This window comes from Rhinolophus sinicus, linkage group LG07 (genome assembly GCF_036562045.2).
Source record: "Rhinolophus sinicus isolate RSC01 linkage group LG07, ASM3656204v1, whole genome shotgun sequence".
Taxonomy (NCBI): Eukaryota; Metazoa; Chordata; class Mammalia; order Chiroptera; family Rhinolophidae; genus Rhinolophus; species Rhinolophus sinicus.
In genome coordinates this window covers 103,214,344-103,286,432 of record NC_133757.1, presented here as the reverse complement: position 1 = coordinate 103,286,432, position 72,089 = coordinate 103,214,344, and positions in this window count along the sequence as shown.

The following is a 72,089-nucleotide window of genomic DNA, read 5'->3' as shown; positions in this document are numbered from 1 at the left end:
ACCATATTCTGTGTCCACCTGTCCAGAGCAGGACCAGAAACCCTACATTACATCCATCCATCAACAACACTTATCATGTGCTTACTGTAAGCTTGTCCATTCTGGTACCACCTCTGCCAAAACCCTTCCTGACCACACCAGTCCTTACCTCTCTCCTCTGAGTCCTGCATTTGTGCACTTGCTGAGCTATTACCCCCATGCCCCCCATCCCCCACAAGGAAATCTTCTCCAGGGGCCCTCCTCCTTCATGAGGTCAGTGTGCAACCCTGGGAAACACCATGTCTTTTTTACTATTTTCTTGGGGGGCATGTCTTGTTTCTACAAATTCTACTCCTAATAGCCGCGTAGAGCAATGATCAATTCGGTGCAAGTTTTGGGAAGAAAAGTTCCTGCTTAACATAGGAAGAACTTTCCTACAGGCAGAAATGTCTACCAATAAGATGGCTGTCGCAAGAGGGTGAGTTTCCTCTAAGTGGGTATTGTTCAAGCAAAAGCTACACGACCATCTGACAGTGAGGATGGAGACAGAATCAAAAAGTTCAGAAGGGCAGTTAGACTACTTGAGCTCCCTTTATATATAGGCTCTATCATTCTATGCATAGCACAGAAGTACCCCAAATGGCTATCAGCACAGGGATAAACAGTGGAGTTGGAGACACACGACCTACCATTCTAAATAATGAGTGAATGGGCTCTTGTAAAAACCAGCATTATCCACTGACGTACAGAGTTAACTAGTATTGTTAAAATACTTAAATATGGAGAGTTGGACATTATGGCTGTCATTATTGTCAGGTTAAGCTCCAACCCAAGTAGTCCTAGTATTCTAATTGGATCAGCTGGACTGCTAATGAGGAAGCCCGGAAGAGGTAACTTCTGTCAGTGTTTCTGCTACCCAGAGGGGTAGAGGACTTGTGAAGATCGTGAGCTCTGGAATCAGACTGCCTCCATTTGAATCCTGGCTCTGTTATTTACTGCTTATAACAGTTCAGCAATTTGACTTATCTGCACTTCAGTTTCTGAAAGTATAAAATGGGGATAATACTAGTGACTCTCTTATAGGCTGCTAAGAGAAGTAGATGAGTTAATATGTGTAATAGTATTTAAAGTGGTATCTGCCACATAGTATGTGCTATATTGTGTTAAAGAAATAAAGTCAATTGACATAAGTTACTTTGCTGAATGATGTGCTAAATGTCAGAAATGGATTCTCACTGGTGAAAGTTAAGGTATTCAGATTGTGTAGACCAGTTAATATAACCTAGAGACACTCTGTCCTTCTGCCCTCGTGTGAACAGAACATAAGAATCTAACAATGCCTGTAGGGACGACAGCCAAGATTTGATCTTTAATTATCCTTGGTCCAAAAACTGAGAGGATTCTGGTTTCCTGATGCCAAATGCAAGGGAAACAGAATCCTGCCTCTGGAATATTATCATTTTTTTCTTGATTAAACATTTAATGTATGGTGGTTATCGGAACAGTAAAATCATAAAGAACTGGAATTCATGGAGCTTGAACAGAATGTATGCACATCTGTGTGCCTACTTGCTAATGAATATTTGTATAATAAATATATTTATGTGACAGAATTTAGTCTGAGACTTGCTTTTATTATAGGCCAGTAGAAAGGTTGTGAGCTGGATGCTAACTCTCACCCATATCAAATTTTTAGAGACTAGAAAATTGCCTGTCCTAAGAACTGTGCCTGAGCAAATTGAATTAGGTTCGGTTGACAGCAAAAGGTGAATACACGAGGGCATATCAAGTGCAGTGCTGCAGTATGATCCACTGATTTCATCCAGTAACTCAGAAGGATCTAAGCAGAGACTAGCAGAGAGGGGGAAGCTTGAGCCTCTGGGCATAGATGAAACATAGGTGACAGCAGTAGTAAATACAGGAAGGCAAGTGTGAGAGTGACTGAGATTCTGAGTTAATGAGGAGTGGGAATAAAAAGGTTGGATCAGAGGGGTAATGTCAGAATATAGAGCGATGTTTCTTTTTGGCTGGGTGGACAATACCTAGCTTCCTAATACGGCTTCTCTCACCACTTCACAAAAAAGCTCTTCTGCACATCACCAGTGACCTCCTAGATCCCAAAGCCTTTTCCCAAAGGGACCTTATCTCAGTTCTTCCTTTGTCTACCTTTCTTCAGTGTTTGACCTGTGATTTACCTTCCCTTTTGGAAAATGCCATGCACAAAGGTGGAAATGCCAGCCTCTGGCCCTTAAGAGTGGAGGCTGGAGATCCAGATTTGGAACAGGAGAAAGTGTTGGTGCCCTGGTAATGCGTCAGATCACTGGGCAGGGTGCTGGGGTGCAGATGCAGGGAAATGTGCTGGCACCTTGGAGGACGATGGCATTTAGAGGGAAGACACATGGGCATTTAGACACGTGGGCAGGGGAGCAATGATCAGAAAACAGGAAGGAAATTGGGAAGCTCAGAGGGAGAAGCCAAAGGACACTGAGTGCTCAGTGAGGCGCTGCTGTGGTGGGTGGTGCTGGGAGTTGCCAGGGTGAAGGGGGGAGTGTCTCGCTGAGTTCTCACAGAGAAAAGGGAGGACAGTGATTAAACTGTGGGAGGCAATGGGAGAGCAGGTGATACATCAGATCTGCCTACCAATTTATTAACTCCATGGATGCATCCACCTGGAAAATATCCGTGATTCACTGAGATCATGATTTTTCTTGTGCTCCTCTGTTTTCTTTTTTCTCTCTTCCTGTAGTTCCTCTTCCCTGCTGCACAGCTTTAATTGATCGCCAAATGATGGAACCCATGTGTCTCTTCTTGACAAAGGATAGGCCCTGTTGCTGTGGGACTCTGTAGTTCTCCATCATGAGGATTATTATAAAGGTATGTGCACAAACAGGACACATGAAAGGTCTCATCCAAATGGATGTGTAATTACACTTTTTAAAATTTTTACAACACTGTCTTCTAATCAGAGGGGAATGTTTGCATTTAAAGCATTTGGGATGAAACATAATGGGTTTAATCTATGCAGTGTTTTTTCCCCCCTGCAAGCTCTGAACATCCCGTATTAAAAGTCTTCCTTCAATTTTTGAACAGAATGTAAAGGACAGTACTGTGGATGGAGTCGTCCAGTGGTTGAGTTATTCATCCACCCAACAGATATCTACTGAAAGCCTCTGATCTGCTGGTGAGTGTCCTAGGTACTCGTGATACAGTGGTGAACATAATAAAAATATCCCTGACCCCATGGAGGTGGCAATCTGTATATTCTGCAAAGGTCACACAGGCACCACATTTGATTTACCTTATCAGCTGTTTTACTCAGATAAATTTTAAATCTATCTGCCTCAGTTTCCTCACCGATAAAATAGGGATGCTAAGAAGATAACATACCTAGAATGCAGTTAAATACTCAACAGATGTGTTAAAGTTAGGGCATGGTGTATGCAAAAATGCTATGAAAACTAGAAGGCAACATACATAATTTAATTCATAAATTATCGTGGATCAGACCAGCTTTGAGGCCATGTGGCCTGTGACTTTTATGTTGTTTGCCCTTGGAGGAGGGACAGTCATGTTTGATTGCTAAACTCCTCCCTATTTCTAGGCACTGCTGGGTATTCGTGGGCATTAAAAATCCCTGGAAACCCACCTCCAGGGGCCTCTCCCAGCAGAAGTTTATTCGGCTCACTTGGTTTATACCCAGAATGAAGAAGCTGAATGAACTTTTAAACTCTCGACTCGGCCCTGTATCATGTTTATGAAAAGCTAAAATTCCTTTATAATAGTAATTAGAGCTTTTGTTATCATTATGTTTAATTCTTTCTGGTAGAACAAAATAAATGGAATTCTCTGCCACCTTGCTCTGTAAAGCTAATCAGGTACTGGTCAATTTATGACCATTGGCTTGTATGTGCTCAGCTGAGGTCCTTGAGATCTGCAGAGCAACAAAAGGGAGACTGTCATTACACTGTCCTATTAGGTACAGGGTAGGGGTGTGGGAGGTAGATGCTGGGCCTGTATTTGGCAGAATGATCGTCAGGAGCTACAAGGTCTGGGAAAACCATTGCAAGATGCCTCCCAATCTTTGTGACTGATATTGACATGATCTCTAATGAGCACGTTGGTTTCCATAGTGAGATGAAGTCCAAACAAAGGATACGGTGAAGCTTGCATAGGGTGGGTAGCAGGTAATCTAATATTGTAGTTACATGTGCGGCATCAAAATCTGTATCAACATCAGTGTCATCAGCCCCCATCTTCCCGGTAGAGGGAAATATGGGAGTCATGCCAATGTTAGCACTTTTTTTTTTTTTATGCTCTAGTGTGAGAAACCTGTGGCCTGGTGACTTACTGTAAAACTTTTTAAATTTTATGATATTAAAAGGTTTTAAATACTGTAAAGTTTAAAAAATACTTAAATGTATAATGAAGAAAATGAAAGCCATCTAAAGTTCCACAACCTTGAGCTAACTATCTTTAATATTTTATGGCTACACACCACATACCTTAAGTTTTATTTAATATATATATGATATATGCTTTTTTTTTACGTGACACCTTTAATCTTTGTTTTTATGTTCTCCTTTCCCCTTGTGATTTTAAACCACTAGGTATACCTCTCTCCATCTATTTCTCAATACATATAATCATATATAAACACACATTATAGGGCACTTTTTTAAGTCATTATTTTACAAAAATGGAATTCATTATATGCATTTGTCTACATTGCTTTTGTAGGTTAACAATAAGTTGTGGAAACTTCTTTAAGTTAATTGGTATGTATTGAACTCATTCTTTTAAAAGGCTGCATACTATTTCATGTCATGGATAAAGCACAATCTATGCATTCATTCTCCCACTGTTGAATATTCCTTTTGTTTTCGAGTTTTGCCCCTAAACAAGTCTGCAGTCCATTTTTGTTGTATGTGTATCTTGATGTTTGGTCCTTTTCTGTCTAGGGAAAGATTCCCAGGAGTGAGGACTACTGACCACTGAGACTTTGGATTGCAGAGATAATTCATCAAAATGGAATTTGCTTTCTGGAAAGGAGGTATGAATATTAAAACCAATGACAAAAAGGTGAGGTGAACATTAGACAGTGTCTGTCACACTCTAAATATTGCACATGCTCTAAAAATGCATATTGATTAAAGGAATGAATGAGTGAAGGAATACTTGCAGGACCCTTTCATTCCTCCTATCATTTTAAATGCATTTCAGCGAAGTGACAAAAACAGATTGCTCTGGTTCTTCTGTTGTTTAAACGCTGTTTCAGTCGCCTGTCAAGTTGAGTGATCTGGGGATGACCAGCCCATTAATTCGTTGCCATTTCTTGTTGCATTTTTTATACTTTACTGCTTATTTATGTTGCTGATAAACCTGCCTGAATTGCTCTGGAGGCCAGGATGTCTAAATCCTCCCAGACATTAGCTATTAGTATTCTTTCCATGAGTTCTCCTCAGAACACCTCGCACACCATTTTCGTAGTGTTATTAGTAATGAAATCTCCCCAAAATCCTTTTCCTTTTGTTATGTTCTGTTTCAGCTCTGGTTGTAAATTTGCCAGACAGCTGCCAGAAGTCAGCAGAATTGAAGCCTCTAGTAATCTGAAGGCCACTTTCCATACTTTTGCTTCAAATATTTGCATTTTTATATCAATGCCTAAATCTCCCTTCCTGGGGGTAGTTTATATACCAAGTCCGTATTTGGATTCATGACTAGGGATGTACCACTCACAAAATAAAAGAATGCTCTAGTTTGATAGCATGAAACCATTACTTTATATTCTTAACGATTGAGAGAGTTAAGACTCATTATTTCATTTGCTTGTTAATGGCCCCTTGGTGTGCTAACTAGAAAACTTGAACAACTTAATCATCCATGAATTATTTGACACAAAAAGCAGAATTTTAATTTGAAAAATGCATCAAGATTACTATATGTGTCCATCACATTTTGAAGTTTTCATGAATGACATATTTTTTGCCTGTGATGAAATTTGGTAAATTTGTCAATGCATTCTGTAAATTTATGAACAATAGTGTACCAAGATTACAGTGAAAATTTTTTTAAAAATTTTCCTGAGGTGACTTTTTAGGGAATATTTTATTGAGGTTCAGGAAAAGATGAGACCATTTTCTCCATAAAACTTAAGAAGAAGGCCCTCTCTTGATCTGTCCTCAAGCATCCATCAGAGTGTCCATGTCACAGATCTCCTGTCCAAAGCTGTGATTGAGAGTTCTTAGGGATATGAAGGAGATATAGAGTTTAAATGGCAAAACAGGTGAGGCTTCCTTTTAAATGCTAGAGAGTGCTAAGGAGAAGATGAAAAGAGAACAATTAGGAAGAAGAGATAAACTGCAGTAATGAGAAGCACTCATATCTATTGAGTGTTCACTAGTAGATAGCAATATAATGCCTGTTTTGTTTATCTGTCTAATGACTTTGCAAAGTTGGTACAATATTACCATTTTCCTGAGGAAATGGAGGCATGACACATACAGTAAATCTCCCAATGGTGGGCCAGGACCTGGATCTCTCTGACCCAAAGGTCCATGATATGACCATCTCCCTTTGAGGAAGACCTTTACAGGGCTTCTATCAGGTTGTTTCCTGCCTGGTGGTCTTTGGGAAACTTGGAGTGCTGCAGCAGTTAGAAGCCCTCTGTTTCTATGGCCCATCATCTGCCCTTAACACTTGCCCTCTGCACTTCAGGTATCCAGATAGCTAGCAGGACTGCCCACCAGATGGGGATTCAGTCAGCTCTCACTAATTCTTATACTGCTTCCTACTCTGGCCATTCCCTGACTAGCCTCCAGATTTTGCTCCAGTCTCCCTCAGACCCTGCTCAGGACTCATGCCCCTTGCCATAACCTCATCTCAAAGACTCATTTGATGATGGGCTTCCCTAAAGCTTGTGTTGGCCCACTTTTGGGATAGAGGAAATCATAGGGGAGAGGCCAGTGCAGGAGACCCCTCTGAAGCAGTACCTGGTGTGCACATCCTGGAATCCCCGGCTGCCTTGCTTCATGCACACTGAGGAGCTCTTCTTTTCCTGTGGGTGTAAGTCAAGAGCACAGGCATGGCCTCCCAGGTCCAGAACTGCCTTCTTGATAAGAAGAGATATCTAATCTAATTTAAATATGGAACATGAATACATGGCTTGATGATTCATGACTCGAGTATTGTCTGTGGCTTGTTTGAAGTACGTTAACAGAAATAGCATAAAGTAAATGTGGGTATACATTAATTCTACTGTCTATGAAGAGTTGGCATTAGGAATAGCCGATTGAGGCTTCCACATACTAGGACTTTGTAGTTAGCATTCAAAAACACAAATCATGAATCTACATTCCAACAATGGCACAGCAAGCGCTTCAGGTATTGTCAGTGGATCCACACTAAGTAGCACAAGGGTTGTGAAGAAGATCTTGTCATTGGAGAAATAGAAAACGTGTAGTTGGCTAGAAAGCCTGTACGGACACTCCTGGCCTTTCATGATCAAAGTATAAGAATGCAGCAAACCTTGTAATCCCCCCCCCCCCCAATAGAAGAGTACTCCAGGTTCAGACTTCCACTCAGCTGAGAACTTCGCCACTTCCTCCTTGTAGAGAATTAGATCAGTCCATCATCAGAATATGGTTACATCAATCCTGGAAATACTCTTGCAAATAAATTGTAGAATTGCTTCTGGCCAGACAGCAGTAACTTGGCTGAGCTTGTAGGTAGAGCGTATTTTTGACTTTGTGAGTGGGAGCTCATAGATTTTTATTATTAGTACCACTCAGTAGTGCAACTTGGAACAAGTTATGCAACTTTCTAAATCTGTTTCTTCATCTAAAAAATGGGGATAATAATGTCTATCTCATAAGGGTTTTGATGAAGACTAAATAAGATAACGTGTAAGTTTTTTAGCTCGAGTAGAGGCTCAGTAACGTTCCCTTCCCTTCTCCCTTTTAGAATTTTGTACAGAAATTCCAAAGGAGTCAAAATACTAGTATATACATTTATCAGTTCTTTCAGACACCAGCCTATTTAGCTTCTTTCTCATGTGTCCCAACAATGTCGTGGCTTGAAGGAACAATGGAATTGCATCTCCCATGGTGATTATATTCTAATGTTAGAACATAAAGGAAAAATGACATATGGTCAAAATAACCTTGCAAACATATTAATTCACCCATAAAGGACAATATTCATGCTTTTAAGCATACTACTCTGTACCATAAATCCATCTAGAAATGTAAAAAGTATAATGTGATATACAGTATACAATTCCATAAAAGAATCATACTCTGAAATTAAATCAGTTAAGAGTTTTACTTTATGTAGTTTCTAACTTGCTGGCTCTTTGTATTTCTTTTTATTGCCTGTGATTTGATCATTTCTCATAGTTTTGTATTAATTCTTCAATTTCTTCCTTGAATGCACTCATCCCTACCCACTCACCTGGAAATCTACACAAGGTCTTTCACTTTGTCAGTGGTCAAGAAACTCCTAAAATCATTTACACGTTCTTTCTGCAGTTTTCTGGAACATGTAATTAGTGTGTCGAACTTGACTGCATCAAATACTTGCAGATACCAATTTACATGGTGGACTGGCAGGCAGAATTACTAGGCTATTTGAGCTGTTCTCTCATTTTTTTCTGCTCGATGTGCATAATTAAAAATGGTTAGGTTAAAAGTACAGTTACTCCATTACTTATTAAATTATGTTGAAAGTTGTAGCATGAATATTGTTATTGTGGATGCCATTATTAAAAGTCTTACTTTGGAAAAAGAAAAAGAGAATAGAGACTCCAGAAATTCACCTCTGGGATCCAGACTTTCAGGATAGGAAAATGCTCCTAGTTGATGGATAGCCGAAGTGAAGGTAGAACATATTTTAACAGGGTTGCTTCTCCCATTCTGAACCAATCAGCTCCAGCATCTGCCCAGAGAGAGGCAGTCACTAGGGCTCCCAGCTAGAGGAAACAAATGGCAAGTGGGTGGGTATGTCAGGTGGGTCGTCTGGAAAGCAGGTATTGAGATGGAGCCAGCCACGGCAGACAGCTGAGGAGCCGCCACCAGTAAACTGAGTTTTTGTGGGGTACAGGACCTGGCCACTTCTGCTCTCAGGAGCAGTCTTTGCTCTAGAGTTCCCTGTGGGATTATCTGGACTTCACCAAATCTGAACTGTGGTCTGAGGCTCTCTTACTTTGGGATTCTGAAGGCACTGCAGCTGAAGCTGTTGAAAAAACAACGCTCTGCACTTCCTGCAAATGAGCCAGGCAGTAAGACCAGATTCCGCTGTCATTTCCACAGCATTGCATTTGCCTCCAAGATAGGCTGTCAGGCTTGTTTTGGAGGCATCAGAATGAAGAACAAACAATACTTTTCTTTTTAGGATGATCTATGGCACCTATTTACTTTAAATTTCCAGTTTTCAAGCTAAGTCTTGTTCCCTGAGTGGTTTTCCTGCAGCTGCGGTTCAGCCTGACTGTGTACTTGAGCATCTGTTTCATGTCCCCTTGGCTCCCACTGGTGGCAAACACAAGTGAAGGTGTTTCGAGGACTTCCTACATCAGGTTCTGGAAATTATATTCTAGCCTGAGTTTCTAAATCATGTGAAAAACATACTGGGACTGAAAAGAATATTTTCATTTTTAAAATTGAAAAACATGGGTAGGAGATTATAAAAATGTTTATTCCAGTATTTACTACTTGATAAATATTATTTTAAAGAGGTTTGTCTAAAAACAGGAACATTCACCCACTGTAATTCTAAATTATAACTAATCTTAGAAGACAGTGGCCTTTCAATGTCCACATCACCTTCTTTTCCAATACGCTTTAAAATAGAGGGTCCCATTAATTCTTGTGACCAGTGTCCATCAGCTCACTTTGTTCTTAATGGCACAGGGAACAAAACACTTCACCACTGCAGAACTCAAGGACTACAAACCAGAGTTGGTTCAAAATACCTCTTCACTGTTCCAGCTCTGCTGCAAACTCGGAGGGTGGGACATCATAATCGGTGAACCCAGGTTGGTGAAGGCATATTTCCTATGGACCAAATGTTTGATTTCTTGTTTGGGAAGAATAATGAATACACTAGAGAAAATGGAGTTTCATTATAAAATGGCTTACATCTGCTTTCATTTAGGTTATTTTTTAGCTGCCTGTCTCTTCTTAGTAAATAGCTTTCAGAGTTGGTTGCTTCAGAACAGCACATTAAAAACAAAGTATTTTCTCTGTTTCTATTTTTTATTTTTATTGAATTTAAAATGTCGTCTTTGTTGTCAACCATTAGGTTGTCAAATTTCTGTCAATTTTTGTAGATCTGTTTTTAAAAGTCGCCCACAGAGTTCAGTGGGAAGGGAGTGCCCTCACTGTGGGCTGGTGCCAACCAGTTCCCTAGGGCTGGCTTCCCTTCTATCAGGGGCCTAGTCTGATGGGTTATTACTGGTTATTATATATTTGGAATATTTCCTCTTCCCTAAATAAGCCCTCAACCTTCTGGTCCCTGAGGCAGATTGATCCTTGCTGTGGAGATGATGTATCAATTTTTCACAAACAGATATGCTCTTAACATTTATGAATGATATATTTTACCTTTTTAAGTCTATTCTTTCATTTGGTTCTGAGCAGTAAGCCTGAGTTTCTCTCAGAAGGGTCATCCGAACTGACAGTGGAAAACAAAGATGTCATGTTCTTAGCTTTCAGGTTTTAAAAGTTTCATCCTGGATATTGTACAAACATATTTAGGAAAAATATTTACTGACTAAGCATGATCCTCCCTCCAGCCGATACTAGAGATGCACCTTCTAATGGGAGAGGGAGAATTGCAGAGGGGAACAGGAATCAGACCGTAGTAAGGGCTGCTAGATTCAGGCTTCAACTGGGTCAGTGGGCAAGCGAGTAGGGCAGTGTTTGATAGAACTCTCCAGCTTAATTTTGGGAAACTGAGTAGAACAACTTGTATCCTGCTTTCTGCCTGGAGCCTCACTCCGGGCTCCTGTGGCACTACAACACCGGAAAGAGAGTAGAGATGTCTGTAGGGAGTGCCCAGGAGCAAAGAACCAGGCTGAGACATCTTGGAGAGAAACCCCCTCAAGCATCAAATACCTTCCTTCCAGCATGGCTGAGAGAGGGCCCTCCGGCCTGTAGGATAGGGAGAGTGTGGATCTCCGTCTGAGAACCTCAGGCTTAAGAGGGGCCTGACTGTGTCAGAGAGAAGGTTGGATTCTTCCGGTGATTTCAAGGTCGGAGTAAGGAAGATGCCAGGGATCTATGACAGAGACTCCTGGAGACATCGACAGACCAGGGTGTGCCAAGGAAGAGAGATGCCAGGTACTATTCATTTGCCCTGGAGTTGAATCACCCTGCATAAGAGAGGTCAAAGCGAGAAAATACTGAATTCCATCAAGACTACCTAACAATGGGCTTGTACTTTGGCAGTTCCAAATAGACTTCGTTATTACGACAAAATAGGGTGCCAAACAGGTACAGTTGAGTTATATGAAAGTAAAGCCTTATTTTGCATACCCAAGGTTGTGACCTGAGAGAATTGTCCCTTTACTAGTCATTGGATTCTAATTGGACTTTCAGTGGGTATTTCCCTAAGTGTGCCAGCCAGCGGAGGTGTGTGCTTTCTTTGGCTGGGCAGTCATGTTTCTTAGCGTGGCTAAATCTATGGCTATTTTAGCTTATATGTCTGACTTCTAATGAACTTGATTTGTCTAAGTCCAAACTAAAGAGAGAGATCTACTCTCAGAATAATGGCAAAATGAGTGGTTTAGTCTGCAGAGCTGAGGACAAAACCTGGCACAGAGTGACATAAGTAATACTAAAGTAATGCCATCTGATGAAGTTCTCCTGGGGTGGCATTAGTGTGAACCTTTTTATGGATCCCTCTATAAAACTAAGAGCACCTTGAATACAGGAACTAAGTCTTATTTACATTTTCATCCAGTATTCAGACTAGTTTGTGTCAGATATGTTTTCAATAGCTATTGAATGAATTGAGCCAAACTAAATACTTCCCCCTCCCCCCTTGTTTTGATTCCTAGTGTCTTTCCCAATTTTGCTAGCTTAACCCTTTCCTCTTAGATAGCACTTTCCTTTCTGCAGAGGACAGCACTTCCCACCCCTTTCTGTGCTGCCATTTTGAGAGGCACAGGACCAGGCGTTCATGTTCTCACATCCACTCCTGCTGGGTAAGAGACGTGAAGGCAGTAAGATGTAAATATTGAAGGAGGGAAGAGGAGAGATTAAATGGGACCACACAGCCCAACTGTGCAACAAAGAATTTGGGAAGGGCTTATTTTAAACCTGCTGCCTCAGTGACTGTCTGTGGAAGGGACAAATTCACCAAGCTTGAGCATTGTTCTCCACAAAGAGGAGTCTGTGTTTTGGTGGTAAAATACAAGAGCATGTTCACATTGATTAATCCCAAACCCAGGTGCTGACTTGAGTGTGTGAGCGTGTTAGACTAACTCAGCATCTCTTGACGTGGACAACTTTGCCTCCAGACGACATCTGGAGATGTTCTGGTTGTCACAACCATGGGAGAAAGTGCTGCTGGCATCTAGTGGGTAGAGACTAGGAAAGCTGCAAAACATTCCACGATGCACAGGAGATCCCCCCCACAACAAAGACTTATTTGGTCCAAAATGTCAGTGGTGCTGCTGGTAAGAAACCCTGGGTTGACCCTGTAATCTGAACTGTGTTTAAAAATACAAATATTCCAAAAATAATTTACTAATATATATTAGCTACGTCTCAGGCACAACAACCATTGGAAGATTCCCATATTGAGTGGGCAGTATTTAAAGCATCACTGATAAACAATTAAAAATAATACCCTAATATTTGTCAGAAGTTTGTGGAAGTGACAAAGAGAGAAGCAATACTCTTGGCATCCACCAAGTGTAAATACCCTGCAGCTCGAGTCAGCCTGAGTCTAATGACTGGTCCAAGAGGCAGTAAAAGGCTTTACTCCTTGCATCATTTTGAAGCTATGCTGAAGGACTGTCCTAGACCCGGAGCTCCCAGTGGGACTGTCTGGGGCCTCAATGAAACTACATTGCCATCCAACTGCTCCCTCTGCCCAGTCCTAATTCCTTCATCCTCCCTGGCTATTGGGCTCAAGGCCTCTTCCCAATAAACTGTCTCTGAGTATGTTTCCCAGGGAACCCAACTGCAGTATGCACACAGTGAGATAATTTTGGGCAAATATAACTGTGTCATGTAAAGATCTCTGCTGGACACATTAACGTTTCAGAACCGCACAGAACAAATCAACTGATAAATTCATCCAGGAACATTTTGTGTTCCTGTATCTCAGGGGGTTGGAGGGAATGTGAAGGAGACAGTACATTCAATGGACACAAAGCTACTTCTTGAAATGATGTACAGTGATGTACTGGAGGTAGAATGTGTGGAATCCATGTGATCTGACTGGACCAGGCCCTTTCTTACTTAAAAGTCTCTGTATTTTTTTCCCTACAAATACCCATGTGCTATTTATTGGGACTGATAGGAGGACCTGACAAGGGAAAGACTCTATGGTAGGGCCTGGTTACTCAACCTTATAATTCTGTACCCAAAGAAGCCCATCACTTCCTATTCCAGTGAGAAGGAAAACGTTTGACTTATCTTCTTTGGTATCAACCTGCACTTAAATCATGAAGAGAAAGGGAAAAATAGAGAACGTATTTTTCTATTTCAATTTGTATTTCTAATGGGTGAAAACAACTTAGCAGAGGCCTTTCCACTCTTTCCACAAAAGTCCATTTTAATGTAAATTACATTTATATAATAAGATTTGTTCTCCAAATTCTCTTACGGTCTGTATTTTGATTTGTCTCATTTGCAAATACCACAGAAGATATGAAAAGGGAAGCGTTGCTGTATTCAAGATTAAGGGCACTGGTTTTCTTCTGTTATTGGTTATAAAAATAATGTAGATGCCTATCAATAACATGTACAGAGCAGACAATAAGTGTGTGAGTCTAGAGAATTGCAAGTAAATGTGGAGGTAGAATTATATCCTAGTAAAGCTGCTTATCTTTGTAGCGTGCATTTGTAAAACATTTTTAGCCATTTTCTTCCATGTTGGCATTCAGTCAGGAGGCATTGCATTACATGCCTGTCTCTGTTTAAATCTTACAGAAGTTTATATTATGGGCACTGAAGAGTGCCCATATTGTTATAATGTATGAAATAAGATTTGTATTAGAATAACACAAGACTATTTTTTTTTTGTTACCAGTAATCACAATCTTGTATTTATGTCTCACTGCTTCCTTCTTTAATTAGGCAAAGTGCTTTCTTAAATTTCTTATTTATTCTTATAAATTGCGTAAGGAATAAATTGGGCGGATTTAAACTTGTTTGTCACTGTGGGTTAGGAAGTTGGGACACAATATGCTGCCATCATGCTTGGTGGCAACTATAAGCGTACAAGAAAACAAACACAAAACTTTAATCTTCTGTGAAGGTCAGAATATACAACAGATGTTCATTAGAGCCAATTTTATCATTTCTCTATTTGTGATTGGTTGACGTGGGCTGATTTGAAACTTGGCTTTTTGCTTTTTGAGGATATTATTATATAAGTCTGTTCCTGGGGAACTTGTTGAACTTGCTCAAGAACATTTCAAATGATCCTTGATAATTACAAAGGAATCTGACCTGTTCATTAAAGAAGACCCAGCACACGCTCCATTTGAAACTCTGAGGTGAGCAGTGAGTCCCAGTAGCTGGGGGTTTAGAATACATTATGTACAGGGCTTTCCTACTTATTCCTTTTCTTCCTGTGGACACAGGATGTCTACAGAAGATATCAGAGGGCACTGCGCTGGCTTTCGGCAGAGGAGCAGTGAGTGGAGTTCTTTTAAGGCAGAAGAAGACAACAATGGCTGGTTGGGATGAGCATGATTGCTTTGTAGTCACTTTGTAGAGGCTGAAGGGAGGAAATGGGTCTATATTAAGTCCAAATGGTGAGGCAAAGTGGCAGTGAGAGAATGAACACCGTATGGAGGGGTTACCATTTTATGTCATGTTTGCCACCTGCTGGGGGTAGAGGTAGTGACTTGACAGAATGGGACGCCTGGGGCAGGGTCTGCATGCCCATCTGCCCATAGGGTGTGTTTTCAGGGCTGTGTCCTGCTTTCTTCCTGGGCATATTCCATCTCCGTAGATTAGGTATCTGTGTTCTCTCTGTTGGTCTTCAAGTTTTCTGACCATTCTCACTCTTATCCTCCTTTACTTTTTAAGACAATTTTTAAAAATTAAAGGAAAAATCTGTAAGTCAAAACATGAGCCCAGAGTCAAAGGCTAAGCTGAGTCCTTTTTATCTCTGACAACCTTCCCAGTGGCACCAGAGTCCAAGCCAGTGTTCTCATCTACAAATTACTCTGAATCCATAAGACTCCATGACTCTAAATATGGAAGAATGATGAACAATCTTCCCTCGTGGGATGTGATGCAAGCTTATTTTATCTGAACAAAGACATAATTTTTTTTCATCAATCGTGTTGCTGTTTGAAGCCATCTCACATGTCACTTTAGGGGTGCACACCTTTTGCTGCTCCCAACCCCACTAACTCTGGGCTTTAGAGCAAATCACTGAATCACTCTATGCTTTGGTTTCCATATCTGTAAGAACACTTGCTTTGCAGTGTCATTGTGAAGATTCAGTAAGTTAATACATGTACAGCATTTAGAATAGTGTCTGGCACATTGTAATTGCTCATAAGTGTTAGTCAATTGTTATTAATAACTAGTAGTTAGTCTGATTCTATCCCAGGCATTCTAAGACCCATAGAGATAGGTAAGCGATAACTTAGGGTTGTGGGGAGTTAACAGGTGGGAGAAAAGAGAGCCTTTCAGGAACCCAGAGGCCCCTGCATCTGGAGAGGATCTCACTTCTCCATCCCTCTTTTTTTGCCCCCATGTCTCATGCTGCCATGTCCCACCTTTGTCTGAGAAAGAGTGGTCAAAAGCACATCACAATGACATCTTATTTCAGGAGCTACCTGGGAGTCCCAGTTGACCTTGCTGTGACTGACATGTTTATGAGGTGTGTTCTTTACCAAGCCCCCACCCCCAAGCCCGTGACCCTTTGGCTCTCCATATATGGCTGCAGAGACCCCTTTACTTTGGAAAAATCCTCTTTCCTTGCACAGACCAACTAGGTCAAAGAAGGTTTGTCCTGACTAGTGATGTTTACAACTCTTCAGGCACCAAATTATTTTCAGGTTCGACATGTCCTTCGATCCTTAATTTTAGTCTAAATTGAAGTGTAATTAACCTCAATTTTTCTTAAAACAGAGGTAATTGTTTTAAGAAATAGAAAATATCACATAATGGAAGAGAACTTATGCACATAGCATTTCAATTGACATATTCTATATGAAAAAGGATATTTCATAGCTGATATACAAAATAGGTTATTTTCCTATTCCCTTTATAAACAAATTCATTTTCTTTTTCTTACAGAAACTATACACAGACATTGAAAGTAATTTAGAAAATAAAATGAAGAAAAGGTATGAATTACCCACAGTCTCACCATACATAGTGAGACACTTTTAATATTTTGGTAATCTTCATCTGAGCTATTATTTTTTCCAGAAAGAAAGGCTTGAATTAAAAACATACTATTACTACATTTCTTTTTTTTGAATATGTGTTGTACATATTTTAATTCCAAATATTATTTTTGCTATAAAATATATATCCTCCACTTCTATCCTAGGTGTGCAAAGAACTTAAGATTTAAAAATTCCGCCCCCTTAATGGGGGTAATTATTAAATACAAACCAAGATGTTTTAAAGATTTTTAAAAATCACTGTTCTGGAAGGACTGAAAAAGGAAGACAGTGAATAATTTCTCTTGGAATCCTTCTGTTCAAAAGTATAATTATAGCATTTTGGAACAGAAAGAGTCTCACTGCTATCTTATTTTAACAATGAAGAAACAGAGGCCCAGGGAGTTTATGTGCCTTGTCCAAGGCCATGCTGTTTCTTAGATTTTTGTTTGGCTGAATTTCCCTGTCAGTGATGCCCACATTGCTCCCCCATTTTTCTGTGTAAGGTATGTGGGTTCTGATCTTTCTGACAGTGCATGTGAGTAAGTTTTCCTGGAAATGTGACCCGTGTCTTTCACCTTCTGCCTTTGTTTTATATATATATATATATATATATATATATATATATATATATATATATATATATGTTTATATATGTGTGTGTGTGTGTGTGTGTGTGTGTGTGTGTATATATATATATATATATATATATATATATATATATATATTTGTTAGATTAAATCTGTCGATACCTATTCTATCTTGATGATTTTGTTTTCTGAGAATGTGGCATTGTCTAATATAATCCAAAGCCGATGGGTGCATTTAGCACCATAATTTTGAGAACTATCCTGGGGATATTCATATGCAAGCAGTTTTCTTTGTGAAATGCTTTCCTGGCATCGATGGCCCCCAGCCAGGATCAGATGGCTCACTATGCATCCAAATTTAACAAACTCCCGATTGCAGAGTCAGTTGGCATTTAATTGAATTAACAAAACAGTAATAGATAGATGAGAAATATATTGGCCACTCCAGAAATGAAAGAAGAATCTCTGAACATAATTCAGGGAAACTCAAAATACTCCATGACTTCCAGAGTCATTCAGGGAAAGCCCTGTAGTCTCAGTTCAGCTCTGTACTACAACACCCAAACATTACTATTATTCAGATTTTTATCTGTGAAAACATTGACTGAGTTCCTGCATCTCAACTCTCATTTCACTATTGCCATCTTCTTTCCTGCTGCATTTGCTTCTCCTGTCTTTTCATGGCTGCATCCAAGCTTCAAAGGAAAGAAGTTGATTTACCTACTATAGCTGAGCCTAGTATAGCCTGTTGATGATTTCTTTCCAGTGTAATTTTACTGTTTTTGTGTATCTGTGCAGAATGTATAACTGTTAGGAGTTCATTGTTTTCTGAATTAAAGAGAGATGTCTAGATTTCTGGAGTAACAGATGGTCTCTGAAAGTTCAAATCAAAGTTAGGTCAATACATCTTGAGACAAAAATCAAAAGTAGTTGGGAGGAATGTGAAACGTGGTTGAGTGAAAGTTGCTGGTGAGTTCCAGGAGATACCTAGGCGTACGCAAGACCTGAAGATAGGAATAAATAAGCTTTTAGTGGGCATCTAGGAAATTCACTTGGGGGTATTATGCCTGGGTTGAGAGTGGGGATAGCATTAAAAGGGACTGGCCTCTAGGAAGGCCAGATGAGAAAAGGAAAGAGAAAAAAGGGGGATCTCTGTGCACTGACCAGCACACAGAGGCCTTCTTGTCCAGCTCTCTGGCCAGACACAGGGTGTTTTTCCTGGCATTTTGCCTTTCCTTTCTAATTGTGCTTCTGTTATTCAATTGTCAGAGTTTTCAAATAGCTGCTTTTTATATTTTCTCTAGAGTTTACGGTCGTAATCAGTAGGAAAGAGAGTCTATAATGGGCGTACTCCATCTTGGTACTGGAAATTGCCAATTTCTTTTACAATGTTAAGTGTTACGTTAAAAACCATTCTGTATGTGCCATTGCACTTGTTAGCAATTATTCCTATTTCAGTAAATATGAGTCAAGATTATATCTTAATCCAGAAACCAAGGGTCACCTTTGATGTTGCAATTCAGATACAACTGGTCACTAAATGCTGCTGATTTCCAGAGAGCATTGGCTGGTGGTGAAGAATGTTGGTTGGCTATTATGTTCAACTGTCTTATTTCTCCCACTCACCAGTTCTTTATACTGGGACATTTATTTAGGCTGTTTGTACCTCAGGTTCCACAACTACAAAATGAGAATGACGTTACCAGTGATAATAAATCTTATAGCATTTGTTTTGAGGGTTGAGTTAATACATCTAAAGCCGTTAGAATAATGCCTGGTACATTGTAAGCTTTGGACATCACTCTAGTCATCCTAGGTATTTCTCGAATGTGTTTAATTTCCACCATTATCATCCCGATTCAAGCAGAAATTTGAAACACTTAAAACAATATTATCCTAGGCTCTGAGAACTACAAAGCAAGCTTTAAAAACTGTTCAGGATAAAATGTATGAAGATTTAAGTAGTTTTCACAGCATTTCAAACTTTCGTTCACTGACTCAAAAAAAAAAAAAAAAAAAAAAGTCACAGCAGTTAAAGCAGAATTTAAAGTAGGCAAGAGGTAAGAGGTTCCTTTCAGGGGTTCTCAGACTTTATGCTGCTGCCTGGAATCAAGTGATTTAGAGATCTTAATTCAGTAGGCCTAGGAATCTACCATTTTAACAAACCTCTTGTTCTGAATACAGATGATTCTGGAAACAGACTCTGAAATCAATACTGCTCCTCTGACAGTGTGATAAAAGTGGACAATATGCTAAATTCTGTTTGGAAGTTGAATCATCTTGTTTTTCACCTCGTGTCTAAGGGCATAAGAAATGGCCAAATGGCCCATGCATTAGCGGTAGCCTTTCTCATAAACTCTTTGTAATTTGTTTGCTGGGAGTAATGTCTCCATAAGCAAGGATAAACTTTTAAAGCTCACTCACTTTGATTTGGAACAACAGAGCTTTTACCCTAATCACACATGCATCGCTGTCTCTCGGCGATTGTTGCTTGCCACTGTCACCAGCTTCACTCCCGTGGTGCAAGCAGTGTTTCACATTCTGATGTGCCTTATCATTTCCTTCTATAAATTCACTGTTCAGCTTTTGTTCTGGTTTAAAGGACAGAGAGTAGCCAGGAGTCAGGAGACCTCTCTGGCTTTTCAGTCTCTGTTACGGTAACTTTCATTCATTAAGTCAACTAACATGGGTTGCTGTTCTACAAAATGATGTTATTGATGATTTCTAGAATTTCATTCCATTTTTTTAGTCTAGTGTACTCTACTTTCTCTCCATTTTTTAAATCTCTAGCCCCTAAAGTGGGACTAAAAAGATCGTAATTATGATAATCAACTGAAAGTGCTTCCAGGATGTCACTGTTTTGGGTGCATTTGCCATTGGGCATTAAACGTGGCTTACTTCTAGATTTAGGAATTTGTCATTAGGTTAGGGTTCTTTTTGGGTCCAGCTGTCAGATGGCAAAACTGTTAGGAATTTTTGCCAAGTATAAGACTATTTTGAGGGCTATTATATGTAGTTTTCATGTTTTTCGATTTATTAATCCCCACTGAAGCTCTTTGCCAAGACCTTCAGAGTTTTCTGGCACCATAAACACAGCTGCTTAGACCAGCTAAGCAAACCATATAAGGACCTTGGAAGCAGGAACCATCCTGATGTCCTGTAAACCCTAGTAAACAGTGTGTTCTCTCTAGTACTCAGCAAGCACTCACAGGAGAGTGGACCAAATAAGCAGAATCCTGTACCCCATAAACTTCAGTAGACAGCGTGTCCCCTGTGATACTCAGCAAGCACTTGGAAGATTGAGTCATGTCTGTTTTGCTGAAGGAACTCATTCTGAGAGCAACTGATACAAGTATTCTCATCCCCATCTTATGAAGTAAAGACTCAGAATTGGGGGATGGAAATTTCAACATTTGGATGAGGCAGACAGAAAACAAGTTAATTCCCCCCTTTTTTTTTCTTTCTTAAATGGTGCATATGTTTGAAGTAGCTAACATTAAAAAAGCAGTTAAGAAAATAACTTGTTGGAAATCAGGGGAATTGTAATTATTTGGGAAAAAAACATTTGTTCTAGTTCACCAGTCTCACAAAACATTGTGTATGAGATTTCCTTTCCATTTCACTTATAGGATTTTTAAAATATCGATTGTTTTCTCTAAAAAAATCCTTATATTGAGACTGCTATCAGGATTCAGCTAAGATATTGCCACACTGTTTAGGCAGTCTGTCTTTGGGTTGTTACGTTTGATAATATGGAATTTCAATTCTCTTGTGGGTGGTGATCCTTTGGTTTGGGGTGGTTATTTTTGAACTGCACAAGTTCAAAATTTAAGGAAGCTTCAATGAATTTTAAGGTAAACGGGTGATTTATTAACCCCAGAAATATCTAATACGTTGAAGTATTCAGGTATCATTGTTTTACTGGTCAATTAAATGGGATGCAGTTAATTTATTTTGCAAAATGAAGGGAAATCTAGTAAATTGGCCTGAACTAATATTTTAGTGACTTCCACAGAGAGCGTTGGCTGGTGGTTAAGAATATTGGCTATTATGCTCAACTTTCTTGTTTTGAATCTCCATTCTCCCACTTACCAGTTCTTTATGCTGGGACATTTATTAAAGCTGTTTGTGCCTCAGTTTCCACAACTGCAAAATGGGAATGATATTATCAGCAATAATAAATCATGTAGCATTTATTTTGGGGGTTGTGTTAATGCATGTAAAGCATAATGCCTGGTACATTGTAAGCTTTGGCTATTACCCCAGTCATCCTAGATATTTCTGAATGTGTTTCATTCCCACCATTATCATCTGAGTTAAAGCAGAAATTTGGAACACATAAAACAATATTATGCTAGGCTTTAAACCAAGGATATTCGCTTTTCTAGCCAAGCACATTATTTTCACAAACTCCAGACTTAATATGGTGCCCATCAGCTTGTAATTATGGTGAAAGCTGTATTTCAAACAGCGCTGCTGTAATGGGAAGCAGGGAAAGAGTATCAGGAACTAGAGGAAGATATAGGGCTCAAAGCATTTAAAAAATATTCATTGTTATAGCATTTTTGATGCTGGTGGGACTAATAGGGAGGAAATCTACCTTTTGAGCACCCCAAATTTTCATTTCACCATTTTGGGGATGTGCATTGGGCTGTAATACATCCTTCCCCAATGAAAATATCCCACGTTATGTCTGATGGTGTTAAACTGAAAGGGTCCTTAGGGGTTGTCCAGTACAACTTCCTGTGTTTCACAGATAAGAAAGCCAAGGTGCAAAGAGAGCAAACGTCATCACCTGTTTCCTAGACGACCACTGTCACCTCCTAATGGGACACCACGCCCTCTGCCCCTCCAGGTCTTTCTCCACATTGAAGCCAGTGACCTTTAGAAACTGCAGATCTGATAATTGCTCTGATCCTGCCTCCAACCCTCTTGTACCGAGGGGCCCAGGTCTTTGGACTACAAGTTCCAATGACCACTTATTCCATGAAATCTAATTGATATGTGATTTGTGTTTTTGCTGTTTATAAAAATAAGGTTATAGATTAAATTGATGTATGGTAACTTGGTTGAAAAATTTTTTACGTGTTAAAAAAATTTTCATTGGGGTGACATTTGTTAGTAAAATTATATAGGTTTCAAATGTACATTTCTGTAATACATCACCTATATATCACATTGTGTGTTCACCACCCTGAAGCATTTCTCCTTCCATCACCAAATATTTGACCCCTTTTTTTCCACTGAAAATTAAAAAAGAAATACATGGCCTAATACACTGGTTCTAGAAACTCGCTGTATGTTAGGATCAGTCAGGAAGCTTAAAAAATCCCAATACCTGATCCCAAGTCTCCATCTGATCTGGACCCTGCCTACCTTTTTAATCTCCTCTCATACCCTCTCCCTAGATCCCTACACTTAGTCACTGGGGCCTTTTTCTCTTCCTGGAATACGCCACGCTCTCTCCTGCCTCAGGGCCTCTGTGTTTGCTGGGTACCTCTGCCAGGGATTTCCTTCCCTCCTCGCTTGTGTACTTAAACCTGACATTCTCTTCAGAGAGATCTCTTATCATTTCTCTAGGTGCCTTTCCTTGACTCAACAGTCTACACGAGGACCCTGTGTTACCTGCTGTCCTAGGACTATCTTACTGTCTATCACTGCAGTTACCTCAGTGTGTAATTATGTGCTCGCTGCTTTCGGTGATTAATGTTCCTCTTTCCCATCAGACTTAGCACTGCATGAGTGTAGGGTCAGACACTGTTTTATTGGCAGCTGTAACTTCAGTGCTTAGTAGAATTGCTTTTTAGGAACTCCATAAATTTTTGTTAGGTGAACGAAAGAATAATGAATTGCCATGGAGAAGTTTGAGTAGTTTTTGTGAGACAGGTTAGGAAATAATGCATTTTTCTGACAATTGTTTCTCAGTGTACTCTTTATTTTTCTCCACACTTCTACAAGTTTCTCCAGCTTTCTACAAGATTCACAAGGGAAATGAACATTTATTATTAGGCAGAAATGTCTCATGAGGTTGGGAGATACTGAAAACAAGCGTCAGCATGAAAAATATATCTAATTTTTATTTTACTTTGTTAAAAAATCCTTTATACTTAGGTCTTAGACCAAATATTTCAGTTTGTATTTCTTTTGAGAGCCATGATCTATCAAATACATCTAATGAAAATATTATAACTGTTTATTATGATGCTCAAGTAATTCCCATGGTCTCCCATTTTCTAGTCATCATTCTAATATAATAGTTTTTCTCTTTTGCATTAATTAATATTGTATCAATATTTCAGAAAAAATAGAATTTCAAAATTCTCTTTAGATTTCCCATTAGTGTAGATCACTAGATTTTTATCTTGAGCATCTTCCCAGGGTTATTATCTCTTCTTAATTTCCTTTGGCTTAGATTTTGTTATTAATTTGTTTGGTGGCTTTTCTTGCTTGAGTTACAGTCTGTGTTTGGGTCTCATGCATTTGTTAAGCCCTTGGGTATAAGGAGATGTTAAATCCCATTAAGTAGGATTATTATTTCTTTGGTAGTATCTATCATTGGGCTTTCTATCGTTTACCCCAGTATGACACAGTATGACCTTGGGCAAGTGGTAATTTTGATCATGTTTATAGCTGATATTTCTACAGAATTTTAAGGCCTTGGGGCCTCTAGAGAGCATCACAGTGTTAGCATGATGAACTAGAAGTGGGGGACAGTTAGGCCAGGTTCAAGCCCTCATTCTCACAGTTATGTGAGCTTGGGCAGTCCCTCAATCAGGGAGGGACACACATGGAATGGTGAGAAGGGGTACAGCCTAGCCAGGCAGATCAGTTGGATTGACCCTGGCAATCAATGGGGTCACAGATGTTGCAGCCAGATTGAGCTTATATCTTCAGTGCCTGTTTTCTAGAGGAATCTTCCATGACTTCTCTTCCCTTCATTTGTGACCACGTTTTCCAAATATATATAATGTCAGTGGAAGGATTGAAAATGTTAGGACTCATGATAGTACCCAGTATTTACTGAGCACTGTAATCAACCCAGGTTTTGGCACACTTAGCTGGGAGTTTTGAAGGCATGTTTTATCAAGTAACTATTTACAGAAGGCTGGGCAGGATAAAGGGAACCAAGAAGAAATGAATGCTGTAGCATCCTGGTACTAGCACAGTAGAAACTCATTGTCAGCCCCTGACATAAAGGACTGTGGGAGGAACACCATTCCCTGCTGAATTGAAACTGGAGCTATTATGAGAGGCTGCTCAACTTGAATTGTCATCAGGGAAGGTCCCTGCAAAGGAGGGAGCAGGAGGAACAACTCCCCCCAGTTGTCACTCCTTTCTTCCCATCTCCTGACAGTGTCTCCCATTGGCTAGAACTAGCCAGAGTACAGGCCTGACAGCCTGGGGGATGTGGCACTTACAGGTCAGCCAAGACAGGGGCAGAAAAGTACAGAGAATGAATTGGGGCAAATGGAGAGTATGTCGGATATTATGTGAGCTGGGTATGAAAGCCAATTTACAGATGAGGAAACTGAGACACGGAGAGGTGAAGGTCACACAGATTGTAGGTCACTGAACTGGGATTCAAACCTGGGTCTACAGGCCCCTGAGGCACAAGCCCTTCCTTCTCAGTCAGCTGCTTTGATCACACATGGCCCTGTCCTCCTATCCAGACTGTGCTTTCGTGCAGGGTAGAATGCAGTGAAAAACATTGTAGGTGTTCAACACAATATAGACTTGAAATGCCAGTTGATCTTATGTCATAATTCCAATTAAGAGTCTTTTATTTTAGTACTTAAGTTATTAAATTTCTTTTTACTGAGATACAATTGACAAAACATTGTTAGTTTCTGGTGTATAATATAATGATTCAATATTTATGTATATTAGGAAGGAGAACTGTCTCTGGGTGGTGAACACACAATGTGATATATAGATGACGTATTACAGAATTGTACACCTGAAACCTGTGTTATTTTACTAACCATTGCCACCCCAATAAATTTTAGTAAAAAATAAAAACAATGTTTATGTATATTACTATGTTATGTAAAATGTTCTGTTTAAAACTTTTTATAAATGAAACTTTATTTTAATTATAAGGGATTAATTATACCAGAGCCAAGATAAGGGCAAGAATTTAGGAGGAAGTTAGAATTTATTTGAAAGGGATTTTTGTCTTGGCATGTCGTACTTCACTTCTCCTTATATTTGAAATTACTCTTTGGATTTGTTCACTTGACACATTGAATAAAGATGAAAAAGGCAGAAAGGATGCCTTGTACCCATCGTGCTACTGTTCTTTCAAGCAACTAATGACTAATTGGTACCCAGTGTCCCGAGAAAACCACACATAGTGCTATAGCCACAGCCCCAGTCTCCACTTGGGGGCAGAAAAGTGGCTCTTCAGTTGTCACAGGAAGCACGAAAGATGCCATTACAGTTCTTGCATTAGCTATTTAAGAAAGGGAAAAAAAGGGCTTTCAAAAGACTGATCTCTAATGTTATATTCTTATTTTAAAATTTTTAAAAAGTGAGTTCCTTTTTGATGCTCAACTCACTCATTAGTAAATGGGAATTATTTTGAGATGTATGGTGTTTTAATGAAATAACATATGGAAAACCTTCTCTCAGAACATAGACAACTCTCCAAAAAAGAGAAAATATTTGCTTTTGTTGCCTTTATTCACAGTGGAGTTCACAGAATTAAGTCAATGGATAGAATTACAAGGAGATATCAGCTCAATGTAAAGACTATTGTAATTACTAGCTCTATTTAAACAGGTCTTTCTGACTGCATCTACAACTTCCCAAATGAAGTGAAAAAGAAAACAACACGTGCACATTCATCTCTCTTTTATATTTGTGAATATCTGTCAACAAATACTTATTGAGGGCCAAAGAACTACAGAGTATATAATGCTAAGCATTAAGAGTTATGGTCCATGCTCTCAAAAATTTACTAATCCCAGAATATCCTGGAAATATTAATAAAACAACATTTTGATAGGAACATAGCAGCATCTATCCAAAGATTCAACAAATTAAAATGCTTTTATAAACAGCATATCTCGGACGTCATCAAAATGGCGGGGTGAGGTGAGCCTCTGTAAAGCTCCCCTGGAATTTACAACTAATCGAACAACAATAACTCCGCAAAGGACTCCCTGCACAGCAGACAGGCAAGACGAAGAGGCCCAATACTGAATTCACCTAAAGGTGAGCGAATCGCGTGAGCGGGGGAGGAGGAAAGGGAGAAGTGCGGAAACGGAGCCACGCAGGCGCAGGACGCAGACCTAGCTCAGTGCTCCGAGCTCGCTGCTTCCAGGAACTACCGCAGCTGCGGGAGAGGGAAGATCTCGTACTGCTAGGGCTCCACTTATGGCCCACAGGGCTGAGGGGCAGCATATAACACGGCTGAACCCAATGCTCATGGCAGAGACCTCGGAGAAAAGACTGAGGGAAGAAGGCTGAAAATAGTGGTTTAAGCCCTCAGTGCCTAGCAGAGAACAGAAGCCTTAGGCACTGAGACTAGCCGCCCCCTCCCTCCCCTCCCAGAGCTCACCCCGCCCCCACCTGCCTGGTGCTAGAAGTGGAACAGTAGCGGTGTCAGATCAGAATATTTGCTGTTCTGAGAACTGTGGACTGCAGACACAGATTTGCAGCCCAACTAGTTCCGGCAAAGGGGAGGGAGCAGTGGAAGCAGGATGGGCTGTGGTGGTGGTCGCAGCCATTGCTCTGGGCCACCTCTCACAACTCACCACGCTCCTGGCCACACCTATCTGGGTGGATCCCTGCAGGAGTAAACAGAACTGCTGAAACATACGGGCTCTGAATCTGGTGCAGGAAGACCTTTGGAACTTCAAAAGCTCTCTGCATACCCATACGGACACTGCGCCCTGTGACCCAGGCGAACTATTAACAGATGAGAAGCCTGTCTCCCAGAGAATTCCCCCATTGTGTGAGAAGCTGGAACAATGCAGAGAAAACATAGCACTACCGTGTGAGAGAGAAAAAAAAGGCTGCACTCGGAGAGAAAATAAAACATTCTACCAACAAGTACTGGAAAACAAAAGAAAGACCTCTTCCTATCATCCTGTTGCAGAAGCCACTCCTGTAGATGTCTAGGAAGAGAAATAATAAATCAGTAATTGCCATGAATAACCAAGGCAACAAGATAGCTCAGAAAGAAAGTGAAAAGTCTCCAGAAAAGGAACTTAAAGATATGGAAATATGTGACTTAAATGACAGAGAATTCAAGATTGCAGTTCTCAAAAACTCAACGAGATGCAAGAAAACACATAAAGGCAGTTTAATGAACTCAGAAACACAATCAAAAAACACCATGAGCATTTAACGAAAGAGATTGAAATTTTTAAAAAGAACCAAAAAGAATTTCTGGAGATTAAGAACTCAATAGAAGAAATTAAGAATGAAATAGCCAGCTTAGGTAGTAGAGTTGACCAGATGGAGGAAAGAATCAGTGACATCAAAGATAGAAACCTGGAAATTACACGGATAGAAGAAGAAAGAGATTTGAGACTTAAAAGAAATGAAAGAACTCTACAAGAACTTTCTGACTCCATCAGAAAGAGCAATATAAGAATAATGGGCATACCAGAAGGAGAAGAAAGAGAGAAGGGAAAAGAGAATATATTCAAACAAATTGTTGATGAGAACTTCCCAAACTTGTGGACAGAACTGGATCCTCGAATCCAAGAAGCAAATAGAACATCTAGTTACCTCAATCCCAACAGGCCTTCTCCAAGGCACATTGTATTGAAGCTGTCTAAAATCAACGACAAAGAAAGAATCCTCAAGGCAGCCAGGGAAAAGAAGACGGTATCCAACAAAGGAAAGCCCATTAGATTATCATCAGATTTTTCAGCAGAAACTCTACAAGCCAGGAGAGAGTGGATCCAAATATTCAAACTGTTGAAAGAGAGAAATGATGAGCCAAGAATAATATATCCAGCAAAGATATCCTTTAGATATGAAGGAGGAATAAAGACCTTTCCAGACATACAGAAGCTGAGGGAATTTTCTAATACACGACCTGCACTACAAGAAATACTAAAGGAGGCTATTCAACCACCATCAACAGGGACAATTTGTGGCAACCAAAACATAAAAATGGGGAGAGTAAAGGCCCGAACCGGAATATGGGAATGGAGAAAGTAAGCATGCTAAAGAAAATGGAATACTCTAAATATCAAACTTTCTTTTACATAAACTGAAGGGTAACCACTCAAAAAAAATCCAGAACTGAAATATATACTGTAATAAAAGAAGAAACAGAGGGAAACATCATAGAATACCACCACACAGAAATAATAGACAACAACAAAAAGGCAAAGAAACAATGGAGACACAGCCTTACCAGAAAACTAAAGATAGAATGACAGGAAATCCTCACATATCAATAATCACCCTAAATGTAAATGGACTGAACTCACCAATAAAAAGGCACAGAGTAGCAGATTGGATCAAAAAACTAAACCCAACCATATGCTGTCTCCAAGAGACACATCTCAGCTACAAGGACAAGCATAGACTCAAAGTGAAAGGGTGGAAATTGACACTCCAAGCAAATGGTACCCAGAGAAAATCAGGTGTAGCCATAATGATATCAGATGAAACAGACTTCAGGGTGAAAAATATAACAAGAGACAAAGATGGACATTTCATAATGGTAAAGGGGACTATACAACAAGAAGACATAACAGTCATTGATATTTATGCCCCCAATCAGGAAGCACCGAAATATACCAAGCAATTACTAACAGAACTAAAGGGAGAAATTGACCAAAACACAATTATACTAGGGGACTTAAATACATCATTGACAGCTATGGATAGATCATCCAAACAGAAAATAAATAATGAAATAAAAGCCCTAAATGACACATTAGATGAACTGGACATAATTGACATATATAGAGCACTTCATCCTAAAACATCAGACTAAACATTCTTTTCTAGTGTACATGGAACATTCTCAAGGATAGACCATATATTGGGACATAAAATCAGCCTCAGCAAATTTAAGAAGATTGAAATCATACCAAGCATATTCTCTGATCACTTGAAACTGAATATAAACTGAAAAAAGAAAGCAGGAAAAAACAAATACGTGGAGATTAAACAGCATACTTTTAAAGAACAACTGGGTCAAAGAACAAATAAGAGGAGAGATTTAAAGATACATAGAAGCAAATGAGAATGAAAATACATCCTACCAAAACTTTTGAGATGCAGGAAAGCAGTTTTAAGAGGGAAATTTATATCATTACAGGCCTATCTCAAGAAACAAGAAAAATCCCAAAAAAATAACCTCATGTTACACCTTACAGAACTAGAAAAGAAGAACAAGTGAAACCCAAGGTCAGCAGAAGAAAGGAAATAACAAAAATCAGAACAGAACTAAATGAAATAGAGAACAAAAAGACAATAGAAAAAATTAATGTGACAAAGAGCTGGTTCTTTGAAAAGATTAACAAAATTGACAAACCCTTGGCTAGACTCACTAAGATAAAAAGAGAGAAGACACTAATTAACAAAATCAGAAATGAAAAAGGGGAAGTTATCACGGACACCACAGAAATACAAAGGATCATCCAAGAATACTATGAAGGACTATATGCCACCAAATTCAATAACCTAGAAGAAATGGACAAGTTCTTAGAAACATATAGTCCTTCGAGGCTGAACCATGAAGAACTGGAAAATCTAAACAGACCGATCACCAGTAACGAAATTGAATCAGTCATCCAAAACCTTTCCAAAAGCAAAAGTCTGGGACCAGATGGCTTCACTAGTGAATTCTACCAAACCTTCAAAGAGGATCTAATACCAATCCTGCTCAAACTCTTCCAAAAAATTGAAGAAGAGACAGTACTCCCTAACTCATTTTATGAGGCCAACATTACCCTGATACCAAAACCTGGTAAGGACAACACAAAAAAAGAAAACTACAGACCAATATCTCTGATGAATACAGATGCAAAAATCCTAAACAAAATTCTAGCAAATCGAATACAACAATGCATTAAAAAGATTATTCATCACGACCAAGTGGGGTTCATCCCTAGGGCACAAGGATGGTTCAACATCCGCAAATCCATCAATGTGATACATCACATAAACAAAATAAAGGACAAAAATCATATGATTATATCAATTGATGCAGAAAAAGCATTTGACAAGATACAACATCCATTTATGATTAAAACACTTAATAAAATAGGTATAGAAGGAAAATACCTTAACATAATAAAGGCCATATATGACAAGCCCTCAGCTAATCTCATAATTAATGGTGAAAAACTGAAGCCCTTTGCTCTACATTCAGGAACATGACAGGGCTGTCCCCTATCACCTCTGCTTTTCAACATAGTGTTGGAAGTCCTTGCCAGAGCAATCAGGCAAGAGAAAGAAATAAAAGGCATCCAAATTGGGAATGAAGAAGTTAAATTATCACTCTTTGCAGATGACATGATGCTATATATAGAAAACCCTAAAGACTCCACCAAAAAGCTATTAGAAACAATCAACGAATACAATAAAATTGCTAGCTACAAAATCAACATACAAAAGTCCATTGCATTCTTATATACGACAATGAAATCTCAGAAAAAGAAATACAAAAAACAATTCCTTTTGCAATTGCAGCAAAAATAATAAAATACCTAGGGATAAACTTAAGCAAGGATGTGAAGGACCTATATGCTGAAAACTGTAAGACATGTTTGAAAGAAATTGAGGAAGACTCAAAGAAATGGAAAGACATTCCGTGCTCATGGATTGGAAGAATCAACATAGTTAAAATGGCCATATTACCCAAAGCAATATACAGATTCAATGCAATCCCCGTCAAAATCCCAATGGCATTTTTTAAAGAAATAGAACAAAAAAAATCATCAGATTTATCTGGAACCAGAAAAGACCCCAAATAGCCAAAGCAATCCTAAGAAAAAAGAACAATATTGGAGGTATCACACTCCATGACTTCAGCTTGTACTACAGGGTAACAATAATCAAAACAGCATGGTATTGGCAGAAAAAATAGATACATAGACCAATGAAATAGAATTGAGAACCCAAAAATAAAACCACATAAATATGGACAGATAATTTTTAACAAAGAAGCTAAAAACATACAATGGAGGAAAGACAGCCTTTTCAATAAATGGTGCTGGGAGAATTGGATAGCCACTTGCAAAAGAATGAAACTGGAATGCTATCTGTCACCATATACCAAAATTAATTCAAAATGGATCAAAGACTTAAGCATAAAACCTGACACAATAAACTGCATAGAAGAAAACATATGTACTATACTTATGGTCCTTGGGTTCAAAGAGCATTTTATGAATTTGACTCCAAAGGCAATGGAAGTAAAAGCTAAAATAAACGAATGGGACTATATGAAACTTAAAAGCTTCTGCACAGCAAAAGAAACCATCGACAAAATAAAGAGGCAACCAACTGAATGGGAGAAGATTTTTGCAAACAGTGCCTCCGATAAAGGGCTAATATCCAAAATATGCAAGGAACTCATGCAACTCAACAACAACAACAAAAATCATAACAATTCAATTTTCAACCACACAACTCAAAACCACCTTCCTATATTTTGTATATTCCAGGAGTGTCACCAGAGCTGAGATTCTGAAACTTGATATTCTATTCCATCTGATCAAGCATTTAAAGATAAAAAGAAATCCATAGAAAGTTTCTTTCTAATCAAAATTGTCTTGAGTAATGTGTACCAGTGTTGTATGTATTTATTTTCTCTATTCTTAGATATATTTTCCTTAGGATGGGCTCAAATGTCAACGAAAGCTGCTCTCAAAAGGAAATTTTATACTTTCTCTAAATTATTTATCCTTTAGTCTTCTGGCCATCACATCAGAAGAATATACCTTCTCTCTTTTTTAATTTGAGATAATTGTACAGAAGATAAAAAAGTGCAATATATAGATGATGTATATAGAAACATACACTTGAAACCTGTATAATTTTACTAACCAATTCACCCCAATAAATTTAATAAAAATTAAAAAAAACTTTTTTTTCTCATCTTTTTTAGGTCTTTTCGAAAATGTCTCTATTTCAATTAGGATTACTTTGGTCATACTATTTAAAATTGCATATGCTCTACTCCCCGAGCCTGCTAATCAGTCTTACTTAGCTTTCCTTTTCATTGTGATGATCTTCTAATATGTGGTATAATTTTCTCACTTATTATATTTATGTCTTGTTTATCTCCCCCTGGAGAATATAAGCTTCTTGGCATTGGTCTGGTCAATTATTTTTCAGATATGACAACAAAAGCACAGGCAACCAAAGCAAAAATAAACAAATGGAATTGCATCAAACTAATAATCACAGCAAAGAAAACAATCAGCAATCAACAAAATGAAAAGGCAACTGATGGAATGGGAGAAAATATTTGCAAACCATATATTTGATAAGAGATTAATAATCCAAAATATATAAAGAACTCATATAACTCAATAGCAGAAAAAGACAATAAACTGATTGAAAAATGGGCAAAGGATCTGAATAGACATTTTTCCAAAAAAGACTTACAAATGGCCAACAGGTGTATGAAAAAGCACTTGACACCACTTGCCTTTCAAAATCATTACCAGGAAAATGTAAATTAAAACCACAACAAAATATCACCTCATGCCTGTTAGAATGGCTGTTATTAAACAGACAAGAGATTACAAGTGTTGGCAAGGATACGGAGAAAAGGGAACCCTTAGCGCACTTTTGGTGGGAATGTAAATTGGTACAGATATTATGGAAAACAGTATGGAGTTTCCTCCAAAAAATTCAAAATAAAACCACAAGGCAATCCACTGCTGGGTAAATATAAAAAAAAAAAAAATGAAACCAAGATCTTGGAGGGATATCTGTACTCCTGTGTCTATTGCAGCATTATTCAGAATAGCCCAGGTATGGAAACAACCCGTCAATCGATAAATGGATAAAGAAAATGTGATCTATATAATGGAATATTATTCAGCCTTAAAAACAATGAAATCTTGCCACTTGCAACAACTCGGACTAACCTGTTGGACATTATACTAAATGAACTCAGCCAAGCACAGAAAGAAAAATACTGCATGATGTCACTATGTGTGGAATCCAAAATAGTCAAATTCATAAAAGCAGGGAGTAGAATGGTGGTTGGCAGGGACTGGAGGAAGGGGGTAAGAGGGAGAAGTTAGTCAAAGGGTACAACGTTTCGGTTATGCAAGATCAGTAAGTTCCGGAGATTTAATGTGCAGCAATATGACTGTAGTTAGTAATACTGTTTTGTATACTTGAAATTCACTAAGAGAGTTGATCAAGCGTAAGTGTTCTCACCACACACACGCGCGCGCGCACACACACACACACACACACACAGACAGACAGAAGAAAATGGTAATTATTTTAGGTGATGGATATGTTGATTAGTTTGTGATAATCAGTTCACAATATATAAATATATCAAAACATCAAGTATACACCTTAAATATGTATACTTTTCATTTATCAAATAAAAGAAACAACAGAATTTAAAACCTGATGCAAAGCCTAGTTGTCCCACTGAACTTCCACTGTGCAGCCTGACATGCTAATCGCATAACATGTTGGCTTCCTACCCCTGGTGCTTGGCTAAAAACCTGACCTTTTTACAGATGAAGGTTTTCTAAAGATTTAGGGCAGTGATTTTTAAAAACGATTTTTTTTGCTTTCACAGACTTTTATTGTTTGGATGAAAAGCTTGTGTCTGTAATGGTTAAGGGTCCCAGACAGATGAAATAAAGAGCAGTTTTAAATATAGACTTTAATCAAAATCTCCGGGGCCTGTCTGAATCACAGACATGTTTTCGCAGCTGAGAAGCTTTTCACGTGGACAACACTGTGTAGCAGCGTCCAGATTGTGCACCACTGGTGATTTATTTGTTTAAAGATGGCTAATGATTTTCTCAAGCTCTGCTGGGGATGGTGGAGCACCAGAACTACCACTGGGGAGACCTGTGAACTGGGAAATGGAGGAGTGATCGTACAAGGTCCTCAGTCTGGGTATATTAAGAAATAGAAGCAGACAAGAAAAGCCTTGCTAGGGTGGTATTTTATAGAGGCTAGTTTGCCTAGTTCCATTTACTCTGCAGAACATGCCTTTACAATTGTCAGTTTTCTTTATCAATGCCCGGAAAGTCTCCTGACTCGGATTTTAGAAAGAAAACCGAAAGATTAATTTGAAAATATAAACTCACAATGGAATCGGAATTTTGAACAGTTCATGAAACAGCTAAATGGATTATGATGATTACATCAATTTTCTATGGTTCTAATAGTCATTTATAATTCATTTTACTGGGAAATTGTTGAGTCTTTACCAGGTGAAATGGATAGAAATTTCTCCTTCCTGGTCTGCTCTATTCTAGTCTGGTTTTGTTATTCTGTTTCTCTCATCATTTTCTTCTTCGCCTGCACTGTTCTTGTTCCACTGTTGTTTGCACTGGGAATGATTGCTGCTTGGTGCTAATATCAGTTTCCAGGAATATGAATTCTCAGTACCCATCTGCAACTGTTTAAAGGGTAGGGTTTGAAGTGTAGTTATTGTAGCTACTTGTTCCTATTGGGCAGTTTTTGAGGGGATTTCAGGGCTGTTTTATCCATTTGGCTAACATATTTGAAACCTTAAAAAATATTTAGGACTTTAAAAGAAAATCAGTTAAAGAATATGAAACAAAAATTGCAATATCAAAGTCGACAGTAACTTCAAAAACAAAATTATAAATGTTTTTTCACAGTTTAAGGCACACAATTACATTTTATGTGGGATATGGGTACAGGATAACATGTTTGATATAATAAAGTTAGTCAAGACACCCTGTTTCTCTACCTCAGAGCTTTCTCCAACCTAAGGGAGACACATCAAGTCTGTCTGCCTGCAAAGCGGGGCCTGCAGTGGGGCGTGGGAGCCAATGGACAAATGCCCAGCCTCCTGTCCTCAGACGGAGAAAGCTGGCATCGTTCCGTACGCTTCCCTTGGTCCCATGGAGCGAGCCCCTCTGCCCACAGCAGCACCTTGGTCACATATCCTTAAAGTATGTTAGACATTGAACTTAACCATTCCTGCGCAGAGAGAGCCTTCTCCTCTCTCAGTCTGTCACTGTCCCTACTCCCTCAGCTCTACTTACTCACACCACACCCCAAGGGAATATCTGCAGCCAAGTTCTTGTCTTAGGCTTGGCTTCCAGAGGAACCCAAATGAAGACACCTAGGGATCCATCTTTCTCTTTAGAAAAAGAACTATAGCCCTTTTCTTTCTCTCTTTCTGAAGTCTCAACTATCTGTGCAGGTTTGCCTTCTTTTCTGTCAAGAGACAGCAGTTTTCACATGGATATTAAAATGGAGACCTAAATGGCCACTGGGTAGAGGTCCTTTCCTGGCTGTCATTCATCTACATCCCCTTGCTGTCTGCATCTTCCTGAGTTTTTGTTGATGACCAATCACCTACCTTGTAGGGGAATTTCAAATAACTTGGAAATATAAGACACAAAAAGATACTAGAGTAGTAATACTACTTACTAATCAACTTTGATGAAATATGAAGTTAGGTACTATACATTCTTTAGGCACATTTAAAACAGTAGCACAGCCCTATGAAGCATGGTTTGGTGCTTGAAGACTAGAGGTAAAAAGATTATTAAGCGACTGCTCTCAGAATATATATAATAAGTGAGGAAAGCTTGTACTAGGGTTATGGTGTCTGGGAGACAATCTTGGAGGAGCTGCAGATCAAAATTCTTCAGTATTTAGTAATAGGGGGTGAAACATGTAATACAAGTCAGAAAGCAAGCAAAGTCACTTAAGGAAAATGATGATACTACTAATGGCAGTGGAAAAATTGGTGGCAGGAATGGTTAAGTTCAATGTCTAACATACTTTTTCATGCCTTTGGGGCAGTCAAAGGTGGTGTAAAGAGTGTAGGTTTTGGTATCTGAGATATTTGTGTTCTATTCCCAGTTTGACTCTCTTGCAAGTGATGTGACTTTGAATTAAGTCATTAACTTCTCTGACCTTCAGTTAAAGCTTTTGTGGTAATTACTCCAGAGTAGTTTTAAGGATGAAAGGAGGTAATTGTTGCTAGATAAAAACTCCAACATGGTTGCCATTGCTACCATCCAAGTGGACACGTTCAGAAGCAGCTGGGCGATGTGGCATTGGGAAGAGAGAGATGCCATATCTGGACATGTAAATTTGATATTTTCCTGCGTATGGGTGCAAGACAAAATTAGAAAGGAAGGCAGGAGAGAAGCATTACCTGAAATTTAGGAGAAACAAATAGCAGATGTCTGACACATTTCCTGGCCAGTGATTTTGGCAAATCAGGTATAAAGCAGTATTTATAACTAAATTGGGGACCTGCTAAGTTCTTATGATTAATTGCTCTCAAACTTATCTTTCCTCAAGGAGAGAGAAACAAAGAGAGAGGAAGTACAATTTAGAGAGAATGACTATTTCCCCAGGAAATGATATAGCATAAATCTTTGGAAATACAACTTGAGGGACAAATACTCCACTTTCTTATAATATTTTGCCTTAAGAAATAATTTGGTTTATTATGGAGAATATTTTTGGATAAAATAATGGAGCGTTGCTCATCATAGAAAAGAAATGGTATCTGGATTGCTGTTGGAATTAGTTATTAATTTGGCTCTATTTAAATAAAGCAAATAAGTTCTAGGGTCTAACCTTTGAGGTTTAAAGACAGTTTCCTTCCCTCTACACACTCTCCATCTCAGCAGCCACCTATCATCTGGGGCTGGTGTCAGAAAGCCCTAAGTTATTTAGCTATTCCTATCTTGTAACGAGAATTTCGAGCATAAACTAGAGAATGAGTGGGCTGCCCGCCAGCACCTGGAAGTTAGGGATTTGCCTTTTGAATGGGAATGAATCTTGGGCCATGATTCTGCAGCCCATCGTCATTTTCTCGGTGTCCAGAAAGAAGAGCAATGATAAAGGAGAACCTCAGCAAGGAGTCAAGGAGACCCCATTTTACATGAACTTTTGTCAGTCATGTGTAGCTCAACCTTAAACAGCTAAGTTGTCCTAAAGTCGGTGGCATTTCTGATCACGTTATGACTATTGGAAAGGACAGAGGCTATTACTGAAAGAGCAAGGAAGCAAGAGATTCCTCGTCTTATCAACATGGAGTCTCAGCTGGAGCCAAACCCTGTCAAGCTGAGGGGTGAGCTGATATTCCAGCAGAGGGCAGTGCAGCAGGCTTTTTGGTGGAATGGGCTTTGCATCCTGAAGATGCAGGTTTGAACGCAATTCTTTATCCAGGGGCATTTGCATTGCTTCGGCTTTTCTGGGGTGTGTGGCAGGAAGAGGTGCTCTGTCCCCTTTCAGCTTTGTGTTTCTTCTCTTCCTCATTTTTGAAGGAAAGTGGGTACTTTTAGCATAATTATGCATCGGAGTTATTCTGACAGACAGTATCACAATTCTTGTTGATTGAGACATTGGAGCATGGTTCCTTGTGGACTGGAACATGACCCTTGAAAACAGCATGGAATAGTATTTTGTGCCAGGCACGTTCATGACTAGCTACTGTTTCAGCTGGTAATTTATGTACCTGTCCGCCCTTTCAGATGTAGCAGTTCATTAGGAAACGGTTACAGAGATTTTTGCCCCCAATTTCCCTTCCAGTGAAGCTCTCATCTGCTACACTGAGTTTTACATTCTGAGGAATGGGTATCTATCTGTGTCCTGGGATATCTCATGGGGGATTTTCCTGTGTCTCGGAATAGAAATGGTAATAAAAGAATCATGATGTCCATGAATAGCCCAGGTCTTTTAAAGTGTCATGAGTAGTTCTGGCACCAGGGCTACAGAAATTCTAGTCAAGGATCATTTTAATAACAATGTTTGAACATTAAAGAAAATGACTTGGAGCACAGAAAAGGCATGCACAAGTGTAGTACATTTTAATTCAAAAGCCATCACATCTTCAAAGTCATATTTTAACAAGTCCTTTGGACAGTTGAAATTTTTGCCTACTCCCCAAATTAGGACTGGTTTGACATGCATTTTTTCAGATATAATCCTGTTATCTTCTAAGATAAATCCATTCCCTCCTCTGTGCCTGAAGAATCACTTGAGTGTCTTCCTCATGTGTCTGATTTTAATGAATTATTATGTTATTTGCTGTCCATTCAGCTTTGAGAGGGCTCCAGAGAGAAGCAGCACTGAGGGCTCCAGGACACCCAGTGTCTCCACAGAGAGGGCTCTGAAATCCTATCTGCTTATCGTTGGCTGGAACTTACTGTTACTCAGGTCCACGCACGGGTTGTGACTCCCTGGGGACAGCCACATGTCATGTCCTGGTGTACCTTAGTCTTAGAAGGGTACTTGCGGTGTTTCCACGTTTACTGGGTTGTTTTTCACTAATGGGAGCAAAGCTGCAGCCTGCCTGCCACCCTGAGATTTGGAAGGGGGGCTGACTAGGGGGCCTAATATTCCCTCCCACATGCCCTTCCCATGACTCTTGAAGGTGCCTCCACCCCAGTCCTTCTGTCTGCGTGTGTAGGAAAATAAGATGAGCTCTTTTCATTCCTCTAGCTCACATCAAGTGTAAAATGTCTTTGTTTGACTACCCTGGAGCTATAGCTTGGTGGTTCAGCATGTAACTGAATTCAGGTTGTGTGCATCTATTTCCTAGTTTTACAACTCAAATAGCTATGTAACTCCGTGATATATATTTTTCTATTTGTCACCCCAGAGGTAAAATCAGGTTGATGATAATGGACCACATCTTTAGTGTTGTGAGGATTAAATGGGATGAATTTGCAAAGAGATGATCCACATAATGAAAAAAAAAAAGTTTTCTGTTTTTCTGTTTGTTTTTGGTATGTCTTGTGGAAGTATGTTCTGTATGTTCCCTCATCCTCCTTCCTGCAGTCAGTTCAAGGCAGTTGTGAGATTGTCATGAGGCCTTAGGCAGGATGAAGAGGAATGGGGAGAGTATATTTGAAAACTGAAGTTTTGTTTATGTGAGACCTGCAGTCTCTCTGCCATCCTCCATTGTACTTGAGTGGACACTTGGAAAGTGCTCCAGGAAGGACCGTCGCCATAGTGAGTAACATGTGCCACAACAGTAGCTCCCAAATCTGTGTGAGGCTCAGAATCACCTGGCAAACTTTATAAACTATTCCCCAAGATTGGGTCAGTATATCTGGGATGATCATGGGAATCTCTATTTCTAAAATTTTTCCCACTCGATTTTGCTGGTAAATCTTGTTTAGGAATCCTTGCCTAGTGGTGTTAACAGCAGAATTTGGGACTGGTTATCCGAGTGAAAGAGAGCAGTTGGTAATTATTCACAGAAGATAGGCCGAACGATGTTTCCTTTACCATTTTTTTACAGAGAGAAGTCCAATTGTGCGGGCTGGCCAGCAGGCTGTAGGGCCATGTGTGAGAAAAGTCCCTTATGTTGGGGACTGAGGGTGGGAGGTGAGGTCAGGGATTAGATATATTGCATTCCCTATTTTATTTGAGCAACTTTGTTGTCCAATGTACATCTCTTGATTGGCATAATGCACTTTGGGGAGGAAATTAGAAGTCAGAATGAGCACTGAGAAGTACTTTTTCTTGGAACACACTCAATCACAATTGAGGTGATCCATTATCCACCAGCAACTTTTACTGCTCCGACATGACTGTTTCCATCTTCTTGCCTTCTAGCCAAAAGCTGCCTGTTCACATGTAGAACTGGCTTGAACATCAGCCAAGCTAGGACTGCATGTGAACCCACAGCTTTATTTTCTCTGCAGCCAATGGGCAAGCGAAAGGAGCCCCCTTAAACTTTGGGGTTATGGCGTGTGAAGAGACCGAAGGAAAATGTACCCTCTTCTTCACTTTTACTAGGTCTTCAAATAGGTATCTATGCTGAAAAGTTGTTGGAGGAATGAAGTTAATGGTTCTTCTATGGAATAAAAAAGACTAATTAGTTGTTTTCATTGATAAGGTCCCCAAAACATTGCTCAGTTCTGTCAGCCTAGATAATAATAAGAAGCAGCAGTGTGTTACCTGAATAATTCTTAACTACCTCGAAGTCTGTTTCTGCCTGTCAACTCATCTCCAAAAGATTAATTTGGTTAGTTTAAAGACAGCGGGGACCTCTTGCTGCACCTTTCCTTGTAAGAGTGGCACAGCATGTGACATGGCTCAGTCTCCCCGAAGTTCTCTTTAGTTGTCTGCCTCACAAAGTCCCCCAGGTAACTGTTAACATCTCTCTTGTCTTTCTCTGCAGGGCCTTCATTGTCACACTGGGCTGCCCCTTACCTCTTCTTTCTCTTCCTTCCAAAATCCAGATCCCCTACAAATGACAATTACTTTTGCACAGCTTCCTGGAGAATGGTCTTTGATCCCCAAATTGACTTTTTTTCTTTATCTCAACAGATGAATAAAATTGTCTATCCCATCTTTAATAAAGTGCTATGACTATTGTTATCACTATTACTGATATTCTCATCCTCACCAGTGATGTAGATGACAGTAAAATAATTCTAATTAACTTATGGTGAACACTTAGTACTAGAGAAGCACTTAGCATGCAGGTAAGAAAACAAACTCAGTTACTAAGTGAAGGCAGAATTTTAGTGCAGGTAAGCGTATAGCTTATACTTTTTATAGTATAATGTCATTTGAATTCATCAATAGGATGCATTAATTTGAGTTGTATGAAGTTACCAGCTTTCTTCCAGTTTATTAATTTGAGTGAATTTGCTTTTTCATTTTTTGTTGTCTTTTTTTCTGGGTAACTTTGACATAATTGAATGCAAAGGATGCTTTATTTCATTGTCTCTGGTGGAAAGAAATGAAACGAAATGAAAAGAAAGCCAAACAAGAAATTATAGGGGAATTGAAAAGATGCACTTGTATCCAGGACCGGTGTGGTGCTAGAATGTAGGGTGGAAAATTGTGTGCATCTCTTCCCAGATCTGGTTGGTGACTATACATTGGTAACTGACCATCGCCAAGGTGGGATTATTTGCACCTCCTAAATCAGCAAATGCTGCTGTATCCATTTCCTAATATAGAATTGCTGCTGTGACTGCGTTTTGTAATCACGCTATTGGCAGAGCTGCAGTCCATCTCCTTGCCTCTTCCACTTTCTGGTTCCTCCACGTATTCCTTGTTTTGTGTCCACGTCACTCCAGTCTCTCTGCCTCCATGATCACAGTACCTTTATGTCTTCTGTCTCGAAACTCCCACTGTCTCTCTCTTATAAGGATACATGCGACTTCTTTCAGGGCCCACCCAGCTAATCCAGAATAAGCTTCTCCTTAATTTAATCACATAATTTGCCCTATCAAGTGACATTCATTCTTTTGCAGTGTAATGTAATAGTCACAGGTTCTGGGGATTAGGACATGGATATTTTCTTTTGGGTGGGTGGGTGTGGTCATCATTCAGCTCATTACAGATATAACATAGTTTTTGTTTTGTTTATTTTATTTTATGGAGTGCTAGTTTGCCCACAGACCACTGATCCTGTGTTAAATAAAAATGTTTAAATGGTGTGACACAGGAAACAACCCTTCAGAGCAAATGCCACCAGGAGATTACTGTTGCATTGAGAACTAGCTGTGTGTAATACTTGAATGTCAGCCCTGTCTGAGAAACATTTTTTTTAATCACTTCAGAGGACTCGCACAATTGGTTAAATTATTAATACATTAAAATGAAAGTTTTACACACTGTTCATTAAAATGGATGGCACTGATATTTTAAAACTTGTAAAGTCATAGGGAATGGACATCATAAATAGGACTTTACTAAATGATATCCTTAATTCGTGACTGGATTGTTTTTGTAGCCATGTTAAATTTTCTGCGTTTTCAAGTTTCCCTTTACATCACATATCGGGTTTCCTTTCTTTTTAAGTATCACAATGATAAAGTTTAATGACCATAATTCCATGCTTAGAGGAAACATCCATTTTTAGAGTGGGAATCAGGAAATGTTTATTGATACTTGGCGTAAGTATGTAATAAAACAAATTAAATTCTGGGGTTGACACCCAATCACTTAGATATTTAAAATTGAGACTAGAAACAGGATTTGTGACAACTAATCTTGGGTGGCCAAGACAGCCTGGAAGTTTTTTATTTGTCATTTTTATTCATTATTTTGGTACTTTTTAGCAGATTTTTAAAAAGGAAGTATAGCTGTACTTATCCATGTTATTATTATTATCAGTAATTTCCAGCAGAGCTGGAATGCCACCAAATTCCATCAAGTCCGCAGCTATTCTCAATTAGTTATTTGACTAACGCAAGTTGTTGCCTTGAGGATGGATTGACTCTTAAAAGCAAATTTTCTCTGCATGGAGCCTACACTGATCCAGGACAGTGATCAAGCTTTACACTGCTTTTTAGACACAGTTGGTCCTAAGACATGCTACGAAACATCTGTTTTCTCTAGGGTAGGGTTCTCAGTCTGGGCTGTACTTTGGAATCACCCAGGAGCTGATAAAAATCCTAACGTTTGGGCCAATTACAAAGGCATCTCTACAGGTGCCGCTTAGCCTTCGGTAGTTTTTAAACTCTCCAGGTGAACTGCAACGTGTAGGTGGGCTTAGGAACGGAACCATTGCTCTAGGAGGAAATAGTCCTCTCTCTCCTCCCAGATAAGAGGAGTCCTTGGAAACAATCTTTTACCAGAGATCCTAAGTGTCCCTAGTGTCATATTACCACAGGAATGAGATGATATATTTTAAACAGTTGGACATTTAGGTGTTTCTGGTATTTGCTACTAATAACCAGCATTTAAAACCAGATTTGAACATAACAGAATGAATTCAGATATCACTTAAGAGCTGGAGGGAGTATCTAACCTTCAATTATTTGTGACTCTTTCTACCATGAGGAGTCCTTTACAGCTTTCAGTCCTCATCCGTGGGTCCCAGTTCCCAATGACAAGACAATGAAGAGATTCTACAAACATCTGTTTCAGGGTCTATTAAAGAAATAGTGATCAGGAGGTATTGGTAGCTTGGGCTACTTTTTAAGCAGTAGAGATGGAGAGAAGGGAACTGATTTGAGCTTTGTTCAGAAGGTAGAATGTGCAACACTAGGTGAGGGTTTGAGGGTGGACGGGTGAAAGAGAGGGCTGTGACAAAAATACCTTTCGGCTTCTGGCTTGAGTAAATTGGTGGCATTATTTCCTGAGATAGTGAATACAAGAAGGATAGTAGTGGAACAAAAATCACAAGTACAGTTTTGGACAAGGTTGAGATGTCTTGTGAGATGTCTAAGTAGATATGACAATAGGACAGTCAGTGTAGGAAGAAAGGCTGGGCAGCAGATCTAACATTGGAAGATGTAGGTACTTGAAACTGAGTGGATGAGATTGTCTAGAGTGAGGAAAAGAAGAAAGTGAAAGGGGAAAGTCATTGCTTTTTTTGCTGGTTTTTAGAGTCCATTTATTATGTTAGGATGTTAATGGGAAACAATTGGTGGTAAGGGAGACGTTGCAGATACTGTGGCCAGAGTGAGATCTCTGAGAAGGAAGAAGAAAAAGGATTTGGACTATGTGTGGAAGGATTGGCCTTTGGTTGGCAAAGGACACATTTTTTTTTAATTGTTAGAGAAAGGAAAGAAGGAAGATTGGCTATTAATGCAGATGGATTTGGAGCCATAGTCATAGGAAATGAAGGAGCTCTCATCTTATAGCTGAAATTCAGTGAGGAATCAGGAGCCAGATGTCCCTTTGATGCCTAAGAATTATGTGCCACTGTTTTCTGAAGCTATGAAATAAGCAGTTTGTATTATATAGTTTTTGAGCAGAAATTTTATCAATACTTCTCTTTTCTAAATTATCCCTTAAAAGTCTGTATTTCTGGGGTGGGGGGTGGGGACTAATATATACCTTTTCGTATATGTCAGGACTCTTAGTGACTCAAAAGGAAAAAAAATCAAAGATTGAAAAGCTTCAGAGGACATAATACTTTGAAACTAAACTTTGAGGATCAAAAATGTCCATTTTCTGAAGGAAACAAAATGATACACCTACTAGTGATTACTAGCAGATTTTATTTTAAATCAGAGCTAATACTCTTTGAAGGAAGACTTAACCTTCCTTATCCTCTTATTATTATTTTTTTTTTTCCAAAAGCCATCCACTCTCAGAATACTGACATTTTCTAGGTAGGTAATGCACTTTCTAGGTAATGAACTTCTCCTATTGTACAGTCCATGCCTCCGGCTGAGACATAGAAGATATGCTACTATGACATTGTTAGAAGCCCACAGGGAAAAATGGGGACCTTGGCCAAAGGGAGATGAATCATCTACAAGGAAGCATTTTTCTCAGGACCCAGAGGCAGGAGGCACACAGGCAAGGCTGGAGATGTGCTTGCAAAGTAACTGTGTGAAAGCTTCAGCCACTGTCACCCTTCCGGGCGCACGAGGACCATACAATACAGCAGCATGTCACTGCTGATGGGTTTGCTGCCATCTGGACCACTTAGCGTTGGCATTAAAAGGATTAGGCATGTCATACCCACAGTGAAGAGAAGGGGAGGGGTGGGGAAGAAGGAAGATGATTTCGCATGCAGTCCCTGTTTCCAAAGCACATTTCCTCTATACGATTCTTGTTCATTTTTGTATCCAGTTTACAGCCCAGAGCTAGGCCTGCTGGGCCTAATCAATCAAAACACTCAGGCATGTCTGGTCCTGGGGATCCAACCCCAATGAGTTTATGATGCTTTTGGGAAAAGAAGACATATCAATGAGACAACGAAGGAAAAGTTCAAGGCAAGAATTGAGAATTACATTGTGAGGAAGTGAATTCGGTGAAAAGCCTAATAAGCACAGTGGCTTTAGACAAGAAGGAGGTTTTGTGGAAGGAATATGCCTTGAAGAAGGGAGCAGGGGTGAGATGATTAGAAAGGAGGAGAGAAGCATTTCAGATGAGGAACACTGTGGCTAGGGTACCCCAGGAGCAGGCGTTCGGCGGCACCTGGTGACCAGCTCAGTGCCGGGGGCTGTTACAGACAGGATGTGTGTGGAGAACGGGAATGAAGGATTGAAAGACTCTCAAGCAATACTCTAGTATATGAATGCCGGCCCAGGGAAGCCAATCCCTGTTTTCTCCTGTCCTTTGGGATTGATTATTTCAGCCATTAACACGTCTACAATTCAGTTTCTTGTTACTGATTCATTGTTCATTCATTCCCTTTATTCACAAAAGACAAAGAGATCGTTGAACATGATATGGTTCCAGTTGCCTACATTTTAAGGCAGGTTACCGATCGGGGCCTCTCTCGGAAAGCAAGTGACACAGATAACGGAAAACAGGTGAAATGATACACCGATGGGGCACTTGTGACCATCCTGGGTGGCCTCCCATGGCCTGGACTAACTGTGCTGGGAATTGAGGAACATGTCACAGTGTGAATCTCTGGGTTTATTTACTAGTTCTTAGACTGAACAGGAGAATTATGTCTAGGTGCCTTGATCAGCCATTCTTTTGGAACACTGGCATTCTGAGTATTTCATCAGTGACAGGCGGGGAATGGGAAGGTGCTCTCATGAGTCCTGCAGACAGTGTCATTAAGTTTACTAATTTCTTAGGGTCACTCCATTGCAGTGAACTTACCACCACAAATTGACAGGCTACATCTTTTGGCATGATTTTACTCTCCTAGCAAAGCAAAAGCCAACCTATTTCCTTCCTTTTAAAATAAACCTTATCTCACCATTCCACTTGAGTGTATGTGTTCCTGTAAGTCAGCTCAAATCTTTTTGGGGAGGAAGTAAAATATTAATACATAATACTTTTTTCTTTGGTCTAAATAAGGAGTTATGAGGGCAAAGAAGAAAATATCTAGGTTATTTATCTGTCAAAGGGTAGGATGTAATTAACCCCCTCGGTCTGGTTTTAGTGACTTTCCAGGAGAAACAGCTTTGTGACGCGTTTTGATGTTTGACAGGGCTCCTCGTCAGGACTTTCTTTATGTTTAGCCTAAATTCATAGGTGACATTTTAGTAATAGGAGTCCCTCTTTTATTCTGCCTCGGGGAGTGTTCTCTCCTCGCCCTTGTTTCCAGTTCTTGGGATCCCAGTCCAATGTCATGTCATGTATGGGAGAGGCTCCCAGCCCATCTGGTAGGTTGCTCAGGGCCTTAGCCGTGGGGTGTGGTAGCCACGAATCCTCACAAAGGGGCTAAGTTATTGGTGTGTGTGGACTCAAACCTGAGACCCATCAGTCCCACTAACTGCACGGTGAGCAGCTTGCCAGGAGACATCCTGAGATTTGTGCGGACAGCAGGTTTGTTCCTGGCCTGCAGTGCTCTGCTGAGTTGTCACCAGGCCTCCATGGCGCTAGAATTAGTTCTGTGGGGCTTCTGGACCTTTGTGGAGGTTTCCCTTTCCGAGTCACATGTTCCAGCTCCAGGGTCTGCTATGACATAGGTCAGAGATGGTATCAGATATGCTCCCATCTCCTAATCCCCTCCAGCTCTTCCATATTTCACACCATTCCTCTTGAGGCTTTTATCTTCAGTGGTGCAGAGCACACAAAACATGGTGATTCTCTAGAGGAAAGCAGGACTACTTCTTAGAAACACGGGATTAATTTCTTAGAAACTCCTGTAGGTAAGAGAAGAAGCTTTCATTACATTTCGGTGAGTCACTCTTCCGAAGGAAGGAGGAAATGATATTCCCTAGGAAGCAAAACAACAGATGCACACCCCAAGAAAGCATTTACACAGTTCTCATTCCCAAGGAAAAGAGCAGAATTGAATATAGTTCTGATTTTGGCATAACAGCACATCATAAGCATGGAGGTAATGATTAAAATCATGAAACGACCTCCTTTTTTCTTAGCACAATAAACACATTTTTTTTTCAGCCTTTTAAAAATGAGCTATTTTCCAAACCTGGGGGAGAAACTGTGTTCTCTCCCAAATCCTCATATCTTTCTTTACATGTAGGCCTACTACTCAGTGCTCTGTGAAGAGTCTGTTCAATGCAAGGTCATATTAGGGTTTTAAGTGCCTTTTTGGTAACCACTCATCCTTAGCAGACTTTCGTTGCATAGTTTTTATAACTGTACTGCTTTGCTAAGTCATGTTCAGCTTTGCCTCATGATATCTAGATAGACAACTCTTCCTCGAGGCACCCAAATTTTGGATGATTTTATTCTTTTCCTGGAATAAGAACTTCCCTGGGCTATAATTGCCTGAGTGTAGGGTTGGGGATAGCTGATGAAAGGAGGCATCACAGGCTGATCCTAATCCCTGACCTTCAATCCATTCCTCCCTTCAAGATCACCCAGGAGTAATTCCTGAGGTATGTTGCAAGCTTTCTGTCTCTTAGCTCTTTAGATGTCACACAACTGCTTTCAGTGAGTCTGCTTTGGCACCAACACAGCTCCCGGGACTGTTGTGTGTGGGCCCCTTTGTTTTCTTCTAGGTCACCAGGGCTGTGGTGTTTTGGGCAAGTAGCTTCTGGCTGAATGCTGAGGTGGAGGGAGTGAAATAGCTCACACCTTAAGGAAACCACCTCCCATGATGCTCACCCCCTCTGCTTGGGTCAGTTTGATGGTGTTTTTTTTTTTTTTTTAAATTTATATCCTGGGACACCACCTGTTTTAGTTAAAGCATATTTTTGGCTGTAAGTTACAGGGACTCCACCTTAAAGGTGGCTTAGTAAAACTGGGGTTTGTTTGCTTCTCATAAAAAGAAGTCTCCGAGTGGTGGGTTGGTTGGTAGCATGGGTTCAGCTGCTCATTGACGCACCAAGAAACTGGCTGTACCCTTCTCATTTCCGCAGCCTTGCAGTCTCACATTTTTTGTCCCATGGTGCCTAAACAGGATCCACAGCTCCAGATGTAATTCCCATGGTGTTTGTGCACAAGGTAGAGTAAAGGTTGATCGTCAGCAGCACCTCTTCTCTCTTTCCTAGAAACCTGAAGCTATGGCCACACTTACCAGCATGGGAGAGTAGGAAAGAGATGAATTGTTCCAGTGTCAGTCATGGAAAGGAGCACAAGAGAGGATGATTAGAAGCAGAGCTTTGACCACCGAACCAGCAGTGCTGCAAAGGAAGTTGTGATGTAGGGCAGACCCTGTACAGCAGCTTATGCTGATTTAATGTTATTGAGGAATCCCTCAAATTAGGAGGCAGGGTCTGTAACCACTACTGAAGATGAAAATGCCAGATACCCACTTTTGCTGGCTCCCTTGCAGATAAGGCATCTTGGGAGTCTCTAAGAGACAGAGGGAAAGACAAATTGAGCCTGAATCCAGCTGCACTTGAAGCCAGTCTTATTCCTACCACTCACCAAACTGCTCAGTTCTGTGTGTCAGTATACATAGGTCACCCACTTTTTTCCTTACGACAATTTGTGTTTAATTTTCTGACACTCAAAACCAAAACCATCTTAGCTGACGTATGTGTTCAGTACGATTTCTCTGTTACGAAATAATAAAATTACTTCTACTGTTATTCTTTTTGTTTCTAAAAACTTCATCAATTTGCTAGGGCCAGGTAAAATCCCAAATAATTAGTGTTCCTTCTTTTCATTATTCCCTCCCCCACCTCACCAAAGTGTGGTGTGTGTGTTGCCTTAAGTATCATAAGTCCACAAGATAAATTTTGAATGAACATAAAATTATACTTACAGTACAATTATCCAAAGCATCCATCTCCTTCCACCACCGTGTTTGACACTTTCATGTGTTCACAGTGTTTCACAGAATATTTGGAGGGTATGGTCGCCAGCCTCCAAGATGGCCCCCAACAATTCCACTTCCTCATATTCAGGTCCCTGTGTACCTCTTTCTCACATTGAACCAGATTGGTCTGGTACAGCATACATAGAAAATGGCATGTCATTTCCAAGGCTGGAGCTTCTATCTTGGGCTTGTCTTAGTTCCCTCCCTCCCCCCTTTTTTTCTCTCTTCCTCCTTCCCTTCATCTCTCTTCCTCCGGGGAAATCCATCTGCTATGTTGTAAGCATCCCTATTAAGATGGCTGTGTGGTGAGAAGCTGAGGTCTCCAGCCAACAGCCACGTGAGTGAGCTTGGATGTAGAACCTCCAGCCCCAGCTGAATCTCAGCTCATTGCAGCCTCAGATGACACTTGGATTGTAGTCTCCTGAAAGATCACTCTGATCCAGAACCATCTGCTGGTCCCTGATTCCTGACCCACAGAAACTGTGAAAAATAAATGTTCATTGTTCTGAGCTGCTAAGTTTTTGGGTGATTTGCTACATAGCAATTGATAGCTAATATAGATGGTTTAACCTAAGTAACAATTGAAAATGGAAAATTAAATGACGGCATGAAGGAAATGGGACAAAGGAAAATCAGAATAGAGAAAAGATAAAGGAGACAGGAATGAAGTTTCAATACAAAATACATGCTGTAAAGTCCTGATTCTCCGCTAGAGGTAGACCACTAGTTTGTCCTAAAAATGTTGGCAGTCAGTGCAAAAACAGGGAGATGCAATTAGTACAATCCAGAAAGACATTTTTCCAATAGATCTTCATTGTGCAATAGTATGAACATCGTGCAATAATATGAACATGTGTTTCAAAAACAATTTTGCAGTAGAAATAAAATTATTTATTCATGTTTATAGTTATAGTGTCTAATAACAATATATTTTGTTAGAAATAAAATGTTTCCCTTTAAAAATGGGATACATTTAATCCTAGACCTAGCAAAGATGGGTCCAAGTTTACAGAGCTCACTAACATAAAGAAATTGGTGGGAGTCAGAGCTCACAATTCAGATTGTTCTTCCATGGGCACTTTTTCAAAAATTGAATTTTTAATTAATTGTTTAAAGTGAGAATGCATTTATAAGATCCATGCTCTATGAGTATGGAACAGTTGAATTTGGTTTATAAGGCCCTGGAAAATAAACCTCTCAAGTATTTGAGAAAATATTCCAGAATCCCCCTTCCTTTATATATAAGACAACTAGAAAAATACGAGAAAAAATACAGCTAAGTGATTACTTCCCATGTGGATTTCTTAGATGTGAACTGTTCTGAGGATGATGTACATTAGCACGTATAATTTAATATGGTGACTTTTTAGGCACTGCAATCATGGGCATGAACCTGCATCAATATGGGTGAATTCAGTCTTGTGCTGGAGTCAGCTTGCCCCAGCTCACTTCCCAACTCTGTGATCAGTGACTTCATGCTGATAGCTTGGAATAATTCAGTTGTTAAAATTTTATCAGCACAGCTCTGGATGAATTTCTCAAATAGAATGTTGAGCAAATGAAGTGTAAGAGTATATACAATATGATTCCATTTATATATAAACTACAAAAAAGGCTAACTGATCTGTGCTTGTGGAGATCAGGATAAATGATTACACATGGGAGGAAGGGAGATGCATGGAAGGGACAAGAGGTGGGCTTCTGAAGGTGTTGGTAAGATTTTGTTTCTTGATTTCAGTGCTGGCATCAGGGATATGTCCACTTTTCATAAACATGTACCCTTATGAGTTGTACATGCTTTTGTATGAATATTGTGTATCCTTAGAAAAAAAGTTAAAAATAACAAAAAAGTAAGTGAGCAAGCTATTAAGTTAAAAATGAGTCAACAAGATAAAAAAAGTTATAAAACAAAAATAAAGGAGAAAGAAGTGCAATAAAAGGCACGGAAATGTACTAAATGCAGAACTCTTCCTGCAGGCATTGGATGTCACGTGTTTGACACATTGGAGGTGTCACTAAATATTTGTGGAATCAATGAACAAAGGAGCATTTCTCTTCAATTCTTCCTCCAGTCAACTCTTCAAACACATTATTTCAAACACTCTTATAGACTCTCTTTTTAATTGTTTTATCCACATAAAACATTTTCTAGTTCAGTATTAAGACTCAATTCTCTAGTTATATACATTTAAAAAAAATTGCAATCATACTTTTATAGCATAAAATATGAGACAGGCAACTGGAATGATGAGATATCTGGAAATAATTTAACACAAAATGTTTCAAGGAATAGATAGTAATTCTTCTATTTACAAATAAAAAAGGTTCAAGTGGTCTCATTTATATTTATTTAGGGCAATGTGACACTTATGCAAGTGACTGTTGATGCCATCTGTTGGTGATGGGCAGATTTGACCTTTTTTATTCCCATGAATAGGCTGTTATTTGGTTTATGAAAGTTTGATAATTCAGATTTATAATGAGAGTAACTTTTGTGTGCTGCCTGGCACAACCCCCCCCCCCCATCCATCAGTTAATGTGGGTAGAAGCTTTTGTTTTATTAGGCAAACAAAAGAAAATTATTCATATAATAAAATATAATGTAATACAATACAACATGATGTGAATATATTCTTTTCCTCTCTCTAAATCCTGCTTTAATGAGAAGGATGGAATTAATAAGAAATGGGTTTCTCTCTATCATATACTCATATCTTTCAGGAAAGCTCCATAAATATTACTTCCCTTAACTAAGCTTCTGATAAATATTCAATGACTGTGAGTTTGGGGTTATACACTCTGATAAATAGCTGGAGTGCAGTTGCTGGTTATGTTAGAAGCTATATGATCTAATAGCCAGAAACACTGGAAGCCAGACTGACATCCAATTAAGGAATGTTAAGGGGCATGACAATAGCTCTTAAAATGGGAATGCAGACTGGTGCAGCCACTATGAAAGGCAGTATGGAGGTGCCTCAGAAATTACAAATAGAATTACCGTATGACCCAGCAATACCTCTCCTGGGTATCTACCCAAAAAATCTGAAAACATTTATCCATAAAGACACATGTGCTCCAATGTTCATTGCAGCTTTATTTACAGTGGCAAAGATATGGAAACAACCAAAATGTCCTTCAATAGATGAATGGATAAAGAAGTTGTGATATACATATATATATATAATGGAATACTATTTGGCAGTAAGAAAAGATAGAATAGGACCATTTGTGACAACATGGATGGATCTTGAGATTATAATGCTAAGCGAAATAAGTCAGAAAAAGCAGAGAACCATGTGATTTCACTGATATGTGGTATATAAAACAAAAACAACAAAAGAACAAGACAAACAAATGAGAAACAAAAACTCATAGACACAGACAATAGTTTAGTGGTTACCAGAGGGTAAGGGGAGCGGGGGGTGGTAGATGAGGGTAAAGGGGATCAAATGTATGTTGATGGAAGGAGAACTGACTCTGGGTGATGAACACACAATGGGATTTATAGATGATGTAATACAGAATTGTACACCTGAAATCTATGTAACTTTGCTAACAATTGTCACCTCAGTAAACTTTAATTAAAAAAAAATAAACTTAACAGGTGAAGTGGCCCCTAAATGCTGTATTAAGGTAGTTAAATTCATATTCTCCCCATTTGAGAGTTCCGATGTTTTCTCTCTATTGCTTGACTGATTTAAATGGTACCTGAAGAATCTACAATATGAAAACAGTTCTTTATTAGGCAAGATTTAATTTCTTTCTGGGCTCAATATCCATAAAGTGGAGATAATAATGATAGCTTGGGGAAATTATGAGCTTGAATTAAAATATATCAGTAAAGTGTCTTTGTATCATGCAAAAGGGAAACTGTCACCTCAGGGAAATATCATTGTATTTCCATTGTTACTGATTGGCATTTCTTTGAATTTGATTCAGTTTAAAACACTGTACAGAGTTTCTACTGTATTAAGCTTTCACATGGTGAGGAGGGCACTTGAGTAGTTTTGTGTATAATTCCGATGGTTAGTAAGCTTCCAACAATCGTGGGGGCACAAGTACACTCGTGTGAAAAGGACGTGTATACTTGACAGTGGGTCTCCTGGACCATGAGTGCTATTGGAATTCAATTGGTACTATAAAGAGGGTATGAGGAGGAGGGTCCAGGTTAGATAGATATAGGAAACGCTGGGTTAATTACTTTCAGTAAACTACCTATGTTTACGTCACGAATTTTCATAACACATACTATGCTAATATCAAGAATGAATTTCCAAGAGTGGGGAGAGACTATTGTATTTTCCAGACTTTTGTATCTTAGAAAACTTTGGTCAGAGAACATGTTGGTGGAGAACTTACATTGATAAATGTTGCAGCTCAGGGTGTAATAGCCAGTTGCGGAGGAAATAACATAGAATTTGGATTTAGAGGACCTGGATTTACATCTTGGCTTTTCTACTTTCTAACTCTCTGATTTTGGGAAATATTATCTCTGGGCTTTAGTAAAAGAATAGCACTATTTCAGTTTTTTCATTTTCAGTGGTGCATTGGAGCTGGCTCCAGAATTTTCAAGAATTTTTTGACCTAGTTGTTAAACACAGACATTATTAAAAGTTTTGTGGATATATATATATATATATATATATATATATATGTACATATATATAATTAATATATAACATATTAACATTCTAATATATTAACTATTTAATATTAATCAACATCAATATATAAAATAATATATCGATTATAATTAATATGTATTAATATTAACATATTGATTAATATTTATATAATGTATTAATTATGTAAATAACATATATTTCTATATAAGCTATATGAAAGTCATATATAATGTATAATATATTTACTAAATATAATCTATATTTTAATATATAATATATATCTTAATGTATATTTCATAAACTTGTAATTAAATAAATTATAAAAAATAATATTCAAAATTCATCACTTCCTGATTATTTTATTTTATTTTACTATTATCTATGCTCTTGAGGTTATTTACATTTATTATTGTATCGCTATAGTGGAAGTACTATGTAATTGCATGCTTCTGCACGTTTCTTCCCAACTCTATGTTCACTGATGTCATAGCTTGATATTGGCCATGATGAGATATTTATGCCTGGCAAGAGACAAATGCTATAAATCAGCTCCCCCCATCTTGTCCAGCCCTCTTCTTGTCTCTAGTTGTTAAACATTTACTAGCCCATAACTGGTTTTGGTGACAATTGAATGTGATGATGTAGCTTAACCTCCTTGACCAATGCCATAGTTGTGAGATAAATGGAAATAGTGCAACTGGATGTTTCTACCATTCACGTTCAGCCACCCCAACCCTATCCTTCCACTCTGAGTTCCAGTTATGCAGAATAATTATCAACAATTTGAGCCTTTCAAGGTTTACTCTAACAGAACTCCTCCATTACTCTGTAGCCCTTTATCCTGTCTTAATTATCCTCAAAGCATTTATCAACCTCTGATGTAATATATATTTATTTGTTTATTGTTTGGTTCCCCAACTATAATGCAGCTCCAGGGGTTCAGTGATTTTATTTTATTCACTGTAGTAGCCCCAGAACCCAGAACAGCATCTGATAAATATCTATTGAATGAGTGAATAATTGAATGGACCTCTGGGGTTCCTTATATTTTATTCCAAGTCTGAAATATTTTTTTCCAGGCCCTCCTTCACCTGGTTTACTACTGTGGATCTTTAAGATTTACTTTTTTTTTTAGCATTATTTGCTCAGAAATCCTTTCCTGATTTTTTTTCTTCTTCCAACTTCATCCTATTCCACTGTATTGAGATTGCATGCTTATTTATCTATATCTCCTTTCCAGGAAGGCAGTGATGATGTCAGCTCTGCTCACCTCAGCGTCCTCCCTGTTGAACAGCACCTGGCACCATAGGTATCAAATACATCTTTATTCTTTTCATTCATTACTTGCCATTCTTCAAGCATCATATTCATTTTTAAGCTTCTAAAGGTATGTGTATGCTACTTCTTAGGTATTAAATACTGTTTCTCCACTTCTAGTTGACATATTTACTTTATCAGTAAACCAATTTCTCTCATGCCTGTCTAAGGATTATTTTTATCCATGGTTCTCAAACTGCGCACCAAGGTACCTTGCAACACCACACATTGTTCACAGGGGGCACTGCAGGCTATTTTAAATGTTTGAGGCAACTACAGCAACATCTGTGCATATTGCATAAACAACTGGCTTGAGGTAGTTCCTGGTTCCATGTTACACTGTGCTCCATTCCTTTCAGTGACACTGCATTTTTGTGAAGCTGGAATTTAATGGTTTCTGTGATAAGCAAGTATTGCATGAAAACGAATATGGACCAGAATATGACAATGTTAGTGTCCATCATGATTCTAAGTGTTGAGAAGTTGCATAATACCCACTAGGTTCATGCAACTCTTTTATGTGATGACGGCTGAGACGAAATAAAAATATTACTTTTACCTTCATTTTTTTTTTTTTTTTTTTAATATAGTAGCTGCTAAGCTGTTAGGACACAAAACCTTATTAAGTTGCCTATATCAAACTAACTCTTAGATATTTCTTTTGACCTTGTTGGGGAGGGCATGAAAAATTACTGGATACAAAGGGTACCATGAACCAAGAAAGTTTGAAAGCCTCTGCTTTATATGAAAATGTTTCAAGTTAAACTTTTTAGGTCAGATTCGCAGAATTGAGTTCATTTGAGTGTACCTCTATTTCTCTAAATTGTCACACAGCTGTGGAGAGATCATTTTTAAGTTGACTGTGGTCTATTACAGGTAATACATAAAGCCTCTTTTCCTTTCATCTCCCTTTCGGTCCTTCTCTCCTCCCAGATCCATTTCCTGCTTCTGCCCTTCTCTCTTTGATCTACGTGAATCTCCTTTTATATTGATTAGTGTGACTGAGTAGAAGAATTGCTGATTCTGAGTTGCTTTCCTATTTACTCATGAAGGGAATGATCTAGATGCTGTTCCCCATGTGTTGATTAGAGCTGAAAGTCCTTTTAAATTGAGGAAAGTGTACATTCCTCTGCTGAGCTTTATTCTTTTATTTGCCGTATTCCTGATGAATGTCAGTTATCACTGTATACTTCATTTGGGACCAAAATGAAGAGTAGGCCCTCAAATAATTAACTTACTAGGGGAAATGAACAGAAACTTTAGTTATTGCTTCACAGCAATTGTTTCATTATACTTAATTATCTGACTATTATCATCCTTTTAGCACCCATTCCCAATAAAGGTAATAATCACCACATGTTTTCTCATTTCCGCCTTCCAAGTGATAGTAAAGAAAACACCTTCCAGAATATATCAGAAAACACCATTTGTTGTTGCCCTTCTCCTGGAGGAACCCCCATTTGGATCCCTTTGCTTTTTCCATCCCTTCTAAGTCTAGAGTAGAATCCTCAACCACGGTCTATGCCTGAACGCTTTGGGTCCCTTCAATAGAACATATCTTTGCTATCTCATCTTCCACGTGCCTGTCCTATACCTAACTGCACCATATTTTACTCACACATACTATCATTGTCTCTGTTTTTGTCCACTGTAGTTACCACCACTTCCTCTAGACCTCTTAGAAAAAGGGAGTGAAGAAATACCTTGCATATCAGTAACTTTTTCATAAGACACCAGTAAGTCATGGTAGACCAGTTTAGGAAGAAATCAAGAGAGTATATGGACTAGAGTCCAGGGAAGGTATAGGACTGCTTCATGGAAAGCTACAGTTTTAGCATTGTTCTACCTTGGGTCTGGGCTGAAAGGAGTTATATTTCCAAATGGAAATTGATCTCTGGTTTTCTATAATGGAATGTTTGACTACTTTTCAATGATCTATTATTCTTATAAAGTTCAAGTTTTTGTTTGCATGTTTGTTGTTGTTTCGGCAGCCAGTCATTTGTTTACCAATCAGCAACTTATAATGACTGTGTCATCTTTCTCACATTGAGAAATTTTATAAAATGATGAGATTAAGAAAGCATTGCTCCTTCAGAAAAGTTATATAGTGGATTTCGAAAGAGTTTTTAAGTTAATTAATGTTCTTTTCATCTGCTGATTATTCATTTTCCTCAATGGCAGAGACAAAAAAGGAATGGGCAGTATATGTATTTGTTATAATTTTGTTTCAACAAATGATCTGAAATGTACAATCAGACATGTGGTCTGAAATATTAATGTGGTTATTTTTTTGTGGCATGTATTATACAACTATATTGGCTTTTTCTGCTCCTATATTTTTACTCATAGAACTCACCTTGTTCTATGTCCAGTGTCCAGAGAGACTTTATTTCAATAGACTTGATGTATATGCCTTTTGTTTTCCCAGCAGCAGAAACATCAGTGACTAGTATACGAGTATGTTGAAAAGACACTGATGTGTTACTGGAGTTTTTCTCTTTTCCTTCTCTTCCAACCTTTTCTTATCTGTCCCTTCTCACTTACTTGCATCTGGTTCTCTATTAATTTTAAATAACATTATTCATATGGTCAATACATAAAAAGAGATTTGATCAGTGTTAGCTTCTGGTTACTTTCATTTTTTCTATTTCAAAATATTTATTGGCTCAGTGATCTCCAAATTTCTTACCTTCCTTCTCTCTCTTCTCCTTCCTATCTTACTTCTTCCCTCTCTCCCTTTCACCCTCCCTCCCTCCCTCCATCTCTTCTGTCCTTTCTTCCCCCCTTAATTATCATCCTGAACAAAACTGTACTGTGATATAATTACTTTATACATAACCACTATACACTTAAATTCTAAGTCTTGTGTGACCAATAATCAATTCCTCTTAACTGCTCTAGCTTTTAAAATTATGGTATGGAGATACTAGTACGGTGTTTGGAATTGAGGAAATCAGAGAGATTTTAGGCAGTCTCCACTAGCATACAAGTTCATTCTATTCTGAAGTTTAGAGGTAATGAGTTCATACATGTTGTGCAACATAGCTTTCATGTCAAACAGCTGAGACATCAACATTTCTATCTCTCATAGTAGACTGATATAAATTATTCCATTTTGGTTGAATTATTGTTTAATATTTTATAAAATTATGTGGATTTATTTTAGACCAAGATTTTTGTAATTTTATTTCATGAATATATCTCAAGTACATTTCCCTAGCATTGAACGTTTGTAGAAAATAGGAGTGTAATTTGTGCCTGGGCTGCCACAGATGCAAAATTTCTGTCATAAGTGAGGCTGTATTAGCACTTTTGACAAATTCTTAGCCATTTTGAAGTCAAAAAGGTATGGAAATAGATAGCAGTTGACAGATATGGTTTGTGTAATGGAAGTTTTTAGTAATAGGTTTTGTATGGCAGTTCTTCACGGAGAGTTAAAGCTGATTTATTTAATTCAAATGTGGGTCATTAAAAAATGGTTGGGATGTAAAAATAAAAGTGATACCAAATTATTATTTACTTTTTGAAATTCAAATTCATTCATTCATTCATTCTTTTAAGTCTGCATTCTGTCACTAACATTCCCAAAGTTTCCATTGCTTTTAAACACAAACTTTAGGGCAAACATCATATTTTGAGAGCTAATGAAGAGAAATATTAAAAAGTGAGATCCAGTGAGGGTTACTATGCCAAGTAGAGACGATCTGTAAATCAACGCTGTGGGGTTCTTATGTTTGATGGACCTCTGTTAAGATGGGATGAGGAGGGTACGGGAGGTCAGATGGCTCTGTGAGAGCTAAATGGGGGCATGCATGTTTATTTTGGTAAGTTTGGGCCACTAACATTATGTTACCTTGGATTGGATGTAGTCTGGCCAACTGCTCAATAAAACACACTCAGTTATGCTCTGCCTGACTATCAGGCTTTTGATATTAGCTTTCTCCTTCCTAATGAACAATCCATTTCCATAGAAACACAAATAGGAAGAGCATCATGAAAGCAATTTATCTGTTTCTGCTTCCATTTAAATGGAAATGGAATTTACAGCAATAAAAAAGCTGTAATAAGTCATATTTTCAAATGCATTCTTCAAATTTAACCCTCTCAACTTATAAAATAGTTACTGGTAGCTGAAAATTTAAAGCACAACAAGGCAATTTGGTGCCTGGAGCAAATTATAAGGCCTGCACTTAATCTAACATAGACTCCTGACCTTGAAATGCATGCTGTTCTCAGCTGCTGTTGCAAAATCTGTGTACCTTTTCTGTCCCAGGGATAGAAGAAATATTGACATATAGTTGGTGCTTACCAGATGAATATCTGAATTGATCACTGGGAACACATTGGGGATTTTCCCCTCTCAGTAGTAAGAACTGTTCAGGTCACTTAGCAGGTATTCAGTTGGATGAAAAGCACACAAGGACCGCACACCAGTGGCCCCAGTTGTACCCATTGGCTGGAGAAACTGTGACCTCTCAGACAAGTACTCCATTTCCTTTGTACTGGAATTGGACTGCAATGTGATTTTCCTGTACTATTTCCACCAGATTTGAGAGGGCCTTATTTCAGCTAGTAGATGAATTGCTCCACTTCCAGAGAGCTAAGTCCCTCCCCAACCTCCGACCCTTCCAGAGTAGCCATTTTTCTTCCGAAGCATTTCTCTGCCTTCGGTCATCATGGGACTAACAGAACATATGGAAACGATTATTTTTTACTAACACCCTATGGTGTCTCTGATGAGACTACAACAGAGTTTGAGAAATGACAGTGGAGATGGTGAAATGATGGCCCTTTAGGGCAGAGTCTTTTTGGCAGAAAAGACTGTACGAGGATTTTACTACAGGAGGCAGTATTCTGCCTTGGTGACACCTGCTTGTTTGCCCCAAACAGGAGAGCACCGAAGCATGGAGGCAGCCCTCCAGACAGGCTCAAGGCAGCATCTTTGAACTTTTTTTTCTTTCTATACGGATAGTTTTTCTCTAGAGACTGAGTATAGCACTGCAGTTTGATCCCATCATATTCTATTGTGTTCTGTGCCACCTGTTTTTTTTTTTTTTCCGTCTGTCTTCATCTGGGCCTGTTTCTCCAGTTTTTAACATAGATTCATTAGTGTTAAGTTGCAGTTCCAACAGGGCTGTCAAGACGTTATCCAGTCAGAGGATGGTGCAGAGGTTTCATATCACAGGTTAACTCCAGTCAGTTCATCAGAACTCCCAGGTATGCTGCGTTGAGAAGGACTTAGAGGTGGTCTCTGGGTCAAGGAGAAAGTCATGAGTAATTAGACATATCTGCCTTGGAAGAGGGAAAGGTGTGATGTCCCTCTGGAAAGCATTTTCTTCTCCTGCCTTTGACCTTTGTCACTAACGTTTCTGACTGAAACCCTCAAAACCCACTCTTTTTTTCCTCGCCTCTTACAGCATAGGTAGAGTGTGCCAAATAAATAAAACTGAAAGTGAGCTTCTTGTCATAAAAGCATTCATGTACAGAATGGAAAAAAATTCGAACAGTACAGAAATATAAGATAAAAAGTAAAATTCTGCCTCCCCTGCCCCTCCGCACACTGACTCCTGGAATCTCTCTTTAAAGCAAATGTTTACCCGTCTTTGGATATCCTTCCAGAAAAATGCTGGGACAGGATTCAACTAAAAATAATTCTTTGAGCCTCCTGCCAGTTGCCAGGAGTTATGAAAATGAGTAATATGGTCCTGCCCTCAGGAAGCACACAGTCTAGCGGGTAAAAATACTGAGTGTGGAGGGAAGCCTAGAGGGAGCAGGGAAGCAGCATTTCAACTGGCGTGCGTCTGAAATCACTCCAGTGGCCATGTTGCTATGGCAATTCTGCCTTCACCCTGGCACGTACTGACTTTAATGCAGAAAGCTAAATCCTTCTCCTGCCTGCTTTCTGCTGAAGATGAATGAAGGGCAGCAGAGGCTGTCCAGTTCAGGAGGATGAAAGCCTGGACACACACACACACACACACACACACACAGAGGGGCAGCCAGGTGGTGGTGGTGGGAAGGCGGAAGCCATGTTACTACACTCCCCAGCGGAGGGAGAGGCACCCCTGACCCCTCAGAGGCTTATGAGCAGGGCATTTGGGAATAATTGCCTGAGGTATGGAGACATCAGATTTGAACTGCATTTGTAGAACCCCTGGAATATTCATGGAAACCCTCCCTCTAACTTTGGCAGATGAGCTGGCTCCGCAGAACCCCCCTCCTGTCACATGGAATTGGCCCCTTCTTTCCAGAGCTCATCTGCCAAGATTTCTGCCAGCTCCTGGTGGTGATAGTTGTGCTCTGATTCCAGACTATTCTGAGAAGGCTTTAGGCCTCAGCACGTCCGACTCTGTTCCTCTTCTAGGCCAAGGAGTTTCCCGTCTTTGCTTCCTCAGAGCCGCTACCTCACAGAGGAGGAGACAGTTAGTTGTCAGCACTGGGATCTTCCCTGTTTGTAAAGCTCAGTGGAATCGTCACACAAAACTACTAGAAATAATCAGGTACTGATTGCTGTCCAGTTTCGGGTTGTTTTCCTCTTTCTTCTTATTTCTGTTTAACCACTGGATAGGTCTGAAGTGCTGCCTTGTAAGAACAGTATCTTTAGGCGTAAGGAAGAGGAGACACCTGTGAGGACGTGCACAAGCCTGGTGTTGGCACATCCTCAGATTCTGCAAAGGACCACTTTTCATGCTAGCTCAGTAATGCACTCTCCACAGAAAGGTTGTTCAGGAGGATTGAAAATTTGGCTTTTCTACAGTCTTCCCAATGAACTCCATATGCTGGTAGTCACTTCATCCAATCTGACCATGTATGTGTCTTATCCCAAGATGGACCAAATAGTTCTGTATCACCTTCTGCAGCTTCTGCCTCATTTAGCCATCCTGCAAGATGTGTGCAGAAGTGCAGCAGGGAGGAAATGCATCTGTGTATCCATAAAAATTCACAACCATGACTATACTATGATCCAGACTTGAGTATATTACTGTCAGCCAATTACTGTATTATTTTGGTCAACATCACGTCTCTGAAAATTCAGTCTTTTCCAGCATTACAAATTTCATTAGCGAATAAACTGCTTAGTTTCCTTTATAGGCTAAGGGCAAGAGCGAGTAATCCTGAGCCTTCAGCTTACTTGAAATGTTATTATTACTTTTGAGTCTAGCAAAAAAGACTGTCAATTCTTATACACTTTGTCTTGATTAATTATATTGCTGGAGGTCGCTTACCTAGGTCCCTGACATTTTAAAGTAATTACACTTCAGCTACCTGTGTAATGAGGGAGAACAACACGTAGCATTTTCAAGCGTGTCTGGTTATCGTTCGTTGAATATATAAATATGTGCTTGCTTGCTTTGAGATAGAAGGCCTCTGGTAGAATTAATCACCTACTTTATGGCATTAAACTCCCTGATGCTGATAGTCAGTTGATTATCAAGTCAGGGCATTATGCTTGGATTATCGGTGAAATAATTTTCGAAGTCATTTCAGTGGAACAATTCTACAGATAAAGAAGGCCCGGACAGAGGTGTGAGCTGTCAGAGCGAGGCAGAGCTAAAACAGCCCTAGTGATTATTCATGTACCTCTTCTGAGCAACAGTTATTAAATTTTTTTATGTGGTTCAACATTTATTAAATTTTTATGTGGTTTTTTTGTGTGTAGTTCAAAGCAGCTTGACAGTTTGCCCTCTTATTATTGTTTTGTTTTTTTATTCCCGGTGTATATCTGTGTGCAGGTCAGTCATATGCGGGGCTCTCTATCTGAGGTACTCACGTGCACCAGGAGAACAAAGCGCTGCATTGATTGGGCTCTTGATAGTGCTGTATTATCACTGCAGCCTCTCCCCAGAGTTACGTTCAGTCTTTTGATGATGTACTGTGCAAGAGATGTGATCCTCTTCATGCCCTTTGGAAATGGCTTCATTGTGTGACGCTGTAAAGCACTAAGAAGTAAAGGAACAATTGGGTTCCATGACTTGAAAAGTCCAATATTGGGAAGAAGTTAAGTGAAATAAAGGACTGTCTATGTTTACTTAAAATTCCCCTCCCCAGATCTGATTTTAGCCTTCCCCCGGAAATAAAGTCCAGATCAGTGAGATTTTGGTCAGTCGATTTCTTGAAGGTAGTGATGGGGTTCTGGAGCTGTGCTCAGGATCTTAAAAAGCCTGGTGGGAATTATATGTTTATTCCCACTTGGGCTGATTAGAGTATCAGGGTTCTGAGCTTTGGGCTGGTATAGTATTGGTGATCTCTGCTTCTTCTCATGTGCTTTTATGTGTTTCAGCTTTGGTCAACAAATAATTGCAAAATGATTTTTTTTGAAATGCATTTAATAGGCATATTTTTCACAATACAGAGTCTATAAGGAGAAAATTATTTAAAGGGGCCCTCAGTGGGAAAGAGTTGTTGAATCCTTCACCCACACATCTGCTCTGGTGATGAGTTATATAAATTAATCCTGAGACCTGGTCAGTTCAAAGGGCCACAGAGTTTTGGGCAGGTTGATTTTATTAAAGATTAGCCACAGAGGGCTGATTGTATTTCAGATTGGACTTTGAACTTGGTGTCTTTTATCAAGAGGAAGCAGAGCTGAGCATACCACCACACACCTGCACCCTGAAAGGGTTGAGGAGCCAGGCTCAGTGGGAAACTTTAAAAGGCCTTTCAGAGCCAACATTGCACTTCTAAGGCAGATTGTCTTCTCTCACCTCTTGGAGCTTCCGCAAGCACTGCAGGCCTCCCCTGGCCAGTTCTCCCTGAGAAACCTGCCCAGCTTAGTGTGGCCATTTCTTAACACTCAGGCCACAGCCAAATACAAAGGTGGTCCAGTCCATCTCTGGCAAACGGTCAAGCTCATTTCTAAAATTTAGTTCATTGGTGTGAAGAATTTTGTCTATTAGTTCAAATAGAATAAATCAAAGCATTAGACACTTGGTAATGAAGCTGACAGCGATGCCAGTTGGAAGTTAGTTCCTGGTGAAATTACACTGAGAAACATGATACACCACCTGCAGCTTCTGAAATTCGGAATATTAGCCCAACCATATGTAAAGGACGGCACATTGTAATTTTCTGACTTGGGTTACTTTCGTTTTAATTTAAAAATTCACACAGAATTTTAAAATAGAAATTTTGCCGTATCCTGATTTCGTTTAGTAGAAAAATACACATTAGAGATAAATCTGAAGTCCTGTTTTCCTTCCTCAAACCCATTATAAACTCCACAAGGACAGGTTAGTTTTTACTGTTTTGTTCATCTCTGGACTTAACATCTAGAATAGTGCATAGACATTGTAGATACAAAATGCATATTTATTGAATGAATGAATAATGCAGAATGTAAAAGCAACTTGTAAAATAAAATGGATACTATGATACAGCCCATGAAAAACTTTAAATACATTCAAAACAATGCTACATACAAGTAGTTAAAACACTTTAAAACGGACTGAAAAAAGATTACAATTTCTTGATAGTAATTTTCTCTGTTTTCCAGAGAACCTGATCTGTGACAATGAGCATAATATGTGGTTGTGTGAAACTTCTAAAATGTATTTTTGAAGCTGAATCACCCACTACCTGGTTGGCAATGATGATATATATCATAGGTGAAATAACAATAAACCCTGGCATGTGGTAGCCTAGTGGCTTTTAAAATTTTCACAGGGTATGGAGGTGGGTATGGAGATGGGACACAGTTAGAAGACAATGCAATGGTGAGTGCAATATCTCAAGTTCAATATTAGAATTACAAAAAAAAAAAAAATTCAATACTACAAAAGAGGAAACTGAGGTACAGAGAGATTAGTGTGTCCCAAATCACATAACCAGTGCATTAAGGAGCCAGGATTTCAAATGTGCAGCCTTGTTCAGTGCCTTGTAACCACCCCACTGTGTTGCTGCCCCAATAATACCCAGAATCACCAGCGAAGGCAGAAGGTGAAAGGAGAGGCTGCTAGTTACTTTAACTATGGCTGCTAGAGCCCATGACTATGCTGTGTGGCACTTCAGAGATTGTGACAGTAGAAATGTCACAACCTTAAGTTTGAGTTCTGACACTGCTATTTATTGACTGGGAGACTGGGGGCATTTGACCTCTGTATGTCAGAGTTTCTTCATCTATAAGAGGGAAAAATAATATCTTCTCTGACTTCTTTACAGCCTTGTGGTGAAATTCATGCTCAGATAATATGTCTCAAAAAGCCTTGTGAATGGCAATGTTCCATAAGAAGGTGGTGGAATACCAACAATAACAGATTAAAATCACAGCAGAGGCCCAGCTTTTAGATTACCATGATTCCTGGAGGCTCTAGGAATAATAAGCGTTCTGGGAGAGAAACTCTCTTTTCAGACCAGCCCTTAGAGTTGAGAGACCTCCACTGCAGTCTGAGGATGGCTCTCTCTCTCAAATCTCCGATTGGTGCCTGAGGAGTAGCTAAGCCCAGTTTTAAATAATTGACATTTAACAAAATTCTTTTTAGAAAATTATTGTTAGGCTTTTGTGAAAAAAAAAAAAAAAAAAAAAAATGGTGGCAGAACAAAAGATAGTTTGGAGTATACTCAGCCAATGGAACGTTCACCTCCACCTCAGGTTAATGTTCTGCAAATCTTTCAGAAATCTGGCTGTGGCAACAGCTGTTGCTTGGGTGAACAGGCTCTGAAAAATTAACCCATCTCGACAGCTCACTTCAAATTGTAATGTCACGCTTTAGTCAGGTGGGGTTCATCTTTTATGTCTATGTTATACTCACTTCAGTGGCAAAAGGGAAGAGGAGAAATGATTTGATTTTGATTTCAACTTGCTCTGATTAGGGGGTGGAGGAGGACTTTTTCCTGAATGCTCTAATAGGATGGCTGGCAGATGTCTTCTTAACATTAGTACTGAAATTTCGACAAGTATGTTCAATGACATTCTGGTAGCTGTGGGATTTCATAGCTCCTGAATGTGCTAATGTAACATTTGTTTCATTTGGGTAGCCGTGGTTTGACACGGTAGCAAAGAAGGCTCTGCGGATCATTTTGAAGGAGAGTTGTTTTGGAATGTAGTGACACGCTCATAAACTAAAGGTCGTAACTGTGACCAGTTGATCATTAATTTGTTTTCCTGCTTCTGGGCAGACCAGATCCTGTGTATTTGCAGCAGACCTTAATGCTGATGATTTAAACAATGAAAGATGGTTGTGCTTTTTTCCCCTGCATTCAGAGGCTGTGAAGTGTAATTGAAAAAATGCTGAGCTAGAAGCTTGGAGCCTGGGGTCTTACCACCTTTCTGCACTAATGGTCCCCTTTACCCTTCTATCTCTCTATTTAAACTAAGTAGTCTAAAATGAGTTTTATACTGTAATAAAGGATAAAAAGCATTTCTTTGAGCAAGAGGAGCTGTAGCCCTAGAGACACAGATTCAGGAAGCAACCTAAATTGTGTTCCACCAAGACAAGGGTGAGTTTAACTTTTATAGCAAAAGTTCCCCTCAGGTTCCCAAATAGGTCCATTTTATGTAAGTGAGGTGTCCAAATTCATACACTTCTGATTGGCCCAAATCTCACAGTCCTGATTGCTTGGCATTATGTATCCTGATCGGTCATTATGGAGCAGTTCTGATTGTATGGGGCAGGTCTTAGTCCATTGGCTGAAAGACAAAACCAGGAACTCCCTTATAATAGTTGACTCAGCAGAGGTAAATGAGCAGGGCATAGTTTGGGAAGCTAAGAGTTCAGTCTAAGGTTATTCCCTGTATACAAAGTATGTAAGAAGACCCTGTCAGCAAATGGTGGCTAGGCTCTTATTATTTATAAAATTTGAACACTCAGTCAACTATGGGAATCCATCTCAGCAGATAAATTCCTTCTTGGGGTTTACTTAAAATTAATCTTTTTTGGTCCACAGCTGGTGTAATGGAAACCTACAGATAGATATCTGGGGATAGTTGAGATTATTTTTTCCAGGAATTTTTGTTTGTTTGTTTGTTTAATTAGGTTTTATATTTTCTGCCTTGGCTGGATTCATTAACCAACAGGTCAGTATAGTTTAAAATAATTTAAAGAATTATTTACGAGAGCACCCTATCATTAGCTCAGATAATGGCATGAGAGTTTGGTTCTAATCACAGTGGGTCCTTATGTTTGTGAATAATGAGAGAGCTTAATAGTATTACTACTTTAAATTAATCTAATATATTTAGGCTTATCTCATCAAATAAAGATACTTGGCCTCTGTCCTTGGAATCTTGTATCCTACCAGTGATTTGTTACTCCAACACCACTATTGGGAAAAGAATGTTCCTGTCCTCTAGGTTCTGCTTCTCCTCTGTGCCAACCCCTTACTAGGTCCTTCCTATGAGAGAGTTAGTTATTGATTGGACTAAGCAGAGCTTGGAACATGGATTGGATCCTATTTTATTGCCTGGGATGGATGGGTTACTGTGGCTCAATGGTTGGTCCTTGTCTATGACCCTCTCTTCTGCTCTCGTATGGAAATCTGACCGGGTTGCTTTCTCCCTTTTTCTTTCTTCTGAATATAGTATAGCTGAGCATCCAAGAGGGTTCACATTCCTGTGATTCCTGGCTTTTCATACTGTGTCACCCCAGTCCTTTTAGGTATATGCAAAAATTACACAAGTGAAGATAATAAACCTACTTAGGCTCAAGTCTGAGTCATATATTTCCACTCAACTTTCACCAAAAGTCCATACATTGACAGTATCGAATATTGGCTCACTTATGAATAACTGTCTGCTTCCCTGTAAGCCTAGTCTTCCTTGTCTATAGTTCCCTTCGGACAGAAAGCTGAGTAATAGCTTGGGACTTGGATGTTCCTGAGTCTCTGATTATAATATTCTAAATAAATAATACAATATTCTGGATAAAATAAAACCTGTTTTAGAACTCATAGCAGCAATTGTTCCACACCTTGTTTGTCAGACTGAATTTGCTTTCATCTACATAAAATGGTAAGCACAGTGACCTGGCTGTCCTTGACCCTATTCTGTTCCAATATCTGCTTCTTACTCCTTCAGTGACCTTGTCCCTTAATTTCCTAATTTATAAAATAAAGGTGTTGAACTAGATCCTTCCATAATCACCTTCCATATTTAACATTCTCTGATACCGAAAATGTCCCTCTTGTGAGTTTAGAGCCCACTTAGATAGGAAATTTATTTAAATACATTTTCTATGAATGGAGAAAAATTTTATATGACATAAAATGTTTATGGGGAAATGGAAGAAAACACCCAGTGTCAAACAGGTCTCACCAAATTTAGGAGGCCTTTTAAAAGGCAGCTTCAAAGGAAATGTCCTGGTGTCAGAGGAAGAGGATCAAACAGCCTCTAATATGCCTCCTTTACAGCCTTTTCACATAACTTAGGGTATGACTTTTTTTTTTAAGAATGAGCCATGCTGCACTCTGAAAAGGGCTTAATGTTTTAGTGAATCACATAATTAAAATGAAGATTGACATCAATGACTTAATCTGGGCCATTGGTTAATGAAGTTCATAAAGAAGGGTTTATTCAGGAGACCTGTGGCGAGTATAGTAAAACAATTTTTAAAAATCTCGACTTTGGAGCTGGACGTGGCATAATTGCAGAAGGCAACTGCTGAGTCCAATCTGGATGAAACGGCTCTGCTGGAAAATGCAGGCCAAACGGACAGAAGAAAAACTAGACAGAGTAAAAGAGCAAAATCTGAGATACAAAATCTAGTATTTCAGAATGAGTGCATTAGGCTCTACCTCAACACCAGGCAGGAGAGCTTGTTAGAGCTGTCAGCACCTGTGAAATAACAGAGCAACAAAGGGAATGGAAATTCAATTCCTTCTCTGTGTAGGTCTCTGGCATAAGTGTCTTTTATCTCCTTTAGTCTTTGCATCTTTCAGTGAGGCAGTATGAAGCTCTTTTTACAGACAAAGAAATGGAGACTTGGGAGGTTACATAACACCCCCAATATCACAAAGTGCTTAAGGAACATTTAGGTGTCTGACCTCAAAGATTCCTCTCTTGTCACCAACCACTTTCTCTCCATTAGAGGGATGGCCTAGCTGGAGGACACTGCATTTCCTACAAGGCGAAGCTGAGTTTGAGAGCTTGGCTTTAGAAGGTCTGCTTTAGTAACACAACACCTTTATATAGGCTAAAAGTAGAACTGCCAGACAACGGGAATCTCTTTTATGCTTAACCCTGGAGCTTTCAAGGACTAGCATTCATTGCATTGTTTGTGCAAATATTCAATATTGTTCTCAAACACTTGAGGAAATATCCTTCTCTCTGACAAATCCTCATTTGATTTCAGTCTATAATCTCTGGTGAGTACATGATGGTTTGTTTGTTTTGGTGCACCTCCTGATATGGAAGAGATGAGGAAAGGACAGCGTGAGAAGTGGTGGAGAGCAAGCCAAGCTCATCGCCAATTTTTATCATCATCCCAGAAGAGGTTCTGCTTCACACACAAATTGCTTGGTATATATTATTCATGAAGTCATCCAATGAAAACAGTGAACTGTCAAATACAAAACAATCACTTCTCCTCACACAAGGAGTTTGTCTTCCAATTCTAATTATTATTTAGAGATTTTAAGTGGGTTTCAGTCCAAGCCAGTAGAATGTTGATTTCTTACCAATTTTTCTTTGTATTTTTGGGAAACTATCCTCCATGGGTCTCTCAATGTTTCTGTGTCTCATGACAGAGGCACTAAGAGCCTTCTTATTCTGAACTACCTTTTAGTGTTTTTATGGCAAACAGCCTTGAAAAGATAATGTATTTCTCCAAAGCAAAGAGCAGGCATGCTTGCTATTGAGTAAAAAGAAGTCTCTCTCTAGAGCAAAGGACAAGCATGCATATTGCCAATTATAAAATATTAAGATGCCTCTCCTCTAATTCAAACTGAGTACAGCCGTCTTTCTGAACTCATTCATATCCTCCTGTGAGACCTGGGACAGGGTAAAAAAATGCAAATATGCTGATGCTCATGTTGCTTGCTATGCCATGAGTAATAAAGTCCTTTTGTTACTGAACCAGGAATCTCGTCTCTTCTGCTAGTGTCGGTGAACTGCCAATGAGTTGTGGCAAGCTAACGTGTTAGCTTGTAAATAGGGTTAAATTTCAGATGATTAACAGTTCTTGCTGAGGTGCTTGGAAAGGATGACATGTTGACAGAGATATATAACTGAGAACAATCCCAACATTTTTCTATTCCCTTTTACTTCAGTAAGTAGGAGTTTAGGTAACAAAATAAGGTGATCCAGCAATTTTTGTGAGCTTTGAAAATGTATCTTCTAGAAGCAAACGTTTTAAAGATTTGTATTGACTTCTGTTTGTGATTATTGCATTTGAAACGGGCTCTGTGTGGACATAAAAAAACAGTTTATTAAAAGTGTAAACAGGTAGAACTACACAAGTTCAGAAAACATTGAGGTCTCAGGGAGCATCTGAGTGGTCAATGTAAATAAATTAGAGAAATTCTCTAGAGCTAAACCCTTACCTAAAGCTCAGTTTTATCTAATATATGGTAGACATATATTGATGTTTGTGAAACTGAATTAAATAAAAGCCATTTTGCTTAACTCAGTACACACATGATACCTAGGGCCAGTACATAAACATTTATAAAATTTGTCAACTTGATTGATGGAAAAACCTAGTTTCTGTATAGAAAGAGATAGAGAGGGGGAACAAAAAAAGTACTGTCGACGGACTGTGAAAGGCTAGGAAAACAATTCTGAAGAAGGGCTTCCAGCACAAATATGATTTAACAATAGAATAATCAAGTTTCCCGATGAACATGAAACTTCTCTGAACCATTCTTATCGCTTAACAACAGGAAGAAGAGAGTGATGCTGTAAATAAACCAGGTCCCTGCATGTGGTTTAACTACATACCCTTCATCTTGGCAGAGCTAGACTCCACTGTGTTATCTAGGCTTGTGGTTGTGACTGATAAGCTAGAGTTGAACCAGCTCGGCTTGCCAGACATTTAGTTCAGGGCTGCAGCTCCTCTGCAGGGCCTTGTTTGCTTTGTAAATCTGCACTTTTGCTAGGAGTCTGACTGCCTGCGCTCAGAAAGGGTCCTGTCTCCTTTCCAGCACCCAGTTGCTGCACTCCAAATTGCTCTCACCCTTCCTTCTCCTAATGACGCCCTCTATATAGTTCAGTACATATAGCAAGGGCTTGATCTGATTTCAGCTGCTGTTTATTATTATTTTTCATGTTCCTTCATGCTTATGGATTTAGTTTCTTCATTAAGTTTAATGCTCATGAACTGTCCTCATTCCAGGTCTCTGGCTTATTTTTTCTCTTTTATGAAAAATATATATTTTTACATACACAAACTTTATATATATATATATATATATATATATATATATATATATATATACACACACATACATATATATACACATATATGTATGTATTTATATATGTATATATATTATGTATATATATATGTATATAACAGGTTGTGTACAAATGTGTACAATAAAAATGCCTATGTACCCATCAAAGTGATCACAAGAAATAAAATTCTGAAAGCTTCTTTCATGCTTTCTTCCAATAAGCAACTCTCTCTCCTCTTAGAGGTAGTTAATATCTTGACTTCTAATACCAGAGAGGAGTTTCGTCTTCTTTTGAACGTGATATAAATGGAATCAGAAAATAAATATTTTTTGTGCCTAGTCTCTTTGACTCAGAATTATATTTGTGAAATTTGTCTGTATTATTGCATCTAGTCATGTTGCAGAATACACACACACTATACCATGCTTTGTATAGTCTACTGTTTATAGATTCAGGTTGTTTCCAATATTTGTCTATTATGAATAATACTGCTATGAATAAAATTTTACATGTCCTTTGGGGCACATGTGTACACTACTCTTATGGATATATAATTTCCAGGAATGGAACTTGTGGATACAGTACATATGTGTTGGTTAATTTTATATATCACCTTGACTGGCCATGGGCTAAGCATTTCTGTGGGTGTCAGGAGGGTGTGGATGAGATTAGCATTGGAATCAGAGGACTCAGGAAAGTAGACTTTGCTCCCCAATGTGAGTGGGATTCATCCAGTTCATTGAATGCCTGAATAGAATAAAAAGGGAGGGAGGGAAGAATTTGCTTTGGGGCAGCACATATTAATATTTTTGAAAAAATGTCCACTCTTACCACAACCTGATTGTTCCAGAAACTTCATCATAGTAAAATATGATTGCAGCTCATGGACATAGTTGATTGACCCAGGAAGGGG